Source organism: Myxocyprinus asiaticus, chromosome 47, assembly GCF_019703515.2.
Source record: "Myxocyprinus asiaticus isolate MX2 ecotype Aquarium Trade chromosome 47, UBuf_Myxa_2, whole genome shotgun sequence".
In the NCBI taxonomy this organism is placed as follows: domain Eukaryota; kingdom Metazoa; phylum Chordata; class Actinopteri; order Cypriniformes; family Catostomidae; genus Myxocyprinus; species Myxocyprinus asiaticus.
Genome location: NC_059390.1, coordinates 5,588,019 through 5,660,107, shown reverse-complemented (window position 1 = coordinate 5,660,107; position 72,089 = coordinate 5,588,019). Strand labels below are relative to the sequence as shown.

At 38.8% G+C, this 72,089-nt stretch overlaps 1 protein-coding gene across 5 annotated transcripts; it reads left to right on the top strand.

Annotated features, from left to right (window-relative positions):
- The first annotated feature begins 27,619 nt into the window (after positions 1-27,619).
- Positions 27,620-49,405, top strand: LOC127436688 (vascular endothelial growth factor A-A-like). 5 transcript variants are annotated; one of them, XM_051690988.1, is made up of 9 exons: positions 27,620-28,460; positions 29,826-29,868; positions 30,512-30,708; positions 31,149-31,225; positions 31,645-31,677; positions 34,854-34,919; positions 37,044-37,194; positions 47,167-47,227; positions 47,745-49,405. In XM_051690988.1, exons 1-9 carry the CDS (start codon positions 28,293-28,295, stop codon positions 47,891-47,893), a joined length of 945 nt encoding a protein of 314 aa, XP_051546948.1. In that variant the 5' UTR covers positions 27,620-28,292; the 3' UTR covers positions 47,894-49,405. The 5 variants fall into 5 exon arrangements, with proteins under 5 accessions (XP_051546948.1, XP_051546950.1, XP_051546952.1 ...); XM_051690990.1 differs by lacking the exon at positions 34,854-34,919 and having other exon boundaries at positions 37,047-37,194; positions 47,745-49,403; XM_051690992.1 differs by lacking the exons at positions 47,167-47,227; positions 47,745-49,405 and adding an exon at positions 39,435-40,953 and having other exon boundaries at positions 27,621-28,460.
- Positions 49,406-72,089: the final 22,684 nt, after the last annotated feature.

The following is a 72,089-nucleotide window of genomic DNA, read 5'->3' as shown; positions in this document are numbered from 1 at the left end:
TGTGAGCCGTCTTATTACAGATCTATAGTCCCAGCCCTATTTGAGTACTGAAGCAGGAGAGCAATTATCACACATGCAAACCAATCTGTTTGTTTTATTAGGCCATATAATTGGGAATCATGCTAAAGTTCAATCTCAAGCAAGATTGGCTTTGCACTAGTTTAATAGATACAGTAGATATGAAGACATGCTTGAGCAAACTTCAAGTGTAAAATGAGGACATGCAGGAAACATGACCAGTTTAGACCAGCACAAGCATAGTATGACAAACTATGACACGCCATGATAAAACCGAGCCAGAGAGGTATTATATATACTGAGATAGAGTGGGAAAACCATTCGGTGTGTATGTGTGTGTGAGTTTGTGATGTGCCTGTGGCTGTTGTGTGTGTGTGTGTGTGTGTAGGTATATGTCTATAATTACATTAAATGACTGGAAGGGCCCATTTCCCCTCCGCCTGCTTAACCCGGTGATTTAAACAGAGGTCACCACCACTCACCCATTGATACTCACGCACACACAGCTCCATTTATCCTTGCAACAATTCCTAACAACACAAATGTGTGATGGAGAGCGAGAGGGGTCTTGATCAGTAACATACTCACTCACTCATGTTATTTAATGTTATTTAACACTAGTTTCCAATGCTGTTGATATTTATCTCTGATCACGTCTTGTCAAGTGTGTCTGTATCACAGCACTCTCACACACACTCTTAGTTTCAGTTTACAGTCAAATTTGATGAGGGTGTTTTGTGTTTCATGTGGACTGAGTGCTCAATCTCTGCCCTTTCAGTTTTATCAACCATGTTTTTATTTTTTTATTTTTTTATTTTTGCGTTCTGTGTTTCATCCGAATTTGATCGATTTCCATTCACCATTTTTTACACACCGTGTTCGCCTTGCATATTCGTTTATTAAATATTTTGAGTAATATAATGCTTTCAGCTACCAGTAAGAGAATACTTTACTCTGTTGAACAAGTTTTTACCATATTTTAATCCATTTATAACGCATTGTCTCCACTAGTGCATTCTGTTCACAATCGCCACCAATTTCTCATTAGCAGGCCAAGCAGTAGAACAGTCGGCGGACCGCAGATGGCCCGTGGGCCATAGTTTGGATGCCCCTGCTCTGAAACAACTTTCCTTTTGGGCTGGAATGTCACTAGGCCCTTGCATTTTTTAACACCTCCCCTTCAATGATCTGTCATTCAGAGACCACATTTCATGATCCAATCAATTTCCAATTAATAAAAGTCCTGTCGCACATTTTTTTCTTATTGAATATCCGCTTCAACTCAGAAATATGTCACGATATGTTAGAAGCATGGATTGGAAACCAGACTAATCACACTGCGAATTTGGCAAAAGTTCTGCTGCTGAAATCAGCCTGTACTTACCAAAATACAAACCACTGCCACGAGTGGCCAAAGTTGGAATTGTTGTTAACCAGTTTCTGGGAGAAATGTCCTCAGGGTAGTGACAAAAGTGAGTTGTACTTTTAGATGTAAAGGATGTAAGTCAACAGTAATGCATCTTTTATTAACCATACGTACTCCATTGACAGTTAGGTTTAGGGTTGGGGTTTGGGTTAGGGCGTATTCATATTCTGAACACTGGGTGTTGCTATAACGTTATACCAATCTTTATCCATTAGCAGGGTTCAACAGGGTTCAACAGGAGTTTGAAATACTCCAGATTTTGACAGATGAAGCATCATGCAAAAAGTTGTGTTTGTTATAGGACTGGTATGAGGTTAGATATTTTGCTCATGTGCTCATTCTCATTAAAATGCCCCAATACACCACATCATGCAACTGAGTAGAGCTACCGCTGTGCAGCGCAAGCAGCTGCACCGTGTTTGAGCGTGCACAGTGACTTGCTCTGATTACTGTGATGCATCACACCCAAGACTGCTCAGTAACAGATCTGTTTGCTTTGCAGTGACACTGAATGGACGTCAAATAATAATAATTTTATTAAAATTCCAAGGGCAATGAAAGTAACATGCTCCTACCCTGTTTAATATTTCATATAAAAATGTTTCTGACATTGCAGTAATTTCAGAAATGTATTTTTCCATAAAGGGGCATAATTGCCCACTGGATTTAATTTTCAGGGGCATTTTTTATGTTTATGAGGGCATTTTTTCTAGACGTATAAACTGTACTGTTATTCTTTTATTCAAAACATATTTTATGTTATAATGTGTGCTACTCTTAAAGTAGAATTTTAATCACATATATATATATATCTACCACCTACCACCATCGCCACCTTCACAGTTTCACTGCATTTGTCAGAACATGCTTTGATGTCTGTTAACCCTAATGCAAACACACATTTTAGGGCAGCAGAGAGTGTCGGCACTGCTTACAGCAGTATTCATTTGCTAATAGGCTCCTGACCCACAGCCAGGACCTACCTGCCTCAGGCAACCACACAGCAGATGGTGATAAGATTCTGCAGGCCTGTAGAGGTGCTGTAAGAGCCCAGAAACTCAAGCTTCCGAAACACTGATGGCTGGTTCAAAAGTTTGTAAAGTTTGTATTTGTAAATACATATTTATTTGTTAGAATCACTATAGTCTCGTGTAGCCAGACTTTTGACGATACTTGGCAGCTTATTTTGGCCAAAAATCACCCACTTAGACAGGAAGAGACCATCTGGCCGTAAGTGACCAACCATAATTTTAGTTTTTACAGTACGTGTCCGTTTTTAGGGGTGGGTTTATCTGAATTAGTTGATACCACAATAATAGACTACCATGGAAAAAGCTCATTCAAAGTATGCTGTTGCAGTCTCTGAGAGCAGTTGTATTGAAAGCACTGAAGAAAATAGTTGAAATATTTGTGGACTTGCTGATCAGAATTTCTGTCTGTCCAAAAGTAGTTAGTACTGATTATTTCACAGGCAGATAACAACACGGAATATAGACCATTTCAAGGACTGTTCGTTGGTGACATCAACTGACGTCATTGTTCATTGAACATTCCCTGCTTGTCAAAACAGAGACTATTTAGCAGAGGTGGGCCACTTCTATTAAAATGAATGGGAGAAATTGGAACGTTGAACGACAACCAATGGTCAACAGATGTAGAAAGGAAGTCCCGCCTTACAGGTAAAATAACCAATCACCTTTTAGATGCAGAAGTCGCCTGTCAGTCAACTCAAGAATGCACATTAGCTTTACAAGATGGTAAAATGCATTTATTTATTTATTTTTTTTGCATAATCTGAGTAAAAGAAGCACAATTTATTATACCAGCTGTGACGGAACGACACGTCGCCCGCGGTGACTTTTCTCCATTTGGCAAAGTGTGATGGGGCTCACCTGAACCCAATGAAGAGCCTCATCACCGCCTCATCCCTATTCCTTTAAACACAGAGGAAGCCTCTCCTCTTCAGACTAGTCTCTACCTGCTGGCATCTTCACAGATCTAGGAACGGAGCGGGGAGGGTCCAGTGCCAGTTAGATGCGACACCGGGGATTGGAGCACTCATCGCGGCCGACGGGCCAGGATGCCGGGCCGCTATTCCCCTCAAGTGCCGAGGCCCAGGGAAGCCGGGCTGCTCGAGTGAAGCTGCCACCCCATGAGCCTCGGACCAAGGAGGGGTGCGAGTCGCGACCGTCGAGACCTCGCCCACTATCACCTGGACCTTAATAGTTAACGGCAAATAAATATTATTTTTAATATACCGCAAAAACATAACTAGGTAATCATTAGTAGGTTAAATAATTGCATACTTTCACCTCTCTGTTTTATTCCTGCTTTTTGTTAATCCTCCATTTCTTTCAAGGGTCCTTTTGACCTTGTTGCTCTCTCTTGTTTGTCTGGCTTGTCCTTCTCTTCTCTCATCTTATCTAAACTCTTTGAACCCTTTTAATATTCTTCTTTGGATTAGAGTAGTCAGCTGTGTTTGGGTGAGAGAGTGGGAAAGTCAGCTTCAGTACCATCTCCCTCCATCTCATTCCAGGTTTTTCCAGACTGGCATTCTGCCTATTAACTGTTGCTCCGTCAGGACTGTGCCATTCATAACTTGTGGAGGGCTTCAGGGAGCGAGAATGTCCCATTCAGAAGAGCTCTTGTGCCGTCTTAGTATTCACTTAGAGTAGGAATGGAAAATGGGGAGGGGGGTCTTGAGTTGCCCACAGGGGCGCAGAGGTACACAGGTGTGTTTGAGTGTATGCTTAGTGTTATAAGGGCTGAGTAACACCAACTACCTCTAGATATGATACAGATCATGATACATATTTCACAGTTCTGGTGAATATGTCCATTAGTACCACTAGTTTGGAAAGCTGACATCTGAATGGCTTACTGCACTCTATACAACCTTCATATGGGATGCTTCAAAACTCTGAACTCTCTGACTTGTCTGTTGAGTCAACAGCAGAGGGATTTGATGTGAGAAGTCCTTTTAATGTGTAAAGAAACCACACGTTCATATTCAAGACATTAATATATTAGTATTGAAGATGTTTCTGGGAGAGAAAAAAAAAACAAAAAAACACGGAGTGCAAAAGGGAGTAAAACGTTGATAGCCACCCGGTACTCACTTGTCTGCCCAAGTAATCCATTAGGACATTTAATACCACACACACACACACACACACACACACACACACACACACACACACACACACACACACACACACAGGTGTTTATTTAACTTTGGGCACTTTTAGCACTGGATTCTAGAAAGTAAATTTTTGTTAAAAAAATTATTTGTCTACTAACAATGTCTAACAGTGTATGTACGTATCAAATTCTGTATTGTGTTTGAAGGAATCAACAGCATTTGAGGCATAATGTTAATTACCACAATTTATTTCGACTTGTCCCTCCTTTTCTTTAAAAAAAGCAAAAATCAATGTTACAGTGAGGCACTTACAACGGAAGTGAATGTGGCCAATTTTTTTAGGGTTTAAAGGCACACATTTTAAGCTTATAATTGAATAACTTATATGCATTTACATTAATGCTTCTGTTAAAACTCATGTATTTGAGCTGGAAAGTTTTTTTTAAATTGTAATTTTAAAAAACTTTGTGTTTTAGGGTTTTAGTGTTTGCTGAGATCTTTATGGCAATGAAGTTGTAAAATTGGCTATAACTTTACACAGAAAAGGTTAATGATTTTATCACACTAAAATCATGTTTACATGCATATTGTTTATGTCTTGTGGCTATACTTTTGAAAAAGTTAGTTTTTTATTTTTTTTATTTTTTTTTAAGAAAAGGAGTGGTATGTCAAAATAAATTTTTTTTTGGTAATCAGCATTATGCCACAAATGCTGTAGATTGAGCTTAACTTGTATTGAACCCGGAATATTCCTTTAATAGAATACTGCAGTGGAAATTATGAAAATGACATTTGTAACATTTTAAAATATTATTGCTGATTCCTTTGTTTTGCTCAGGCTAATTTAATAGCTAAAATGTTATGTATCCCATACACACGATTAAATAATATTTTCATGCTTTTTGCATCATTTGGCAAAATCATAGCTTGATTGGAAATGACGTCCTGTTATGTCATTCCCAGTCTAGGGGTTTAGGAATGGAAATGGAGATGTAAGGAGGTTTTCTTCAAACATCAGTTGTCTCATATTATATAAGTTGATAGAAGTATCATAGTTTCAAACATGATCATTCCTGGGTCTGTTTGAAAGTCTGGGTCTGGGAAAGACTAGAACAGTCAAATCTATACATAAAAGATATTTGAAAAATAAATTATGAAAGCATGGTAAAAAGTTTCCAATTCAGTTTTAATGAGAACTTCACATAATAAGAAAACAGTTGAAATCTCTCGGTTGTGAAAATCATCCCCTGGCTCATGAAAGTGCCCAAGTTGAAGAAACACCCACATATATCAACACACATCCTGTAAGTCTGCTTTTTTTTTTACTTTGAATAGTTATGTTTGACCAAATAGAGTAAAATCTGTTTTACTTTGCAACATCAACTTGCATTATATTGTTTCAGCATTGCATTTTTGTCATACTCTTTCAAAATCTCATAATCATAATTGCATTATGGACTAACTACTGCGGAAAACACAGGTTTTGTCTACACTTCTCTGTGGCATGTCAGCACTGTTGGCATGCTTTGTTAGAACAGTGTCTATGTGGTTAGAACCACTTCCAGTTGTAGTTGTGGCAAGATGAAGTAAACATTCTTGTAAACCGAGTGTTGACACTTCTGCTCTCAGAACTGTGTGTCAATTGGTTAAATATCTTTATCTCTCAGGGGATATAGCAGCGGTTAACTGCTGTTATTCTCTAAAACCCTTAAATGCACTCCACTCCAGATTTGCATGAAAAAGAATACTCTGATATTCTGGAATTCTGTCATGTATCGATTAAAAATGTGTCATGTAAATGCCTTATCCCATATATGCCAATATTTCCGCTATTATAAATCCAAACAAGACAGCTGGCATATGCCTGTATTTATTAACTAACATTAACCAATAACCTGTGTGGCCCAGTTGACATCTTTCAAAAAGGAAAATTGTTTCCTTTTGGGGTGAGGCAGAGCATGTTATAACATTTTGATAAAAAATTGCAAAGACACATTTATTTTAATAACATGCTCAGATGAATTTCACAAAATAAGACAAGGAGCGTCTACTAAGAATGTAAATGCTATCAAAGTTCACTTTAAGGACATTTATTGTACTGAGACAAGAACAAACTCTGTCGATCAATAGGTCTGTTTTCAGTCTTTTCCTGCTGACCTAATAGTAATAGTAAGGTTCTGTCATGGATGAAGGATCTGGAATAAAGGGAAGCTTAAAGTCAGCATGAAACGGAAGTTGCGACCGACTTTACTTTTGTATTGTGACATATTTCTTAGTAAAACTGCCTATCGAACAAGAAAAAAATGTTGTTGACTGAATTGTGAAAAGTTGGCACTGCATAATGGAATGGAGGCAGATCTGAATGTGAGTTTGCAGTGGACACAAACACACACCCCTTTTGCACCATGCTGCTCGAGCAAGAGCCGGTTATCGGTGAAACCGAGCAGCGATCTCAACACACTGATGATCAAACTGCACATCAGTGTCTTTTCTTACGTCGAGGCTATAGGCGGGTAAAATAACAATATTTTAATGTTTTGAATCACAATACACTAAATATGAAGGGAAAAAACACTTGTTCTGTACATCCCAATTTACCTGCATTAAAGATATTAATAAATCCCAGAGGCATCTGAAGCATAGTATTCATTAGTGATTACCTCAGCAATTCTGGCAGGAAATGTCTTGAACACATTTACATTTATGCATTTAGCAGACGCTTTTATCCAAAGCAACTTACAGTGCCCTTATTACAGGGACAATCCCCCTGGAGCAACCTGGAGTTAAGTGCCTTGCTCAAGGATACAATGGTGGTGGCGGCTATGGGGATTGAACCAACAACCTTCTGATTACCAGTTCAGTGCTTTAATCCACTACACCACCACTCTGTTACACATCTGCAAATTCACAGTTATTCCTCCTCACTCTAAATATAAATTCAAGCCAGCCGGCCCGTAAGGAATGATAGTTTTGGATGAAAGCTGGAGGAAAGCAGAAGAAAATACACCTTATCTCTGCATTAGCTGATTTGGTGGCAGGTTTGTTTATACTCTTGAAGGGCGGGGTTACAACTGACTAACACTTGCATACATCAGCAGAGCAAAGTCAGTCATTTCAAATCAAATCAAATCAAATCACTTTATTGTCACACAGCCATATACACAAGTGCAATGGTGTGTGAAATTCTTGGGTGCAGTTCCGATCAACATAGCAGTCGTGACAGTGATGAGACATATACCAATTTACAATAACATCAAATTAACACAACACAATTTAAACATCTGTTATACACATAATTACACTCAACAGTATACAAATAATAACATACACTGTACAGTATACAATACACACAATATAGAATACACATTATTCAATAAAAATAAAAAATTAAAATATATAAAAAAAGTATATATATATAGAATGTACAGTATTGTACTGTATTGACATTCAGGCTGTCGGTTGATAGTCAGTTGTTAAGAGAGAACATAATATAATAATAATAATATAATTTATGACAGTCCGGTGTGAGATATAAGAGTAAGGGTAATAAAGTGCAGTGCTGATGTATTTTGATCGGGTGGCTGGAGTCTCTGATGATTTGCCGAGCTTTTTTCACACACCGCCTTGTATATATTTCCTGGAGGGAGGGAAGCTCACCTACGATGATGTGTCTGGCAGTTCGCACCACCCTTTGCAGTGCTTTGCGGTTGTGGGCGGTGCAATTGCCGTACCAGGAGGAGATGCAGCCAGTCAGGATGCTCTCTACAGTGCAGGTGTAGAACCGTGTGAGGATGTGGCGGTTCATTCCAAACTTCCTCAGCCGTCTCAGGAAGAAGAGGCGCTGATGAGCCTTCTTCACAACGACTTCAGTGTGGATGGACCATGTGAGTTCCTCAGTGATGTGGACACCCATGAACTTGAAGCTGATGACTCTCTCCACTGGTGCTCCATTGATGGTGATGGGACTGTGTTCTCTGTCTTTTCTCCTGAAGTCCACCACAAGCTCCTTTGTCTTACTGACGTTGAGGGAGAGGTTGTGCTCCTGACACCAGTGTGTCAGAGTGTGTACCTCCTCTCTGTAGGCTGTTTCATCATTGTCAGTGATCAGACCTACCACCGTCGTGTCATCAGCAAACTTAATGATGGCATTGGAGCTATGTGTTGCCACACAGTCATGTGTGTACAAGGAATACAGGAGTGGGCTGAGAACACAGCCCTGTGGGGCTCCAGTGTTGAGGGTCAGTGATGAGGAGATGTTGCTGCCTATTCTAACCACCTGGCATCTGCTTGACAGGAAGTCCAGGATCCAGCTGCACAGCGAGCTGTTTAAGCCCAGAGCCCGGAGTTTCTCATCTAGCTTGGAGGGCACTATGGTGTTGAATGCTGAGCTTTAGTCTACAAACAGCATTCTCACATAAGTGTGTATTGTAGATGCAATGGCATCATCAGTGGAGCGGTTGTTGCGGTAAGCAAACTGCAATGGGTCAAGAGAGAGTGGCAGCACAGAGCAGATGTAATCTCTGATTAGTCTCTCAAAACATTTGCTGATGATGGGGGTCAGAGCAACAGGACACCAGTCATTTAAACAAGTTATTTTTGATTGTTTTGGAACAGGCACAATGGTGGATGTTTTAAAGCATGTGGGGACTACAGACAAAGAGAGGGAAAGGTTGAAAATGTCCATAAAAACACCAGCCAGCTGGTTCGCGCGCGCTCTGATGACGCGGCCCGGAATGCCGTCTGGGCCCGCGGCTTTGTGGATATTCACCCGTCGGAAGGATCGGGTTACATCCGCTACAGAGACAGAGAGTGAACTAACCTCTGTAGCTTCAGCTGCGAGAGCTCTCTCCGCGAGGGCGGTGTTATTTCCCTCAAAAGGAGCATAAAAAGTATTTAGCTCATCCGGGAGAGAGGCAGCAGTGTTCATGGCGGAGTTTTTATTCCCTTTAAAGTCTGTGATGATGTTAATTCCCTGCCACATGCTTCTAGAGTTGGTGGTGTTAAACTGTCCTTCAATCTTACTCCTGTACTGGCGTTTTGCGGTTCGGAGGGCATAACTGGCTTGTTTATGCTCCTCCACGTTCCCAGAATTAAAAGCGGAGGTCCGCACATTAAGTGCCGCGCGAACATCGCTATTGATCCAAGGTTTCTGATTCGGATAGATTCGTACAGTTCTGGTCGGAACGACGTCCTCTACGCACGTTCTGATGAAACACATTACGCTATCAGCGTAAAGCTCGATGTCGTCATCAGAGGCGGACCGGAACATTTCCCAGTCCGGGTGATCAAAACAGTCTTGTAGCGTAGAATCTGATTGGTCCGACCAGCACTGGATCGTTCTGAGGGTGGGTGCTTCCTGTTTCAATTTCTGCCTGTAAGCGGGCAGAAGTAGAATGGAAGAGTGGTCTGATTTGCCAAATGGTGGGCGGGGGAGGGATTTGTAGCCATCCCGGAACGGAGAGTAGCAATGGTCCAAAACCCGGTCCCCTCGTGTGTTGAAACTAATGTGCTGGTGATATTTTGGTGCGACTGATTTTAAACTGGCTTTATTAAAGTCCCCGGTCACAATGAACGCGGCCTCAGGGTGCGCGGTTTCCTGCTCACTTATAATCCCATACAGATCCTTGAGTGCCCGGTCTGTGTCGGCTTGTGGGGGGATGTACACAGCAGTGATAATGACCGCTGTGAATTCCCTTGGTAGGCAGAATGGTCGACACAGAAGCATGAGAAATTCCAGATCAGGAGAGCAGAAAGACTTGACAGAATGTACGTTCCTCTGATCACACCAGGATTTGTTGATCATAAAACATACAGCACCACCTCTGCTTTTACCTGAGAGGTCTTTCGCTCTGTCCGCTCGGTGCACGGAGAACCCCGCGGGTTCAATGGCTGAGTCTGGAATCTCCGCAGACATCCAAGTTTCTGTTAGGCAGATAATGCAGCAGTCCCTTGTATCTCGTTGGAAAGAGATCCACGCTTTCAGCTCGCAGAGCTTGTTATCCAGAGACTGAACATTTGCCAGTAGAATAGTGGGTAGCGGGGGTCGATTTGCACGGCGTCTTACTCTGATGAGAACGCCGGCTCTGTTTCCCCTTTTCCTTCTGCGTTTCCGTGGCCGTGCTGCCCAGACAAAGGGCTCCGCTTACGTGTTTGTAAACAGCGGGTCGGCATTGAGGAATGTGAAGTCCGGTTTACGGTGTGAGATTGCTGAACCAATGTCCAAAAGTGTTTGTCTGTTGTAGACAATAAGGCAGACAACATCCAAGACAAAAAACATAAGAATTGTGAACAAAACAAACAAAACATTACTATGTTGTGTCGGAGCTCGCAACGCAGCAGCCATACTCGGCGCCATCTTGAGTCCAATTTCACTGGAAGATCAAGTCATGATATTCTGATTAAAGATTCAAAAGGTCAAAAAATTATATGCATGGATGAATCGTTCAATAATACCAGTAACATGCATCGATAAAATAAATAGGATCTATTTTATGCCGACTTTAAGATATTTCACACTGCTTTGTTATTTTAAAGAGGCTAGTGGAAGGAAATGTGTTTTTGTTTGTGTATCCATTGTGGTTTTGTGTTAGTGGTCACGGCTCACCTCACTGGCTAACTGCCAAACAACAGTTATCTCTGTAGTGACCTGAACTGTCTGATCTAGAAACCTCTATTTAATTCAGATTTTTCTCAGTTGTACCCATGTTCTTTTAGATTTCAGTATTGCTGAAATCTCTGGCTTATCATCTTCAGAAATTTCTTCAGAGAATACCAAAGTCTGCAATCAAAAGTCAGAGATTTCAGAATGAAACATTTCTCATCAAATTATTCCAAGACCAAATTAGGAGAAACATCTGAGACAAAGGTTGATACTTCAATGAAACATACTGAGAACTCAGTGAAGTCTTCTGAGCTACGAAAGGGGACATTCATAAATATTTTTTATTTGTCTAGTATTTAGAGGTGAAAAAAAATCTAGTCTCAAAGACTGGGAACAGGGCAATGATAAAGACAAGGAGACAGGCATAAAGCATTTGAGTAGAAAGAGGGATGACTTCAAGGAGTAGAGTCCAACAGTTACTTAAATGAGAGCATTGATGGCGTGTTCAGGCAGAACTATGGTTTACCTGACTCCCAATCCTGGACTCTCTCCAGCTCTCTCTCTTTGATTACAAGCTCTCAATGACAGCTTTCACCCATTCTCATTTGTCCTCCTACACACACATACACACCCAGAGCGTCCCAAAGGACAATGATTAAGATTGGGCTTAGAGACATATCCATCACTGCATGTGAGTGTTTTCAGTTGTTGATTGTTTTGTTTTGAAGGCATAACCTCTATGGGGTTTTCAACTTTCTCATCAATTCAAAATTCATTTTGGCAATCAGTTTGAGATTTTAGCTTGTTGATCAAATGTGGGTCGGAGAAATCTGATTCTTAATCAGTGGCTCTAGAGCATTCTCTGATTTCATTGTCAAAAGCAGGATAAGCTCTTTGCTGTTCCAGCCCAAACCAAGCAATTTCCCACTAAAGTATCTTTGTGGCTTCTTCTGTTGGTCAGTTACTATCACAGAGACAATCTATATAAAACAGATTAGAGATTCATAATGAATTAGGGTCTTAATTTCACATTTACAGACTCAGAATACAGCAAGAATAGTGACTCACTTTAAGATTACCTCTGATGTTGTAGAGCTCCGCTAAACTTCAACTCTGCAAGTGGTTTGGGTTGTAGTAGATTATTCATGGAAATTACCAGTAACATTGAGCAATCCCCATACAGACCACACAAACTGCTCCCACACAGCATTGACATCCTGAATGTTTTAGTGCTTTCAAAATTGTGTAATATTTTCTAAACTCCTATGTCCACTAGGATCAAACTGAGATATTATTCTTCTACAAAATTCTATGGATATGAATCTGGTATGCCAGAGGGGCACATACTGTATGATTATAATCTCTGTACAGTCTCTCTCATTCTTAAAGGAATAGTTACGGAATAATTAAAGTAGTCCAGCACACATTATCAAACAAACAGAGAAAGATCTGGGACCCCTCATGAGGCATTAGGAACATCTCATAGATAATAATGACAAGTAAAAATGTAAAAGCCCTTATGGTGGGGGATTTTTAGCACTGCCTGAAAGAAGGAAAAAACATCAAATGCTTGCCGATTTTGACTTCTGAGACATTGGTATGATATCTATTAAGGCTGCACAATTGATTTAAGATTGACACCAAAATATGGCCTTGCGCGACTACTGAACCGCAAAAGGCTTTGTTTTAAAATATAGTCTGTATTCACCGCTTCAATCAGAGTGAAGGAGCAGCGCTATAGGCAGTGGTAATATTAGCTAAAAATGCTTATCATATTGCAATTCAAATCGTGATATTTGTCAAAATGATCTGAGTGGCGGAGGTGTGTGATTCTCCCATTGATATAATGTTTGATATGACACGTCTGTAACTGTCACATCTGCAATGCGTTATTATGGGCATTTAAGGTAAAGAAACGAGACCATTTGGTCATAATACTTAACATGCACACAAGGCAGAGGCCAATTATGGTCTGATTAACATGTAAACTTGCTGAACAAAGCTGAGCTACATTTGCATTATCTGGGTCTGTTAGTCCTACTTTGCAAAAATCAGACTGATTTAAGTAAGACTACAGCATTTACATGACATTTTAAAAAGACAAATTAATGATTTAGCCTCATTTAAACTGAACTTTTAAAGTGCATGTTAATGTACTGAGTATACACTCTTTGGTAATCAACCTACAAATGGCTTGCTGAAAAAATGTATGATCTAAAGAAAACATTATACACATTCCCTTTAAACACACTGGGAGCTAAGCCCACATACTTACCACTCTTGTTTGATTTTGTGTACTCAAAACTGCATCCCTGTACTCCTGTACTTGGGTAGCATGAGCTAAACAAGATGTTTCTTGACATCAATCCAAGGATATCATAGAGGATGGGCGCAGATCGGGGTCACTAGAGCGAACTGCAATGTCACACACAGTCAAAGTGAGACATTCTCACAACAGGTAGCAAAAGAGAACAGAGAAAAGATTAAAATGGAGAATTGAAAAAGAGAGCTTTGCATGAGAGACAGCATAAGGAAGCAATTTGAGCAGCGAAGTACTGACTGTGCGCAAAGACTCTGAGATAAGACAGATCTGTTTAAGTAAAACTAACAAACGCGTCTGCTAAAACTACAGATCCCAAAGGGAGAGGAGCAAAAATCATACATAGCCTGCAGGAGAGCAGGAGGGGAATTCTACTTTCTTCATGAGCTCCTCCATCATTAACCAGCACATCAGAGACTCTCTCCTGATAATGAAGCCAAGCAGTGTCTGGAAATTGTAACTGTCTTGCTCCTTATACTATTTCAGAGCGCTGTAATTCGCCGGTGTTAAGATGGCAACTGAGAGCGTAACAGTGCTTGTTTTGGCCTCAGTCCCAGGTTACACTAATACACACACAGAGCTGGTTTAACCCTGATCCTCTGCTTGATATCTTTGTTCATGGTGATTCTGCTATGATGATATTTTGTTAAAAGAATGCCAACCCCTCATAGAACATCCATGCTTAATAGCTTCTTTTGTCTGTGATCTGATTCTTTAAAAGTGTTTGTTTAAATGTTTTGTCATACTTCACAGCTTTTTATATGTTTCCTCACATCTTGAATCATTAAACATCATCTTCTACAGAATGCTGATTCCCACTATGATATGAGTAAACTTGAATTTGGCTGGTTTGAGTGGGCTCAAGTCCTGTGTGAGCTCTCAGATGAGAGAGACTAGAAACCCATTCACGTATTGACGGCCACCTAGCATGAAGTTTCACCTCACAAAGAAATCTGTCATTATAGTGAATGACTTTCACTGCTGCTCTGGTGTAACTGAGATGGAAGCACTGCTCTGTATACACACACACACACACGCGTGCACACACAGGGTAAATTACCCCCTGAAATGTGATACTCGCTTGAAGACAATGATCTTTCTCTGTCACACCCACCCATACAATGAAACACAAATGTCTATAAAATCAACCTTCACACACAGAAACACTTGAAAGCCCCACCTCCCGATCAAAATGTTGATGTCTTGTTGATCTCTATGGCTGCAGGCTAAGAAATTCCACAAAATCTCTCCAATAAAGGAACTCTCAAGGAAATTGTCTGGTCACACACATACACTCACCCTCTTTAAACAAACGCTATAAGTCTTTTAAAGAACTTTGGCAATCACAAATGTTTTCTTTTCTACCACAGTTTACCATGTCATTATAAAAGTATGGATTTTTACGAGATTTATAATGATCTGTTTCTTGCCAAGTAAGCACATGTTAGAGAAAGCCTTTCTCGTAGTGCTAGGATGCAAAAAAACGTACACATTTTTTTTTAAACTTGGAGAATAAGAAACACTTTTGTTTGGAATATAAAGCCTGAGCTATTTGGTTTAGATCGAAATCAGTTGGAGCTATCTCTTGTATACATGAACAAAACAAAAACATGGTCATTTATTTTAAAGGGATTGTTCACCCAAAAATGAAAATTCATTCACATTAATTCTTCACCCTCAGCAAAAGCAGATAGTGAGCAAGGGCTGTCAAGCTTTAAAAAGGAAACAAGGCACAATAAAAGCACCTCAAAATAGTCAATTTGACAATAGCTATTTTTGTGGAACTGAGAAGGTATGCTCTGATACAACATTTGCGTGCCAATGCCGATACCGTTAACAAAACACTAGCTGCGTTTACATGGACGCTTTTTAAAATCAGAATTAATAAATCCGATTGATGATTCCGAACATACTGTTTACATGAACGCTAAATAAAGTGATCAGGTTGATGTGCGCGTTTATATCACTTGAGACATGCGTTCACTGAACAATTACATAGCATTCCCTCACCATTTGAAGGGGCACTGTTTATCAATGCATGAAGGAACTCTCAATGATCACGGACATTCGCCATTACACAGACATTAAATTAAAGTGAAACTCGAGCACTTTGTGTTCACTAAAGTTTATGTTTGGTAAGTTTATACCTTAGTTACATTTTTGCGGGAATTTGGTGTGAGCCTCTGTAGACGGCGTGCACATAAGAGTGCTTGAGATGCAGTTCATCTATACGCGCTCTCAAGAAAGCTGAAAGGGCAGTCACACTACACTTTGTGCATGTGAGATTATTTCGGCTAACGCAACGCAATGAACAAGGATATGATGTTGCGCTAGGGCTTCTGGTTTTACTAAACAATACATCACGAATAAAAATGTTCAAATGTACCGTGCACTTACTATCCAACAAATAAGACAATAAAACATCTAGCTTTGAAATATTAGAGGTCAGTAGTGTGACGTTACGATCTTCTATTGGTCACACATCTTCTCAGAGTTCAGCATTCCTTCGTCGTCATGACACCATTGCTGCATCAATTATGGACATGCACACAACGGCCAAGTTTCAGAAAGCAATCCGATCAAGCATTTACATGGCAAATATTTTCTTCTTGAACGGATTATAAAAGGTTTACGCCACCCCTTACAATCCGAATGAAGTTTACATCGATTGACGGTGTGAATTCTAGTTCCAGCTGATGTGGTTACATGAGACATTTTTATTCGGATTGTGCTACTAGTGCACTCATAAATGGATTACTAGGGTCCATGTAAAAAAAAAACCTACTGAAATAAAAAGCACATTATTAAATCACATTAACATACTTAACTCACTGGAACTGAATTCTAAATAACCTCCTGTTAGACACATTAAATTAAGATAATTATTATTATTATTATTATTATTTTATGTCACCCATTTCAAAGTAAAAGACATTTCCTTTCTCACACACAGTACAAGTTGTAGGCTGACTATCTGACACATTTTTCCACCCCCTTTTGAAAGGAAGTAATCTGCCCTCATCATCAGCTGTTAAACAATTGGTCGATGTGTTAGTGATGATAATTTATTTTATTGGCCTATGCTGATGTACAGCAATACATTGGTACATTTCTAGAACAGACCATAATTTAAGTTGTCATTGACACTTCGACATAGCTCTCAAATCTCCTTTGCAATTCCCCATATGCAAACCTAGCATATTACGTCATGAGGCACGCTCAAACTAGTGCTGGTTGGTGTCGTTAATGTCAAATCTTGTATACATCAGAGCTATGTTAAAGTTTTCCATGTTCTATGGATGAAAAAAGTAAATTAGGTTTGCAATGACAGAATTTTTAGGTAAGCTTTAACCTGTGTCCTACAGACAGGACTGGTGTGCTAAATGAAGACCACAAGACTGGAAAAAATGCTGGAGAATTAGTGTGGTCAGGACTAATGGACATGACCAACATGTGATTGAGCAATCAGACAATGTGCAGTTTTCCAGTGGATAAATGCTGGTTGTTGATGTCATTGTGGTTGGAGTGACACAGGGTGATCTTTTTCTTGTGAGTTAGACTTTTTTGAGTTATACTATGTGATTTTTGAGGCCTATATGAAAGTTATTTTGTTTTCAATTCAGACTGAACCTGGGGTGAATGGAATCTAGAGCCTATAACATATTTACTATCTAACTAGTCTGGAAGATATTCACAGAAATGACTCCTCTGGTCTCCTTCCTCATGTCTGCATTAGTATTTATCTGTTACTATTGCTTCCAAGATACCTTGACCATCTCGTCGGATGTCAAAGGTCTGGGGCGTAACGCCCTCCTCCACTCAAGAGGAGAGGAATAAGGATTTTAGGAAGCATCATGTTTAGCTAGTAAGTCAGGCATATGACATTTCAGCCCAGCCTTGAATCCTGTCCCTGGAACAAACCCTTCTTCAGCAGAGTGGTGATGAGGCCTAACACTGTCAGGCAACCATGACCCAAATCAGTGAAGGATTAGCTTTACCACCCGGAAGACAACAAGACCATAACTGGACCACAGGGTGTACATGTTGCCCAGAACTAATAGGATTCTGAAATGTTGATGTTTTTTTTTTTTTTTTTTTTCATTTTTCACTTTATAACCTCGATCTACACTTTCAGGGCAAGTCAGTCCACTCATCAGCCATCTTGGAAACTCTCCCGAGCAGATATTTTCAATGGATACAAGTGGCATATACAGTAAGTACAGCTCCTATCTTCTTGAATGTGGAAAGACAGAAATCTCCAAAATTGTTGTTCAAGATTACTATTAAAGAACATATTTCTAATCAGCAGTAAATCTCAGAACAATGGTATCATAAATTGTGCTGTTTTAGCTCAAATCAAGGAGAAAAACCCAGGATTTTCATGCTGGTCCAGCTAATGCACATTCACGAGTTAGCTGGGGATTTCTTGATCTAAAAGGTGATTGACTTTTTCTTTTTAGCTTGATCAACATCAGTCTTTATTGAGAGTTCCAATTTCTCCCATTCATTTTAATATAAGTGGTCTATCTACACCATACAGCACATTGGAATGTTTTCCCGGCAGAGGGATTCTGGCAGTGCATTTTCTGGCACAAAAATACTGGGATCATTCAGACTTTACAATTCTTTTCACTTGCTCTCCAAATCTCAGTCTTTGAGAAGTGAAATTCAATTACTTATTTATTTGCAATATTTAACTGGAAGCAGGTGATCGGAGCAATGGATTCTGCTTTCACACTTTTAAGAGATTTATGTTCAGTTTGAAGGCTCTCTACTTCTGTCATTTTTGTAAGATAATAGGAGAGATGTTCATTTTAGACAGTTGGAACAGCCCTACTTAAACCTCTAATTCAAGGCATCCGCTTTCAATGGAGCTTTTCAGTCTGTCATTCAAATGGCCCATGAGCTTTATTGAATTCAGGTGTGTACTTGATTTGTTTGCTAGAAACGTGCCCTCTTTTCAGTTGGGAGTGTGTGTCGGGTCTTAATCTGTGTTTAAAGAATGACTGCTTCTTCATAGAGCATACTACATTTCACCTTGGCCTTCTACCTACCTGATTAATTTTCATTTCTGTTAAAAGCCCAGGCACTATAAGATAAGTGTGTAATCTACACCCAGCACCGTTGCTGCCAGATGTTCTGTCAAATACCAAACCACCCAGCTCACAACTAATCTTCCACTCTGGAAAATGCTGTGCAGAACAGATACAAATGATAATGTAATAGTTAGTTCTCTGGAAATTTGAGTTAAAAATGTTCATGAGTTCCCATAAAATGCATCATAGTGTTTATGAAGACCTGCCAGTGTTCACGTAGCCCCTACCCTATATGCACATTGTTGAACTTCCCAAACCTCTTCCTACACATAGACTGGGTGTTTCATCAACTTCTGTCGGCTTTAGCACTGTGGACTTATAAAAAGTTAAGTTTCATTACAACATTTTTAATTTGTCTACTAACAATGTCCAACAGTGAATGTACATTCATCACAGGAGATTTATGTCATTATTTCTTAAACAAACAAGACATGAAAATTCAGACCACAGTGTCATTTCTATATACTGTATTGTGTTTAAAAGAATACCGTGGTGGAAATTAAATTTGTAAAGTTTTTTGAAATAAAATTGCTGCCTCCTTTGTCTTGCTAATGCTAATTTCATAGCTAACATTATGTATTCCATATACACACTATTAACACACAATTAAATAATAACTTTTTTGCATAATTTGCCAAAATTATAGCTGTGGTAAACAGTATGGTATAGAGTGGTAATGACGGCCAATATTTTCTGCTCACAAGAGACCTTGATGATTCTTCATTTTCTTCAAACACAACTTGTCTCATATTTCATCTCAAGCATCCTCTTCACTGACACTTTTGTCGACTTGGTTAACAAGGATAGTAACTTCTGAAGGGCAAAATTGGTTGGTGTGGTGGAAATGATGCCACAACTGTGGGACAGTAATACTTTTTGAAAAACTGATAGAAACCATTTTTACAAAGCAAATATTGAAATGGCATATGTTTATTAAACTCTTTGTTTAAATGATTATAGTTTCAAACATGTAATAATTTGTATTTTTGCAGTGGATCTTCATAGTTTAAAATTAAAAGTCTGGGTCTGGTACTAAAACCGTAAACATTGTAAATAAAAGGCATTTGAAAAGCATCAAAAATAAATGAGGTGTGGTCAAAGTTTTCACATCTTTTTATGCAACATTTAACAAAAATAAAAAAGATGAAATTGTTTTGATGATAAATCAACCCCTGGAACATGAAATTGCTTGAATTTGAAGAAACACCCATATCCATTTTTTCATTGTCCAAGATCCGACATCTTCTGAAAATTATTATGTGGAATGCACAGAGGTTTAAATGATGGGTTCTCATCTCCTTAAAAGTTTACAAGATTGAAAACATTCCTATGTAATGCCATCTAAAATGTACAAGAAGATCAGAGTTGAAGGGTTTACACCAAGGCCTGCCTGCCACCCCCTACCAGTTTTCTCCAAACAGTTATATCCATAAAGACCCTTTCAAGTGCCATATGGTTGGGTTTGGACATGCTAGGCTGTGCAGAGAGCTATGATATATGTCATGTGTTTACACATGATTGGTATTACATGCAGAGAGAGATGTGTTCTTGCACATTGTCTCTCCTTTGCCTTCCTCCTGCGTTTCAGATGCTCTGCACCACAGGAGCTGCAGGGCCAAAATACTTAGGGACCAATCAGACATTTTTGTACTGGACTACACCGATTTGTTTTGAAGATGTTTGACTGTTAGTCAGGAGGTGAAATAAAGGGGAAAGCTTATTCCTCATACAGTAATGGGTCTTAAATATGAGGGGAGTGCAAGTGATTGAATATTTGCCAGGTTTCTGTAAGAAAGTGTTGATCTATGTGCGTTGAGTGAGGGGATCCACTCTTGAAGGTTGAGCGGGGTCGTGTAGACGTGCGCTACATCACCACTGCACACTTGCCACTACTGGAGGGGTCGGGGGTCACTCGCTCTGCTAGCAAAATGGCAGTGAGTTATTGGCCATTTAGGTTTAATGAATGAATTCATCTGCTTTGTGTCCTGTCCAAGAATCTGTTAGGGCTCCTCTAGCTGTACTGGTCAGCACAGACAAACACACAGAAGTGCTAAGGACAGCCAACATGACAAAGTTCCCCACCGTTGGTCTGGAGTTCTCCTACAAAAGAACCACAGAACACATAATAGCAAAAATAACTTCTCAGACTTCTTTAAGCCACCTGTGAGATCAAACACTTACAGTGGCATGCTAAAGTTTGGGCACCCCTGGTCAAAATTTCTGTTGCTGTGAATAGTTAAGTGAGTAGAAGATGAACTGATCTCCAAAAGGCATAAAGTTAAAGATGAAACATTCTTTTCAACATTTTAAGCAATATTAGTGTTTTTTTTATTTTATACAATTTTAGAGTGAAAAAAAGGAAAGGAGCACCATGCAAACGTTTGGGCACCCCAAGAAATTTTAGCTCTCAGATAACTTTTACCAAGGTCTCAGACCTTAATTAGCTTGTTAGGGCTATGGCTTGTTCACAATCATCGTTTTATAAAGGCCAGGTGATGCAAATTTCAAAGCTTTATACATACTCTGACTCCTCAAATCTTGTCCCATCAATTAGCAGCCATGGGCTCCTCTAAGCAGCTGCCTAACACTCTGAAAATGAAAATAATTGATGCCCACAAAGCAGGAGAAGGCTATAAGAAGATAGGGGGATCGATCATGCTTTGGGCTTGTGTTGATGCCAGTGGCACAGGGGAACATTTCACTGGTAGAGGAAAGAATGGATTAAATTAAATACCAGCAAATTCTGGAAGCAAACATCACACCAGCTGTAAAAAAAAAAAAAAAGCTGAAGATGAAAAAAGGATTGCATCTACAACAGGATAATAATCCTAAACACACCTCAAAATCCACAATGGATTACCTCAAGAGGTGCAAGCTGAAGGTTTTGCCATGGCCCTCACAGTCCCCCTACCTAAACATCACAGAAAATCTGTGGATAGACCTCAAAAGAGCAGTGCATGCAAGACGGCCCAAGAATCTCACAGAACTAGAAGCCTTTTGCAAGGAAGAATGGGTGAAAATACCCCAAACAAGAACTGAAAGACACTGACTACAAAAAGCTTTTACAAGCTGTGATACTTGCCAGGGGGTGTTACTAAGTACTGACCATGCAGGGTGCTCAAACTTTTGCTTTGGGCCCTTTTCCTTTTTTTTGTTATTTTGAAACTGTAAAAGATGGAAATAAAAAAGTAAAATTGCTTAATGTTAAAGAAATGTGTCATCTTTAACTTTATGCCTTTTGGAAATCAGGCCATCTTTTGCTCGCTTAGCTATTCACAGCAACAGAAATTTTGATCAGGGGTGCCCAAACATCTGCATGCCACTGTACTTGTGACAATGTAAATGTCAAGAGAGAAGGGTTACTATGAACAAACACAAATCTGTGCCACAGTGAAATCAACTGTGATTGCTTAAAGTAATATCACACCTCTCCTTAACAAGCCGAATGATTTGAGGTATCCTTTACACCCATAACACAAAATAAATTAAAAAATGTCGTCATTTTTACCTGTTCTTATTTGTAAATTGCTTTGGATAAAAGTATCTGCTCAAAAATATATTTTAATGTAAATGTTCTCCTGATAGTAAAATTGCCAGTAAGACAATTAGGTTTGTGTGAGGATGAACTTTACCCTGTATTTTTGCAAAAGATAGTGTACAGCTAATTTTATTCATCAGCTAAGTCTAGTAGACATGTTTGAGTTACGTGTCACACTTTCTGTAAACCAACAGTTCAGTGTACAAATACTGCCACATTTATTTTCAGACAGGAAGCATCATAAGGGCTCCTCACTGCTGGTTAATGGGCATGTTCAAATTGTCCAAATATGATCACTTTGAGTTGTCAATCTCTACAGTGAGCCGTTTACAATGTAAGTGAATAAGGCCAGTCCTTACACGTTAAAATACAGTTACAAAAGGGTAGCCAGAAGACAAAGATCATACATGTTAACATGATTTTATGTCTGTGATTTACTGGCATTGGGGCTTTTTAAGATTACAGGGTTTATTTGCATTATGTCGTAATTATAACAAAGTTGTAATATAGGTATACATTAACTCTGCACAGATAAGGTTAGTAAGCGATTTTAGCACAATAAAATCATGATAACATGTATAATGTTTACGTCTTGTGGCTATACATTTGAAACCGTGTGTTTTTTTGGTTTTTTTTAAAGTTAAACGACTGGCCCCACTTCCATTGTAAATGCCTTACTCTAAACGTAATTTATTTATTTCTTATAAACAAGGGATGAGTCAAAATTACTTTTCTGTGGAAATCATGATTATGTCTCAAATGCTGCCGACTGAGCTCTGCTTGTATTGTACCTGAAACATTTCTTTAACATGGTATACTCTTGACATGTTTGCCATTTTGTTCCATGAATAACATTGCGATTGTGACTTGATTTCAAAAGTAGACACAATTCCCATGAACCTTCCTGAGTGAAGGATTGCAATGGCTTGTCATTCACTTAAAAACTTTAAAACCATATTTGAATCAAATGTCCTCCTTTGAATTCCTTGAAGGCAATGTTTTCTGACAGGCATGGCAGAGATTTTCCCTATTTCCCTCTCTGGATATCTGAGCTGTGCTTTTACTGGAACTTCAGTTCTGGCTTTTATGGTAGTTTAATCTGGGCCTGGCTTTGAGCCACTTCATTCTCCTCCAACACAGACCTGTATGAGTGTGTGTGGTAGGGAGTGGTGTATGCATACAGGACTCACCCCATAACTGAGTGTGGGTCAGTAAAGCACAGATCAAGAGTTGTGCAAACAGTGGTGCTGTAGAGCTGAACACTAGATGGTACTATGAATGAAGCTCCAGCATTATGATATCATGTTCAGGGAACAGAGTGCAACAGTAGAGTTCCAGAAATAAAAATCCCATTAATTTCCTCTAGACAAATGTCTTTTTTAACAATGATATATAAACCTCTCAAGACAAACCTAACATGACCTCTTTCGATATAAAGAAATCAGTGTGATTTCATTATATATATATATATATATATATATATATATATATATATATATATATATATATATATATATATATATATATATATTTTTTTTTTTAAATCAAGTTTAATTGCAGAATTTATAGTGAAGAACAACACTACCCACCTTTTGTGACAACAGAGCCAATCCAATGACATAGTCTCCTATGCTCTCAAACTAATTTTAAATTTGTATACATCTGGATATTTTGCAGTACACTTAAAATAATAGTTTTCTACTTAAAACTAATTATTCAATAAATTTAAGTTGTACAATAGTTTTTGATTGAGCTATGCAATTCTCAATTCTTCACAAGCAGTTAATTTAGAGTTGCCAAATTTTGCCACGTGAACACGGTATGCTTGAAAATTTTGGCCGCTAAAATACAAGACAAAAAGCATCCCGTTATTTCAACCAAAATACGGAACAGCCCGGCTAATATGGAACAGTTGTAAAATGAAGGCAAGTTTATTCCCTTACAAAAGAATGAGTGTTTATGAGTAGTTACTTCCCTCTTAAGCTAATTTAAGCATGCAGTCTTGTACCTTTTGTATTTTTTTTCTGATTTTCATATACTTTTTTCGCTTCAAATTAAATTATGTAATGTTGTTATTCATCTCAGAGTTAGTTAGTTTGGTTTATGGAATTCTTTACTGAAAAGTTATTTGAAATGCCTTTGGAGAAAATAAATAGGAACTATATTTCTGGAATCAAGGACGCTGAAAAAGTGGATGTCACTGTTGCACCCTAGAATGGTAATGATGTTCATTTTTTGCGACCTCCTGTCTGTGTGTGGGTCTGTTTTTGTGTATTGAAGCTTTCTGCAACAGCAGTAGGAGAGTTAACCTCATTAGTTTTTTCCTGACTTTGTCTCTGCTGAGTTTGCCATATCAGAGACAGGTGGTAGTATAGCTTATATCTGTCTGTTATTTTTCAATGAAACCCTGATGCACCACACACACACACACACACACACACACACACACACAAAGTCTCTTCTCATTACCTTTTTCATCAGCACCTCTCTTTAACTCATTCTGTCAAGCTCTCTTGAATTCTCTCTTAAGATTTCTTTGTCTTTTTTGTCTTAACAAAAATCCTTCCTGTCTTCGCTTTCTTTAAAACTTCCTCTCACTCTTTTACCTTGCACTCAAGGTTTCCCCTGCCACTCAGACTAAACAGCCCTAATTGAGAGCACTAGGCCCTTTCTGCAAGAGTTGTTTGTGATGTTAATCTGCGTGCTTGAAACGTGCTAATTGGTGATGGATTTCTCTCACTAGCCTTATCTAACACATTAAGACAAGGCATGAAATGCTTCATAATCATTCGGTTCCCAACCCACATTTTGGTACATGTTTGTACTGCAGTTCATCTCATATGGCTTTATGTTAGTAAATGTGTGCTAAAAGGGGTTCTTTGAAAATAAACATTGATAATAGGATTGGTATTGGCTGATCACGGTGTTAAAATATCAGTTATCGATGTTGTCCTCAAATTTCCTGGTGCACAATCTTTACATCACAACCCCCCACCTTGTAATTCTTCTCCTAGCACCTTTTTCTCCCATGTTCAGTGAGATATACATCGATCAGCCACAACATTAAAACCACCTGCCTAATATTGTGAAGGTCCCCCTCGTGACACCAAAATAGCACCAACATTTGTACAGAGCGGTTATCTGAGTTACCGTAGACTTTGTCAGTTCGAACCAGTCTGACCATTCTCTGTTGACCTCTCTCATCAACAAGGCATTTCCGTTTACAGAACTGCCACTCACTGGATGTTTTTTTATTTATTTTTGCCCCATTCGAAGTAAATTCTAGAGATTGTTGTGCGTGAAAATCCCAAGAGATCAGCAGTTACAGAAATACTCAAACCAGCCCATCTGGCACCTACAATCATGCCACGGTCCAAATCACTGAGAGCACATTTTTTCCCCATTCTGATGGTTGATGTGAAACTGAAGCTCCTGACCCGTATCTGTATGATTTTATGCACTGCACTTCTGCCACACAATTGGCTGATTAGATAGATTGGTGGTGCCAGACGGGCTGGTGTGAGTATTTCTGTAACTGCTAATCTCTAGAATTTACTCAGTATGGTGCCAAAAAATTAAATAAACATTCAGTGAGTGGCAGTTCTGTGAATGTAAATGCCTTGTTGATGAGAGAGATCAACAGAGAATGGCCAGACTGGCTTTACCTTTGTAACTCAGAAAACCGCGCTGTACAATTGTGGTGGGAAGAATATCATCTCTGAGATGCGGGTCGGCGCTGTTTTGGCGGCATGAGGGGGACCTACACAATATTAGGCAGGTGGTTTTAATGTTGTGGCTGATCTCTTTAAGAGCCAAGTCCCTTACACCTGATATACATTTAAAGACAGGCAGATGGCGCCAATGCAGCTTAAAATACTTCAAAAAGTGGGCACGAAATATGTTTTTTTTTTTTTTTTTTTTTTTTTAAAGATGGCATATTAGACACTTTTCGCCTCATGAACCGTGTGTCATCAAAGGAATTTATGTAATGAACCGAGACAATAAATCCTAATTGGAAAAGATTCTTATCCATGAAAGCTCGCTGGACTTTTGTGCCTACGTGTGAAATTGCCATAGCGGAAACTTTGGGCAGGCGTTTTTATCCGATATAACCAGCACACACACATTGGGCTATATGTCTATCTATATTAAAAGAAAATCTCCCTAAATCTGAGACATAACGATACAACGACGAGTAATCTCTAATGTATCATCCCAGTTTAATATATGCATCCCATACTGAATTTGTGTCTATGGAAACGGGAATGTCGGTAAATCCACACTGTCGTGATGTGAAAATGAATGACTTGCGCGGAGTCTCGCGCCAGTTGGCTGGACTGACCGCAGCTCACATGTCCTGCGTGCTAGGAGCGAGTCGGTGTTTTCCAACTCACCTGTACGTGGAGATGTACACACACACACACACACACTCACACATGTGATCACGCCCTAATTACCTAGCACTCTTCCCGCTTTCCAGGCAACCTTGCGGTTGACCGAGAAGCTCCAAAAAAGGCGTCAGCCCTCCCGTCATGTGATGCCGATGATGTTCAAACTCAGATGAGGCACATAGACCTCTATGGCTCTGCACGTACAACTTATCTTTTGCATTTAGTATCACTTATAACCGTATTACATAATCGTTATAATAGAATTAATAAGCTTAACGACGTGGCATGTCCTTGCCTCTCTGATGTTAAACGAAAGTATTTGTGCATAGCCTACATAAAAGCTATGCATATAAACAAGGCGTCCCAAAGTCTGAAAATGGGAGTTTCTACTTTTGCATTTAAACCAGGGAATAAACCGCCAATTTTAGAAAGATTACAAATATTTTAAGATTCTGTACTATTTCTAGGTCACCAATGAAACGTAAGCAATTTTGTGAAATTGGTCATGTTAGCTCCATGCCAGCTCGAGTGCTATTAAGTTGCCATTAAAGCAAAATACTACTAAATTCTACAATTCAAGTGAGTTTTTTTTAATGCAACTTTTCAATGAAATTATTATGCAGAATGCAGAAAAATACGAAAAGAATGCAGAATAGAAACAATGTAAGTTTTGGACCCAATTGTATATAATGCTTTACAAACAAATCCTATATGTAGCCTATACAAACTTGCAATAAGAGATATGTATGTGTTATATGTATAAGATATGTATGTGTTATATGTATAAGATATGTATGTGTTATATGTATAAGATATGTATGGCTAATGTGACTAGTTTTAAATTCTAAATACCGGCCGAAATACCTAGGAACCGCCTTTATCTCAAGCATAAATATAATTGACTTCCTAAAGAGGGGTTTATGTCAGCACATATACATAAAGCAGAGTGAGAGCTCCTCTCACATTTTTCAGAAGCTCGTCTCGACGTTATCAATAAGTCAAGGCTTGCGCATTGAACTTAAAAGTGACACTTAAAAGTGACGTCCGAGTCGTCCGCATTGAGAGCGGTATGACCACGCCCACCGCGGTGACTCGTCCAATCGCATGAGCTTCAATCGCAGTACTCAGCAGAGCTGACCGACAGCTGAGGCTGTTCGTTAAAACCGGGGAACGGCGGCGTCCCGTACCATTCGTTACGGCAGAGCGTTAAAACGCAGGGAGAGGGATAACTTGAGAATCAAGACGACAAATCCAACAGGAAGCGGAATTAACGCGCAGTTTATTTGCAGGACCAGAAGTGCGGTTGGACATCGCATACTCTCGCGCTCTTTAGTTCCTATGTGTTACAATTTGTATCACTGTATGTTTCAGTAATACAGTGTTGGCAACACTCAAAGTTGCATCAGAAGGGTGAGTTTCACTCTCCTTTTTGCGTCCCGTTCCCAATGAACCCAGCGCACTTGGAGACGGGTGGCAAGCCGAGCATGGGATTACTTTTGTGATGTGGATTGTAATAGCCTTGGAGGAAAAAATTGATTTACTTTTAAACAATGTGAGAGGACCTGCGTCCTGGATTCTCATATTTCTGGATATTCTGAAAATAATCGGCAACAGCTGAGAGACGCTGTAACCTACTTGCTGTGGATCTCTCTCTCTCTCCCTCTCTCTCTCAGGTGTCTCGCCTGTTTGCGTGTTGTGGGACCAACATGGGATTCGTGTTGCCCCTATAGCTCGGACCCCGTTTGTAGAAAGCTCTACTCATGTCTAACTTGTTTTCTGAGACCTTTACCGATGCGATTGCTGAAGTCCGCCTATCGTCGGATAGGATTTTAAAAAGATTTATTCGCTTCATAAATTCAATCATGAACTTTGCTGTCCGCGTGCTCCAGTTGTTTCTTGTGACGCTTCTGTATTTTTCAGCTGTCAAGGTAAGTTTTTACCCCTATATATGAATAAGGGGGGGCACTGGGTGAATTCTAAATGTCGCTATTTCGAATGCAGTGTGCCTGCGTCACTATTGGCCGTCCTTGTCTTTCCCCTTGCTAGGTCACTGACCATGTTTTAGCCAAGCTACTCAAAATTACCTGAACAAGCAGATCTGACAACCCAACACTGGGCCATTTCAACACTATAGACAAGGGGTTCAGCAATATACACAAACAGCTCAAGTCCATTCAAGTGTTTGGAAGTTTGTTGGCAGTTTTGGTGAAGGCCCCATCATAGCCACCTTAGGGGATATTTTAAAGGCGCAGATGCAGTTTTGCGCTTGGCACCAATCTGGCACCAACATATCCTGCGACTGGAAACCGGACTGCCGTATAGGGATATATCATCCATAAAATACCAATATAAGTTATATTTTCTTTTTTCCCCACCCTTGATCGGCGCTACCTTTAAAACTCCATCTCTTAACATACTTATTCATAATGAAGTGTCAACAACATATCCAATGGTATCAATAAAACTAGACCAGTCACAATTTGATTAGTACTTTGACAGTTGATGTTCAAATGTGTCTGTGCCAACAAAGGATCTACGAGCATAAATTCACAAATTATGTGTGTGTGCGTGCGTGCGTGCGTGCGTGTATGCGTGCATGTATGAATGCATGTATATGTGTGTGTGTGTGTGTGTGTGTGTATATATATATATATATATATATATATATATATATATATATATATATATATATATATATATATATATATATATATATATATATATATATACACACACACACACACAAACAAAGTTTCCAACCAGTCCTTTAAAGTGAGAACACTTCTCAGATTAGGAGAAAAACGCTTAATTGAGAAGCGCACATGGCGTCTCCATGGAGCTTCAGCAAAAAGCGTGACATGACGCGTCTGAGAAGTTGCGTGTTTTTTGTTTTGTTTTGTTTTTTGCCCAAAAGTTCTGCCTCTGAAGACTGTGAAACCATCGGGAGTTAGTGTTTCTAAAGTATAAGCTGTAGTTTATAGTGTGTTAATAAAAGCAGTAAACGTGAACACAAAATCATTGTGTAACTGAATGTACTGTACGAGCCAAAAAAAAAAAAAAAAAAAAAAAAAAAACATTCTTGCTGATAAATAAGCGTATTGTCTGAATTGCGCATCCAGTTTTGTTACGAAAGTTGTCTTTGAAATGAAATTTGAGTTAATTTGTTGCATCATCCTACACCTGAAGGCATGCAGCGATTAGTCAGTCTCTTTCATGCGCTTCTGTGGGCCTATATATAACTGAACAAAGTATTTACATATACATTTTTAACTAAAATATTATTTTTACCATAGAGTGCCTACATACCCAAGGAGGGAGGCAGAAGCACGAATGACGGTGAGTTACTGCTTGCGCTCAATGGGGAGGGGGGGGCAGAGATTCCCATGGGTCATGAAGAGCAGAGATTTGACCCATGGGAGTCTGCTGTCCTTGAATACAACGCCCTCTTGCGTAGTGTTGGGAAATGTGCTGATGTGCTTTCATGCAGCATAATGGGGATCAATTGATGATATGCATTTTGAAGCTTGCAATACAGCGTGGTGTGCATTAGTTCACGTAATTCCACAAGGGATAAGTTGGAATGAGCCTTGCCCATCCTCTTATTGCTAAACTTCTGCCATGCTCAGAGAAGCTAGATTTCATGTTATTAAAATGTCTATTAATTTAGCTGTTGTCCTTTCAAGTGGTACATGAGGAATACCAGCAACTGTAATGCAGATTCACACACTTAATGTTTATGGGTGGAGTCAGTTTCTTTGAGCTGGGCAGAATGCAAGACAGGGCTTGTACATGGTACAATTTGACACCCCTGACAATCACCACATAACAAGTTTCTAAAAGGGGTCCAAAGCATTTTCAAACACAGTCACTGGAGAAAACTGTGTTTGAAAATGTGTTTAACACCCCTCGCAATGGTGCTACTCTTGAGCAGATAAAAATGCTACTTTTAGGCTAATTTTCTCTCGCTTTTAACTTGCAGTGGTGCCATTCATGGAGGTGTATAACAAGTCTGTCTGCCGTCCACGTGAAGTGCTGGTGGAAATTCAGCAGGAGTACCCTGATGACATCGAGCACATCTTCATCCCGTCCTGTGTGGTTCTGACCCGCTGTGCTGGGTGCTGTAGTGATGAGATGATGGAGTGCACCCCCACCATCACCTACAACATTACTTTGGAGGTCAGAGGTCACTGCCACAGAAATACTAAATTCCAAAAGGTTCAGGTACATTTCGTTTTTCCGCATGCAGTTCCATCTCGCACACGGTCGAGCGCTCAGCTCTTTACAGTATACTTTTTTTGATCACGAGCCCATATGGACGCGTTCGACTCTTCCGCACTGCGACTGCTTGGTGATACTCTTTTAGCACAGTCAGTGGCAGGCGCATGTGCTGACGACACACAAAGACGCGGACACTCTGGACATACTGTGCCGATGACTAAATCTGCGTCGCGCACCGTGTGCAAGACATACCTGCACGCGGAAAACCTTATACTTTGGTCTTTAGCTTCCTGACAGTTGCCTTTTATCCCTATTTCATCAGATGTTCTTACATTGTCTGTCTGAATCTTGTGTGTATTTTGTGGTGTTTCAATGGTTTTTTTTGCATTTTTCTGTAGATCAAAAGAGTGAAACAACTTCGTCATCAGGGCAACTTTTTCATGAGTTTCGCAGAACACAGTGAATGCCAATGTCGGTAAGAATACTCGCACTTGAACACTATTTTCTCCAGCTCCCCTAATGTCTGTCCCGTGATAAAATATCTCTTGTTTAATAATTAGTGGTGTTTGCTAAGGCAGGTACCACTATTACAATTGCTCAAACTTGGGCTATTTTCAAAGTAAGCAGACTGATGATTTTCACCTGGCGGATGATAAAATGGGGGCAAAATTGATCCTACAGGCAATTCCAAGTTTTGCACGGGCAAGCACCACTCACATTTTCTTCAGAACTATATTGTAGTAATTTTACTGAGGTTTGCCCTTGCATGATTATACTGTTCTGTTCTGGATTCTGTGTGTGTATTTGTGTGTGCGTGTACAGATCTGTTTATGTCTAAACAAACAAACAAGTTCACTGAGGTAATGTCTTGCTCTCCTTTTGTTGGTCTTTCAGGGTGAAGAAAGAAGTTTCAGAAAAAAGAGAAAAGTGAGTCCCATAGTTATTGTCCAGTGATTGTGTGTGCGCGTGCATCCGCTCTCACTCTTCTTTTTCTGCCATTTTCCCCTCCATCATTCATGCATTTATTTTTGTTTCGTAATCTCTCTGTCTTTATCTCACCCATATCTCCAACTAGGTGTATTCCTTCCTGTTTTCCGTTTCTTTTGATCCTTTCATCTCGTCTCCCAACTTTTCATGCTACATAAAGCCATAAAATCTGATTGTCAGAGAACAGTAGAGCTCCTCACTGTTGGTATTAACCCTATGAACAGAGTGAATGGTGACTCAAATCTTGCGAATCTTGCAGTACAGTTTAGTGGCATAGTTGTCAGATTTAAGCTACACACAAACTAGGCCTGGGTAATATATTAAATATTCACAAAAGATTTGCAGTGATTCTGCTGCTGATATAAAAGCAAGCAACTTTGTGAATATTGCAGTGATAGTAAGGTACTTTTAATTTGGCCATTAAGTTTGAAGACCATGTCATTAGACTAATTTTGTGATCATTTCTTTTCTAACAACTTGCACAGTTTGAGAGTTTCAAAAATTCAGAATTGTTAAGTTTGATTCATTTCTTTGATTAAAGACTTTAATTCAACGATTTGTTTGCATCATCACTCAAATATGTTCATGAAAGTCCCTGCATAGGATTTTTCATGTATTAAAATGTTTAGGGTACAAAACATGCTTTTGATTATTTTTAACTATATTTTACTGTATTTGACTTCCCCTTTTGATCTCTTTGTTATTGCACATCGGCTTTTGAGGTGTAAATTCAGGTGTATAAAGAGCTCCTTGAGCAGGTGTGCGAGTTTCGCCTGCTAGTTCAATGCCCTTGTCCCGCATTCATCTTATCTGTGGTAAATCTAAATTTTATGATCTGAGGTTCATTGAGGTAAGGTAGGGATTTGTAGTCTCTGAAGCGTTTTTACGTCCGGCGATAAGACAGTGTTTTCTCCACTTGTTTATGAGCTCATTTCCACTCCTCAGAGATACCGCAGCGGTCAGTCAACCCCCTCTCCTTTGACTCCCTCTGGCCAGAGAATGTAGGTTGAAGTGTTTGAATGTTTACTATGTTGATGGTACCACTGAGGGTGTTAATCTTCGCACTGATGTGTTACAGGGTCAGAGGTTATCTCGCCGGGTTTAAAAAGTTTAAATGTCTTCTGCCTCTGGCAAACAAGTGTCCCTTTGACACAGAGCGTTTCTCCGCATAGCACCATGTTCAGAGACACTGGCTCATAACACGATTGAATCTGACCTCTGAAAAGAGTGATTGTAATTGTAGATGATAATCAGGCTGATATGTCAGCTTTGTGCCAGCAAATACAACTTTACAGTCCTAAAGTTCTTTTTAAAGAACTTTGACTTCATGAGAGTGGCAGAAGAAGCTTTTGTGTAGTGTATTTATTTAATGCCCAATTCCCAATTGTCCAAAGTCCTCATGGTGGCGTAGTAACTTGCCTCAATCTAGGTGGCGGAGGACGAATCTCAGTTGCCTCTGCGTCTGAGACCATCAATCTGTGCATCTTATCACGTGGCTTGTTCAGCGCGTTACCGTGGAGACGTAGCGCATGAGGAGGCCAACGCTATTCTCCGTGGCACACATTATAGCGACCACAAGGAGGTTACCCCAGGTGACTCTACTCTCCCTAGCAACTTGGCCAATTTGGTTGCTTAGGAGACCTGGCTGGAGTCACTCGGAATGCACTGGATTCAAACTCGCGACTCCAGGAGTGGTAGTCAGCATCAATACTTGCTGAGCTACCCAGGCCCCCCACTCGTGTAGTGTGTTTTTAAGAAAAGACACAAGAAGGTCTTACAACGTACAAATTTGCCAAGTAGTGATAGACCAATATATTGGCTTGGCCGATAAATCATCTAAATAAATGATCTGCATTGGTTGATAACTGCCCACTTGGTCAATTAACTGAAGCTTTAGCTCTCCCTTGTGCCAGTTCCAAAATGTACAGCCCTTTTAATGGATAATGGTCAATATTTTTAGTGAATTTATTCTGTTAAAAAAAACTAATTACAGCCTGTATATCTCAATACTAATCTCAATTACTTTTAGTGGTCGACCGATTCTTATTTATCAAGGCTGATGTTGATACCAATAACTAGAGAGTGTGGTGGCTGATACTGTTTACAGGTAGTGTAAATATAAATGTGATATGGGCCAATGCAATTTAAGCATAGCTATTCAGATATAAGCTGAAACTAAACATTGTTTACACAAAAATTTACTCTGAATTTACTATCTATTGGTAGTATCTACTGGCAGGGCTGTTGACAGATTTTGGAACTGACACAATGGAAGAGATGCTTCTGTATATCAACCTAGCTCATAAATCGTTTATCATTAAAATATATAATTCGATTTTATAAGCCTATCACATATATATCTCTCATCGGCCTCCCCGATACGATTGCTTTGGGTGAGAAACAGATAAATATTTAAGTCCTTTTCACTATAATTATTTACATTAGGTCAGTCGCCGATGGGCGTTCATGAGAGGACCGAGTGCACGCTGCCTTTCGCGTGACTTAAGTGCGTTGGCTTGTTCAAATGAAAAAAACAAACAATGAATCTTGTGAACAGCGTTCTGTTGTAAATAAACTGAGCTGCACTTCCTGTTGTATCACGTGAGTCCTCGCGTGAACGTGTCAATGCACTTGCGTCACGCAAGAGGCTGCGTGTTCTCTGTCCTCTCATGAATGCGCATTGGAGAGCGACCAGAAGTAAACTATTATAGTGAAAAGGACTTAAATATTGATTTGTTTCTCACCATAAGCGGTCATGTTGCTTTAGATGACATTCAAACACTGGAGTTGTATGGATTACTTTTACTATGACTGTCTGGGCTTTTTGGAGCTATAAAGTGCTGATCACCATCCACTTGCATTGTATGGACCTAGAGAGCTGAAATATTCTCCTAAATCTATGTTGGTAACACTTTACAATAAGGTTCCATTTGTTAACATTAGTTAATGCATTAGGTATCATGAACAAACAATGAACAATATATTTGTACAGCATTTATTAATCTTAATAAAAATACAATTGGTGAGGGTGAGTAAATGATGAGAGAATTTTCATTTTGGGTGAATCAGTTTTTGTTTTTCGATGTTTTTCTTTGTTTGTCATGTTCCCTTTCCAGAAAACCCAGGAAGGGCAAAGGCCAAAAGCGAAACAGAAAGAAAAACCGTGAAAAAAAGCGGGATTTGTACGTGACCTCCGCGTTCACCTTCTCTCACCTGCACCTGAGTGTGTCACTTTTGGTCATCAGATTAATTTGGGAGGAGATTTTTTTTGCCTCCTTTAATCAGTGCATTTCCGTTGTTAATTGCCATTAATCCATCTGCTCCTCCTCCATTTAATTAAAACTGAGCATCCCATGACAACCATCTTCCTGATCTCTGATCTGACAGAGTCTGACACACAAGTGCCTAATGCACATGCTCAAACAATTAACATTAACATTGACCAAATAGTTTGGCACAATCTCTTACATTAGACCGCAACAGTGGATGCCCACTTTAAGTGGCCTTGGTTACCATAGTATTTTTCCCATTCATTTTCTCCATATTGATTTCAAAAACTTTTTCAAAAGAGAGTTTTAAACCTTGAACCAAACCAGCTAGATCAACCTTTGATTTGAAACAATAACTCATTTGAACGTATTTGAAGATCTGAATAAAAAGACAATTATTCAAGATTGTGTAATTAACGTTTTTTTGTTTTTTTTTAAAGGGAATGAACTACTCATCCCCTGAAGCATTGCGAATGCCATGATTAAATTAGAAAAGACATTATAATTCAAAACATTTTATATGAAGTCATTAATTACAAGCATAAAATATGATATTTGTTTATTGCAGAGGCTAGGGAGACTGACCCAGTAACTGCATTCGAAATGCTTTATGGAAGTGGATGGTCACTGTTGAGCTCTTGCCACAATTACTGTTTCCATGGTAAGAGTAAATTCTGTGATCGCTAGATGTCGCTTAAGGGTTCAGTGGCCATTTCTTAATATAAAGTTCAAATCCCACTGACCTTTGGCTTCTACAGAAGCATTTACCATTACTTAATAAGGGTTTCTAAAAAGTTTCTTTATTAACAGTGAATTGGATATTTACTTCTGGAACCCTACTGTTGCGCTCTATAAGTTGTGCTACAGGCCTCAGTAAATCTCGCTCTGTGATTGGAGGAAAGGTGGGCAGTAGTGTGGTAGCTGACATGCCCACTCACCGCATCAGCATGTTTTTTCAATCAATGGTACTAATCTGTCATAATATTTGTGTTGGAATCACTGCCGTGTTTGTGCTGCTTCCTGTTTTTGAATGCTTTTTGTTTTTTATTGTATTAGGACTTACCGTCATCCTCCCATTGGTTCTGAAATACTGTATAAAAAGGATTGTTCAAGATGTTATTTTGTTGCTGTGAGTTTGGTATTGTCCTGCTGTGTGATATGCCACAAAACATTACGAAAGTCAAACAGCCTGTTTACTTTGGTGCTTCTCCCAGAAATTGAGAAATTAAATGTGCTTCAATGAGAATGAAAGGGAAAAGGAATGTGTGCGTCTAAGAACAATCTGCCCCTGTGAAACTGATGCTTTTTTAAGTCAATCTTTTTTCCTGTGGGCAAAGAGATTGTTGGTTTACACAGGGTTTAGATGCTAAAAGCAAATTAGATTTAAAGTAACAGTTCACCCTGAAATGAAAATTCCTATCATATTTCGGCTATTAACTATTTTATGGAACTTTTTGTGCATTTTTGGAGCTCGACAGCCCCCTGTCACTTCAATTCATTGTGTTTCCTTTTCCACGGAAGAAAGTCATGTGGGTTTGGAACAACATGAGGGTAAGTAACTGATGACAGCGTGTTCATTTTTGGGTGAACTATCCCTTTAAGACTAGAAACATACTTTACGCAATTATGCCTATGCAGGTGCGAATACTTGGCCAAAACCAGTTTGCGTTTTGTATGCGAATAAGAATGATAGGAGTGACTGCGAGCAAATGACAGCGACAGGGATAGTTTTGAATGAAACCTTTTATTCTGGGTAGTTTGGTTAAATTTCCACGCATAAACTGAGCTTGCAGGTGCATGGCTATATCTTGCTTAACTTCAGCTATATACATGCTACAAAAATCTCCTTGGACCTTCAGAGGGGGTGGAACCATGGTACCACACCAGGGTGGCTTAAAAATGTATAGCTTGGTGGTTATTAAACTCACCAAGTGCTTGTTTTGGTGTTCTGTGGAGTGTGTGTTTGGGTGAGAATGTTTAATGTGTTTAATGTAATGTCATCTTCCACAATCCTTCTCTCTCATTTTCACTCTTTAGCAGTCAGTGTGAGCCTTGTTGCAGCACGTGTTCTGAGAGGAGAAGAAGATTGTTTGTTCAAGATTCAGAGACGTGTCAGTGTTCCTGTAAACACTCTGAAGCCGACTGCAGGTCTAGACAGCTTGAGCTCAACGAAAGGACCTGCAGGTGGGTGTGTGTTTGTATATTTTACACATTTGTACATCTACCCATGTTTTTATGTGTAAACATTAATTATCACATGTTATTACAAGACAAGCCTTCCTGTTTGGTATTGTCAGGAGTGCCCTTTCATACCTCCTGAGACTTAATGTAGATCTCAGTTATGTTTCATTTAAGTATCAACTTGTAAATTTCCTTTACAAGAGAAATTAAAATAGAAACAGGGATGCAAACTACTCACCTTTCAGCTGAAGTGACCTTTTCTCAAGCAAATTTGCCCAAATTGAGTGGTAAAATTTTCTACATTTTCCTTACTGAAATCATTTGAAAGCGTTACTTGAAGCTTAAACACTTAAAAAAGCTTTAAATACAACAAACAGATAAACTGAAAATATACATCTGGGACACCTTTTTTTACCTCATGAGTTTGCATCCCTGAGAAACGAATGAGACAGTTGTTGACATACAGTAAGAGTATAGAGCTATAAAATTAAAGGAATATTCTGGCTTCAATACAAGTTTTTTTTTTTTTTAAAGGTCATTTTTCACCCAAAAATGAAAATTCTCATCATTTACTGCGCATTATGTCATCCCAGATGTGTATGACTTTCTTCTGCAGAACACAAATGAAGATTTCTAGAAGAATATCTTAGCTCTGTTGGTCCTCACAATGCAAGTGAATGGTGGCCAGAACTTTGAAGGTCCAAAAAGCACATAAAGGTAGCATAAAAGTAATCCATATGACTCCAGTGTTTTAATCCATATCTTCAGAAGCGATATGATAGGTGTGGGTGAGAAACATCAATATTTAAGTCCTTTTCTTTCTATAAATCTACACTTTCACCAGCCCTCTTATGTGCGTTCAGGAGAGATCCGAGTTCCTCTCTTTCTTCCTCCTCTTGTTTTTTGGCCGATTTGCATACTTTTTGTCTATCACCACCTACTGGGTAGGAAGGAGAAAGAACAAAAAGGAGGGATAAAGCAAAGGAAAAGAATATATAAATCATAATTGCACAAGAGTAAATGGTGATATGTATGAAGAATGCGAATCTGCAAAAAAGTATTAAATATTGATCTTTCTATTCTTGTGCTTTTTGGAGCTTCAGAGTTCTGACCACCTTTCACTTGCATTGTATGGACCAACAGAGCTAAGATATTCTCCTAAAAATGTTTTGTGTTCTGCAGAAGAATGAAAGTCATACACATCTGGGATGGCATGAGAGTGAGTAAATAATGAGATCATTTACATTTTTTGAAATACAATCCCTTTAAGTTCATTTGACAGCGTTTGTGGCATAATGTTGATTCACCACAAAACTAATTTCAACTCGTCCCTCCTTTTCTTAAAAAACAAACAAACAAAAAAACAAAAGCAAAAATCAAGGTTACATTGAGGCATTTACAATGGAAGTGAATGGGGCCAATGTTTGGAGGGTTTCAATGCAGAAATGTGAAGTTTATAATTTTATAAAAGCAGTTACATTTAATTCTTCTGTTAAAACTTGAGCTATAAAGTTGTTTAAATGGTCGTTTTAAGGTTTTAGGGTTTATGCCATTAGGTTGTCATAGCATCAAAGTTGTAAAATTGGATAGAAAAGTTTAGGTTGATCACACTAAAATCACGTTAGCACACATATTAACATCTTGTGGCTATACTTTTGAAACAGCGGGATTGGCCGTCCTTCAGTTCTATTGTAAGTGCCTCACCGTAACCCAGAGTTTTGCTTTTTTTTAAAGAAAAGGAGCAGGACCTTCTGTTTAAAAAAAAAACAGGAGGCTTCAGATCGCCAATGAATTAATCTAATTGTTTCTAAGATGAATAATTCAGCTTTTCAACAACTCATTTGTGATTTGTCTGTCCTATTGGTCTCCAAAGGAAATCTCCATATCTCTGTTCCAAAACCTAGTAAGCCGCCGTGTTGTCTACTGCCTTCATAGGCAGCAAAAGGAAGCGTTCTAACCAACATGGAACCTCACAAAAGACTGATTTGGAATGCATCACGAATAGTGTTTGACACTGAAATGTTGCTGTTACCCATGCGGTTCTCTAATAAAAATATATAGCACACACAAATATTTTGTAAAATTGTCTGTTTGGACTATTTCTGAACACCTTTCAGTATTGAATGAAATATATGAATATTTCTCTCAACAGGCCATCTTAGATGATCCCCCCCCGCCCCCGCAGAGCATAATTATGCCATCCCATTGCCCTCATTCATTCTTGCTCTCTTTCTCTCTCTTGCTTAGATGTGACAAACCAAGAAGGTGAAGCAAACCCAATCAGGCCAAGAATGGACTCTGACATGAAGGAATATTTCACCAATAATTCACAGCACTTTGAACTTTCAGTTTTGAACTTTCATCTCATTTCTGTGAGCAACACGGAGAGAATGAGAGAATGAAGTAAAGGGGTTTTGGGAGGGGAAATGTTCTGTCTGTGTGTTTTTCATGATTTGTGCGCGTGTTAAGCGAACCGAGAGACTGAAAGCACAGAATTTGATTTGCTGCTAAAGTGTCTTCCGAAAAGACCTGCGTAAACGTTTCTGATCTTGGCTGGTGTGCGTAAAGTCGTAATCAAAATCACTCACCGAAACACATCACTGGATTTTAGGTCTGCTGTGCAGTTTTTCATGTGAATTTAAACAAATGAACAAGTAACCGTTTGAAAGTCTGTGACAATACATCGCCGTCCACTACATGGATATGAAGTGTTGCTGTGGAATCATTCCTCCCAGTACGAGGACAGCGAGCACAATGTTTCTGTTTTTAAAAGACGGACACGTGACTAACAAATTTCCGGGTCTGAGAGGTTTGACGGAAGACTGAACTAATTGGAATGTCACACAATGACACCATGGAAACCTGCCTGTCACTGTGTTAAATGTTTGCACCATGCTCTGACCTTGACCAGGCAAATGCAAGAAGATGTTGGTCTCATTCACTCCTTAAAGGGATATTCATTATTTGATATGTTTGGAAAAACCACTTTGAGTAGATCGTGTGACTAGATTCCATGCTTCCACACTACTGGAGTTTTGAAATAACGAAGCTTTTCATTGTCATTCAGTAAGCCTTGGAATTTAGTCCAAATCTATTCCACCAAACAATTCAGTAATTTATGAGTTTATTTTGTAGAATATTTTCAGTATTCTGTCTCTTTGTATTTAATTTGACCTATTTATGTGCAGTGTTATGGTAAGATGAATCTATTCTCCCTTGTTTCGTCTGCAATACTGCAAATCTCCACAGCTGCCTAGAGAAAAAAGCTTTTCGCCCTGTTTTATTTCTCCATAGATGAACAGAGAAACATTCCTATTGCTGATCAGTGAGTTATGTTGCCAAATGACTTGACTTTGCCGCCTTCTGCAAATGTGTGTGTGCCGTGTGATCTCAAACAATTTGTGTGAATGTGATTTTGTGTGCAAATGTTGCTTGTGTTTGTGTGCGCGTATGTGTATGTGTTGATGAACAAGTTTTTATGTGAGTGTGGCATACGTATTGAATAACAATATAGCAGCCAAATGTAAATATTGGCTGCCAAACCCACAGCACCATTTACTTTTACTATCATAAAATCTAACAAGCTGATACAGTGTATGCTTAAATGTGGTCTGATTTGATTGGAGTTTTACTGTTTAAACATTATTTATTTACTCCCTGTAAATATGTTGAATATTAACATCTTTTTTGTGTCTGTGTAATGTAGTAAAGCATATTTATTTTCAAATTATATTGCCCTTTTTCTATAAAACTTTCTTTGGAAACAGTTTCATTACTTTGATGTGTTGGTAGGATTACATGAAAACACCTCATATATCGCAAAAGTTACATTTTATTGTGTTTTTTTAGATGCCAAAAACGTTAGTATTTATTATTCATAATAATTAGGTTCCTTTGCGCAAAGTATGAAGTTATCAGCAGGCCCAGACGAAATCTGTGACAGAATAGAAATTTAGCAGAATAGCTGATTTTGGAATTCCAAAAATAACAATTCTGGAATTCTGCGGAATGCATTTAAGGGAATGCTCCGGGTTCATCAACATTATGTCACAAATGCTGTCTATTGAGCCTTAACTTGTATTGAACCTGGAATATTCCTTTAATGCATAGCATTGTATTGGCTGCTTCCCATTTGTCAGTGTGTTTCCTGTTATTGGGCTGGGCATCAGTGAACTTTTCAATGACACTAAATTCACAGACTCATACTGACCTGCAGGTGTTCCTCAAGGTCATTTTCTAGGATTTCTTATATTTTCCTTTATTTTCACATTAAGCTCTGGCCTTAAAGCTGTATTCAATGGAAAATCACCATTCACATTATAATTTAATGAGTGCTGTGGCTGAGAAATAGCCCTTAAATATTCATTCCATAATAGCAGGAACTAAATGGCTTGTGTTCCTGGAATAATTACAAAATCTCATGATACCTTTAGGAATAGTGTTCACAACAACTTTATATATTGCACTTTTTTTTTCAGGACAAGGCTGTTTGGTAAAACAGTAGGCTACCTGTCAGAAACAAAGGTAAATCCATAAGAGTGCTAGGCCTAAAAACAATGCTTGCATTCCTTTTTTTTTTATTTTAAGATGTTTAACTATGTTTTTCTGTCCAGTATGTGTAGTCCAAGTATTAATGCAGTCTCACTGAACATTATGTAGGAATGTTTTGGTTTGTTAAACTCTATAAAACATACAAATGCTCAGCTAGCCCATTTCCATTCCTGAAATTTCCCACCCATCTCGCCAAAGCCAACCTGACAGGTCCATGTGATCATTAGAAAAGCAGCCATCAGTAGATCAGTGTTAATGAGGCTTAGGTTTAAGAGCCGTTTGTGGAACTTTGCAATGTTTGTTTTAGCCTGAGTGGCTCTCCGCTCACACTATGTTTGACATAATATGACCACGTGAAGCACTTAAATGCAGCAGCTTTACACTACCAATGAAATATTAGATAATCCGCTTGCTACCCCAACAAACCCCCTTGACCCCCACCTACAGGCCGATTTGCTGCTTAAATACCCCAAGAATGTTGTAAGTGACTTGATCTGTGATTAGAGGAGCCTTTTTGGGTCTCCCCTGTCTAAACCATCATAGTGGTGTTGCACTTTACTCTATTAGTTTAACATAGAGTACATGTTAACATAGGCATGATCCGGAAAGTTGCTGGTTTAACTCGCTAGATTTGGACCTCGAAGACGTTAGACCTTGAAAATTAGACCTTGAGTTCTGCCAATCAGAGAAGATGCTTAATCTCAAAAAACCATTTGTGTCCTTGTGATTTATTACTGATAGAATTAACAGGATACTTATCATTTGATAGATTTAACTTTGTATAATGTGTAATACAAAGGAAAACATTAATTTTAATTTCACATTCATCACCATTGACATTTGCAAAATGATATTACATGGCTGAAATGTCCACTGTGTGGTGTTACAAGCGAGTACATTTTTCTCCCAAACAGATGATGTTTTTTAAATGAATGCTCTGAGTTTTAAATCAACAAAACCGATCACCCTACCCTAAACCTTAAACCTAAAACTGATAGTGCCATGAAATCAAATGTGAGATGAAATGTGGTGCTTCTATGACACTTGCAGCTCCCGTATCGACTCATGTGTTCTTCTGTAGTTGTACCTAGGTTTCTTTGTATTGCAAGTGTAGCGCTCTATCAGCTAAGCTACTGTGTAATTTGATCACACTCAAATAAGCTTGTTGGTAAATGTAGTTGGTTATGTAATGCAAACATTAAAATGTATCACCTTACAATTCATGCAATATAAAGTGTTGGTAATCTACCATTTTACTTGAATAAAAAGTGAATAAAAGTTGTCTTTGTAGGGCCCCTAATGTATATTTCACCAGGAAACTGCCACAATATGTACAGCAAGTCATGTAAAAATCATCTAGCAAAATGTAGGAATAGTAACAAGATTCTTTGAGACAAGGTTGAAAATATTCACTGTGAATAATGTGGTGTTGTGTGATTTTTATATTTGTTACTAGCCAGTTTTGCACTCACCCCAAACTCAACCAAATAACATTCAACCCTGAAACATTATGAATGGAGCAGGGCAAAATTCTGTTGAATCTGGCTGAATCAGCCATTAATGCTCATATTTGTTGACCACTATATCATAATATTAGGGTCCACAGTGTCTATGACATGGCCTTACTTTGGGCCTCAGATGGGAATAACATTTTTCTTATACTGTAAGTTCAGTAACCTTTTCCGATGAAATGATACAGGAAAATACTGCATTTTTTTAGGCACAAAGGGGATAGAAACGATTTTGAATGTTGATGTAGGTTCACAGATCACTGAGGCAGAGTGCTGACTCTCGCCATACTTCACTTTGATTTTATTGTTTAGCGAGCGGTAATAAATGTGATAATAATAAAGGTGCCATGTGAAATTGTCATGTCGCTTAAAATAAACTGGAATTTACCCTCATTTCCAACAGTGTGGCTTGACCAAGGTCTGTGCCTTTGAAATCCCAAAGCCAGTCCACACCCTACAATAGAGACGTGCACTCTGTCATGAACATACAGTCGTCTGACGGCATCATTACTCATCAGTCCACGTGTTACACCTGTGTGTGTGCATATGCATACTTGTGAGTATAAGATTAAGTGCGTGCTTACACATAGTGTATTTTCACACACAACCGCCATTAAATCATCAGTCCTATAAAACCAATGCTATTTACCAACGCGTCCATGGCATCATTTACAGAGAAAAGAAACAACATCTTGAGATGGAGTGAGTGACAGAGTGAAAGTAATCTAACATCAATTTGAATCTGAAATTTTACTGTCAACTTTTTTTATCGGTTATCGTGATAAGAGGTTTACCGTATGATTTAGGGGATTGTTGTTTAAACATTTGTGGGAAAGCAATCACAATCGTGATTCAGAATGTTTCCAGAAAGCATGTGTATCTAATTCACTCAAGTTTGTTTAGAGATAATGAAAGGTCTGTGTACAGAGGCGTGCTCATATTTTGAATGTGCATTTAATTTGCTTCTAAGAAATGAGCAGAGCTTGATCTCCTGGCCCATGAAACTCACCATTGCACTGTGTAAAACATTAAAAAAAAAACTAGAGCAGACACTCAAACAGAAATCAAAGAAGTTTTATTACAGGAAACTTTTCACCTGAAGTGCAGCCACCTGTTTTGAGATGTTAAAAGCTTTAGATGAAGTCAAACAGGTCAGAAATTGCAGTGTGATTACCTTTGAAATGCATCCTGAAGAGTTTTACCATTTTTCATCCTGTAGAGAAAATTTACTAAGATTTTTCTCTCTTTTACCTCCCAGTTTCATTTAAAAAGATAATTATGCATGAAGCTGATGTAAAAGAGAGCATTTTGCTGTCTTGTGATGAAATACGCAGGGAACATATTGGTGGAATTGCTCCACTGTGGAGAGAAGCTTGGACTGATGATCTTTTAAGTGTGTCATTTTAAGTGTTAAATGCATACAAGTGCTATACGTGGCGTGTTTTCACTGGATCTTTTCTCTGAATCTCTCTCTCTCTCCTTCTTTCTTGCACTGAAGTTAAACATGCAGTTTTTCCTAGATCACACATTTTGAAAATGTATAAACAACTTTCAGACTCTCAAACAAGACCCGCAAGACTAAACACACAGTCGTCCACACACACAAACACACAAAGAAAAATTCTGTCATTTGCATTGAAGTAAACGCTCTGTATTTATTTCGGCTCACATGCATCCCTCTTTATCCTGTTAGTGTTTCATTCCTCTAATCCTCATTGTATCAATGATGTTTGCTTGGCTTGCATTCGTAAAATCTTAAAATGCTACAATTAAGTGTTTTAGAGCAACTGGTTTTAATTCAGTTCCCAGATTTTACATTTAGCTGTGACCCAAAACAGTTTCAAAATTGTACTGCATCTGAGAGACAGTTGCGTGAAAAGTTACTGATTGTGGATGTGGATGTTTTAAGAGGTCCGGTCTCTACATTTCCTTCCCAGCAAAGGTCCGGAAAATAATAACTTACACTGTGTCAGCAGTCAGTATGTGTCATGGGAGGATTCAGCCCCGGTTTGTTTTGTGTGTCTTCGCTCGTGTTGTTGCGGGTGAGGCGTTAATTGCGGGGTGGCGTTGCTCAGCAACTTATTACCAGCCGCTGCCTGATTAACGCGACACCTGCACGCTATCTCCTTTCCCCTTTATAAGCAGCCCTTTGTGTGAGTTGTGTTTGTCGGATCGTTCTCATGTGCTTCTCTCTCATGCTCATGTTTATTTCTTGTTTTTTAGTTGAATTTACCTTTACCTGTTTTCCTGTGCTCCAGTCCAATATCTTTCTCAGTACTCTCTGCATTTGGTCTTTTCTGCCTTCATCATCCCACCTCACTGCAGTCATTGCCTGCCAAGCTTCGTTGTCGTCATCATCATCATCATCATCATCATCACCATTGGACTTCTCTTGCTGTTTTTTGCCTGCTGTGTTTTCCACTCAATTATTCATTAAATATAATTTGAACTGTTTCCTGCATCTGGGTCCTCTATTTATCCTGACATAACGGTCCGACCATTATCATGGACACAGCAGGACTCGCCGAAATCCAGCAGTTCCTCACTCGTCAGGATTCCCGTCTCGCCCAGCAAGAGGAGTTTGCGAGATCCACCGGGCGAGCAATCAAAGCTTTGGCAGCGCAATTCACTGAGCTCTCCTCCCTCGTCCAGCGACTGTCTTCTCAAGATGAGTCCCCCGTGCCCACACCACCACTGCCGCCCCCGCCAGAGTCAGCACCACCCAATGCTTCACGATCTGAACCTCGGATCAACCCTCCAGCATCCTATTCGGGTGAGCCTAACTTTTGCAGAGCTTTTTTTTATCTCAATGCTCTGTCTTTTTCCTTGCAGCCGTCTGCATTTCCCACCGAGCAATCCAAGGTGGCTTATGTTATTTCGCTGCTGACTGGTCGGGCATGTCTGTGGGGAATGGCAGTGTGGGAACCGAAACATCCAGGTTGTGTCTCGTTCCAATCCTCGCTGATGAACTCCGGAAGGTCTTCGACCATGCGCGCATGGCAGAGAGGCAGCACATGCTTTAGCCAAACTTCATCAAGGAACACTATCAGTATCAGAGTATTCCATCAAGTTTCGGATGCTTGCTGCAAGTTGCAACTGGAACGAGGTGGCGCAGTGGGACTTATTCCTGCATGGGTTGGCTGACCGCATCAAGGACGAGATCTACCCAAGACTTTAGATGGACTGGTTGATCTTGCTATTCGAGTGGACCAATGTCTTCAGCATCGCTCACGTCTAGGATCCACAGCAACTCATGAGCATCTGCCGTATGCTTCGTCACCTCCCAGGGGAATTTTGAGTCGGGTTGCGGTCAGACAGAGGAAGAACCCATGCAGGTGGGCAGAGCTCAGTTGTCCTGGGAGGAGAAGAACCGCTGACGCAAGCAAGGTCTGTGTCTCTACTGTGGATTTGCAGGTCATCAAGCAGGTTCCTGTCCTGTAAAAGAGAGAGCCCACCAGTAGTTCAGAGGTTACTGGTGGGTAGTTCATTCCAACGGAAATCCTCATCTTCTACTCTCCTCCCGGTACTACTGTAGTGGGGTTCTCTGCATCACTCCTGTCAAGCCCTAGTTGACTCCGGTGCTGAAGCCAACCTCATTGACGCTTCTCTGGTCAAGGCTGTCAAGATCCCCACATCTACTCTCAAAGTCAAGATTCCGGTCAATACTCTACGCAACACTCAACTTACGGAAATAACTCATTGCACCACCACCTTAAACCACATTGTCTCTGGTAATCATTCTGAACTCCCCTCATTTTACGTCATTGACTCTCCACTCACCCCAGTCGTCCTGGGACATTCATGGTTATCCACACACAGTCCTCACATTTGCTGGTCTGGCAACACGATTTTGGCTTGGAGTTTGTCATGCTTGTCTTTTGTCTTCACCTTCCCCTGTTTCTTGTTCTGTGTTGCAGGATGAACCGGTGGATGTTTCCAGTGTTCCCATGGAGTACCACGACCTGATAGGGGTGTTCAGTAAGTCTCTGGCTGCATCTCTTCCTCCTCATTGTCCCTATGATTGTGCTATTGAGCTTAAATCAGGTACGTTTCCCCCCAAGGGTGGTTTATACACTCTCTCGGATCCTGAAAGGGAGGCCATGGAGAAATTCTTCTCCAGCAGGTGCTGGGTTCTCCTTTTTCTTGGAAAAGAAGGATGGTTCCCTTTGGCCCTGTATTGACTATCGGAGACTGAATGACATCACAATTAAGAACACCTACCCTTTACTGTTGATGTCATCAGCCTTCGAGTGTCTTCGGGGTGCAAACTTTTTCACGAAATTGGACCTTCGCAATGCTTATCATCTGGTCCACATCAGAGAGGGCTATGAATGGAAGACTGCTTTTAACACCCCTAGGGGGCACTTTGAGTATCTGGTAGCCAATTCCCCCGCAGTCTTCCAGGCATTAGTCAATGACATGCTGAGAGATATGATTGATCAGTTCATTTTTGTCTACTTGGATGACATTCTGATTTTTTTCTCATTCTCTCCAGGAACATATCCAGCACATCAGACGAGTGCTCCAACGGCTGCTAGAGAATGGGCTTTTTGTCAAGGCCGAGAAGTGCAAGTTCCATGCTCGATCGGTAACCCTTCTGGGATTCATCGTGTCACCGGAGGGGATTTAGGTAGACCCAGCTAAGATTAAGGCTGTGGTAGATTGGCCAACCCCGGATTTTCGCAAGGCCCTGCAGAGATTCTTGGGTTTCACCAGTTTTACCAGTGTTTTATTCGCAATTACAGCCAACTAGCCGCACCTCTGATGGACCTTACCTCCACCAAGACTGAGTTTCACTGGTCCAAGGAGGCCGACCTGGCCTTCTCCAAACTCAAAGGCCCCTTTTTTTCGGCCTCCATCCTCGTTACCCCTGACCCGTCTCGTCAGATTTTTGTGGAGGTAGATGCGTCAGATGTGGGAGTAGGTGCGGTACTCTCCCAATGGAGTCCCTCCAATGACAAGATGCATCTATGCACCTTTTTCTCCCATCGTTTGTCCCCTGCTGAACTAAATTGTTTGAATCGCTGGCTATCTAGTTAGCCTTGGAGGAGTGGCACCATTGGTTAGAGGGGTCTGGGGTAACTTTCATTGTCATAAAAATCTTGAGTACATTGCTGTTGTTGACCACGTCTTTCGAATTCATGGCACCCGACAGATGTGGTCTCCAACAGGGGTCCCCAATTTGTTTCCAAATTTTGGAAGGCGTTTTGTAGATTACTGGGGGCTACTGTCAGTCTTGCCTCTGAGTTCCATCCTCAGAGCAATGGGCAGGCTGAGTGAGCGAATCAGGACCTGGAGAAAACTTTACGGTGTTTGCCTTCCCACAATCCCTCTTCTTGGGGTCAGCAACTTGCGTGGGTGGAGTATGCACACATCTCTTTGCCAGTTTCATCCACAGGCCTATCTCCGTTTCAGACTAGTTTGGGTTACCAGCCACCTCTATTTCCAGCACTGGAACCCGAAGTTGCGGTCTCCTCTTTCCATGCGTTCATCCAGAGGTGCCGTCACACCTGGAAGAGAGCCAGACAGACTCTCATGCAGGTGGGACACCTCACTAAGGCCCAAGCCGATCGCCACCGGTCTAAGCCACCCGTCTACGTAGTTGGTCAAAAAGTGTGATTTTCTTCTAAGGATATTCCTTTGCGTTCCATCTCCAATAATCTCGCTCCCAAATTTATTGGCCCATTCCCTGTTACCAAGATCCTTAGCCCGGTAACAGTCCATCTAAAATTGCCTCCAGCGTCATTTGGACTTCTCTTGCTGTTTTTCGCCTACTGTGTTTACCACTCAATTATTCATTAAATATCATTTTAACTGTTACCTGCATCATTAAATATAATTTGAACTGTTACCTGCATCTGGGTCCTCTATTTATCCTGACTGTATGATTTTTTTTGTTTTGTTTGTTTTTTGGTTTGTTTTTGGAAGAGTTATTATAACTTTCCATGTTGGCAGCAATAGTACTTTGTAAAAGGAAAAAAAAAATTAAACAGTCAAAATAGTCTCTTCAAAGCAGAGATGAGGACACTGGCCCAGAGACAAAGCCAAAGCAGTGGGGTGTGAGGGATCTTTTCTACCAAAAGGTTAGGCTAATATATTTCATAGAGTTCATTATTCGAGGACACGTGGATATTAATATTACAAGATAAGATCAACATTTGTTTTCAAGCTAGGTGACAGCAGTCCAGTTTTTGTTTTAGAATATTTTTACATTCTGATTATTTATTTTTAATCATTTTTACATTCAGACATCTTTGTATGGGACATAGGAGTACTTTTGACTGAGAAAATATAGGTTACTGTTTGGGAGTTCAGGGGTAATCCCTGAGAGAAATTTTTGAATGGACCATTTCTATATTTTCCTAAAGTGAGAATCTAATAACAATAAACTAACAATTTACATCTTAAAAATACTGTTTGCTTAAGTTAAGTATAAATGGGCTGACTATGAAATAATGGGAACATTCTCATCAGAAGCAGAGAACTCTACTTGCCAGGCTAACTAATAATTTCTATTAGTTATAACTAATAATCAGAGATGATGACATCTCTGATTAATGTTCACAAAATTAAAATAAAAAACTGTTTATCACGAAAGGCACGTAACATGCTGATCAATAAAGCTAAATTTAGATGGAAAAGACGTTAGTCTAAAAAGGTGACGTGAACTTGTCACAAAACTGCTTTAGCTGAACCATCCGAGTCATTTATCAGACAGCTGAAGATAATTTTACTTTGCTTTATTCTAATTTTCTACTGTGTCTCCGCTGCTGTTGTTAAAATAAACACACCTGGAACTCTACGTAGCCTAATCAGGCTTTATGCGACACCTCGTGTATATTGTAAGGGAGTGGTGTAGGTTAGGGTAGGTAGGGTAGGGAAGGGTTAGGCTTAGGTTTGTGCATGGGGGAATGCATTCTGACAGCGGAGAATGATACCATCAGATATTGTTCCCCCCGTACAGATCTGCTGGGGGGAAACATATCCCGATGGAGAAAGTTTGACACAACACCGGGGTCTAGACTCGGACCACGGTCTGCTAATTGGTGACCGCTGCTTTAGGGTCTCTATTTCTTCTGGTGTGTTAGTGAGTGATTAATCTATAATTGCTAAGAGACCAGTTTAAGGCATTCCACACATATTCCCTCTAATCCTTCATTTCAGGCTGTTAAAATCATTGACATGTGATTAGAGTCTCTTCCATAGGGTGCGCTGAATTGTCATTAAAGTTGTGCTTGTTTGTGTATGAGAAAATAGGCTTAATTGTAATGAAAATAATGTCACAATGCAAAATAAATAAATTAAAAAAAAAACATTCCTAAGAATCCTACAAATAGTATTCATCGTCTTTGGGTGATTCTCACTAAACCTGTCTCACTAAACCTGCATGTAGAAATGAAGCCTTTTTAGGGCCATTAAAATGCTTTTCATGACAGTTACACACATTTTACCCCCCAATTTATATTACCGCAACATTGAAAATATGGTCATTGTGATATTCTCATTACCACAACATGATTTTTAAGAATCGTTAAGTATTTATACATCATGCTATAGTGCTCCCTTATACATTTTTACTGATTTAAATTGTAAAAAATTGTTTTTGTACAATAGCATCTTTTTACTGTTAATATAGTAAAAAAAAAAAGTGTTATGGTAATGAGAATCATCATTGAAAACAATGGGAATAGTAAAAGTAAAACATCTGGATGCATTACAGTAATGAGAACTGACTCTTCGCTAAGCTTCGACCCCCTTGGTTATGGTTGCTCACTCTGACAAGCTCTGCAGAACTCCCAATTTGGAAGGAATGGGAGATTGTCATGAATGACGTGGTTTTTGGCAATGTATTCTCATAAACGGAATGGATAATATTTTTACGTGGCTTGGTATAAACTGTGACATTGTAATGCATATGTATCTGTTTTTTTATCTAAGTTTTTTTGTAAAACAAATTGTTAAATTACACAGTAATTTGATTAAAATCTGTGGAGACTGTGAATCAGATTCAAGGCAAACAAGTATTACAGACACTTGAAAAGAGAAAAACTTAATTTAATAGCGATTACACAATAATATTAGCATAAGTGAACAGAGCTGTTTATAACGTCTCATAACACACTCATTTTTATGCTGTGAACTGTTTATTTACTATCGCTTTTACTATGACTTGAATCAACTCCTAAATTAAGCTTGGAGCAAATGTAGGTGTCGTTGCAGATGTTATATGTTCATTTGGGAATGAGGGCTGACAGTTTAATCCGTAACATGCTCTTTTCAAGATTTATTTAAAGATTATTTAAAAAAAAAAGAAAGTAAAACACTATGGGTATCCTCTTTGGGTTACTCGTGTCACCATTGCAAATGACCCGGCAACAATGTGTTTAAATTTTTTTGGCATTATTTTGATAAAATCCAGCATAAAAGTACTAAAATACACATTTCTTCTATAGGCTGTCATTGGAAAATAGCAAACACATGTCAGAGTAATGGCAGCAGGGCAACAGTTGCTTTTAAGTTGGGGCTTGGCGAAGGGTCAATTGGGCAGCCTGATTTCATGAAATTTAAGTGACCATGGCAAAATTTTTGCCAACCAAAATTATGTGCTGTATTACACGTTTCGCTGCAGTTTCCCAGTGAAATGTCTAGCTGGGGTGCCAAAAACAAGTGAAATGGTGTTGTAATCAGACATGCTTTGTAAGGTGAATTTTAGATTGCAGTAAAATATAGTTCCCTAATCTAAAACTTTAGCATAAACCTAACCAATAGTGTCCTATAAGATAAATGAGAGGTGAACAAAACAGACATTGTTACCCTTAACCAATGCCTAAACCTAACCGATAGTGTCTTAAAAACACATCTGAAATGAAAAGCAGTTTTTTTCCCCGAAGCAACCATGTCATTTGCTTTTATTTTACTTTGATATTACTTTCAGCTTGCATCCTTGTCTGGGCTTGAACTGCCATCTTCCGAGATCAAAATCCAACACTCTATCAGGTGAGCTACCATGGAAGCTAGTCTTGATGGAATAAGTGTGTAAATGTAGGCAAGCCTGTAATACAAGCATTCAAATGGATTGTTTTTCAAATAATGTGTTATAGTAAAAGTGTTTCGATATCATAACATAGCAGTGTGTGAGTAATTGAGTGAATTTTTTTTTTTTTTAAAAGTCATAATCAGCCATCAAATCAGTAGTAATTTGTGTGACAGTGAATAAAACGCACAATTGTTGTGGCGCCTCTAGTGTTAATTTCACCAGGGAACTGCAGCAAAATTTAGTAACGTTCATATATAGATACTGTATATACTGTACTGTGTATATATTAGGGCAGTCAGTTTAACGTGTTTGCAAAGATTTCATATGCAGTATAGCTATCGAACAGCTTAAAGTTCCTCACTAACACTTCAGTCATTAATGGCAGATATTGCTGATAATATTTCATTAATCACACAGATTAGCCACTAATCAGCTTTTGCATGTTTGAGTTCTTTATTGCTTTTTTACAAATGGATCAACACCAAGACTGTTAGCACTGAAGTTTTCTGATTTGGAGAAGCATTTTGTCAGCACTGGTAATATTTAAAGCTTCAAAGTGGAATGATTCAGGTGTTTTTGCCTACAACTTCTAAACGCCATCAGGCCAATGGTGTTTTCCGTGAAATAAATATTTCTGCTTGGAAACTTGTTCTGTGGTCAAGCTTATCAGACCTTTTGTGAGTTTTGATTTATATATATTATAGAGGCAGACGGACCACGCTCGTAGGCAGCCTGTGCTCCCCTGGGGACCACAGGCGAAAGTAAGTAAGTAGTGAAGAGGCAGATGATGTGTTTAGTGAACAGCCAGCATTCACTTAAAATGTGTTGAATGTTAATGTATACTCACAGTGAAATCAGACATACACAACACGGCACCCCCACACAAGTCTTTATGATTGTTTATACCATACCATATACAGTGTGCTGCCCAACACAAAGAAACTTTGTAGGTTGTGTGTATGTGTTTTTAATCTAAGGTTATAAAAGTAAATGTTCAAGTCTGTGTTGGCCTGAATTTACTCGCTGTCCCTAATGAATTTTACTGCTGTTCCTCACTCAACTTGAACTTTACAGCCTATCACACACACACACACACACACACACACACACACACACATAAACTTAAATACACAAATAGAAATTTAATGTGCAAGTTACTGCCGCAGTCACCATCCACTTTCATTAGATGGAAAAGACCAGCCTGAATATTCTGCTAGATGACTCCTTTATTGTTCCATGGAAAAAGTTTCGAGCAACATGTGCACAATTAGAATATTTATTTTTGGGTGAACTATTCTAGTACAACATACTGTTTATCTGCAAATGCTGTCGGTTAAACCACAGTAACTGTTGCTTGAAATATCAATTGTCTCAAATTAAATGGAAGACCAATTAGCAACATTTTATGCATGGTTGTGGAGTCATACCGTAACTGCAAACATTTGATACAAATTCCTGATGGCTGTACATCTGACTGACAGGCTTTAATCTGTCTGTGTGAGTGTATGTGTGTTTAGAAAGGTTATGAAGTGTTTTTCGGGGACGACCAAGGTTCAGCCTGTATCTGAACACTTCAAAATGGGGTCATCAGCTGCGCCGAGAGTTAAAAGTATCCGGTTTCTTTTAAGTGGAGAGACACAGAAGCTAAAAGCACACACACAGAGATCTCCATCTCATTAGCTTATGCTTTCTTGCTTCAGTCATGTGTCACAATGAAAAAAATAGACTTAATAAAAGTAAAGAATTTGTGATTGGCAAATAGTGCAAAACAAAATTTTCACAGAAATATAATGTGTACAAAAAGTACACAGTTTTTCAGTATGTACAATTTTATTAGTATGGCAGGGGGCAAGTTGGGGGTGGGCATCTAGTCCCCTTTTCTTGTAAAAAGATTGTTCCCAAATTTGGATGCCGAAATGACCAAAGGGAAACTCCCCCCCCCACCCCACCCCGGTCAGACGAAGAGAGAACCTATTCCTCACCCTAAAGATCAAACCAGTCCCCTTCGTATTTATGCATTACCATATTACCGCTTTCATATATCAAAAAGTACCATGATACTACCATGCCTTTTTAGCATGTACTGTACCATTGTAGTACCATGTTATTCTTTGAAGTACTGTTTCTTGGAGTATCATGAATGACTATGATGTTTCTTGTTCTAAAACCATGGAAATACCATGATAATTCTTTTAATAATTTTTTTAAAACACTGTGTATGAAATTGGAAAATTTGTAAGACCATTCTGCCAGATTTTGCAGAACTTTCCATGTTTGTTAGAAAGCATAAATCTTGTTTGTATGTTCAACAGCTGTCTGGCCCTTGACACCTGTCTGATATGAGCTAATCTCTCTCTCTCTCTCTCTCTCTCTCTCTCTCTCTCTCTCTCTCTCTCTCTCTCTCTCTCTCTCATACACACAAACACTAGAAAGAGAAGGGGGTGAGCTGTATGCAGACGTATTTGCTGCACCTTTAATTGAGCAGAAATGCAGCAGTGTAATAAATCAGATTATATGACTCATACTCCCTGACCTCAACACTTTCAGAGACAATCCCTTTGATTCATCCTCTCGCTTTATCACTAGCACAACTATGTTGTCACAAGTTGTGAAAAAGTTGGTCCTAATTTTTAAGTGCACTCTAATATAACAGATTTCAAGTTTTTTACATTACATAGCAAATATATATTTAAAAAATGTTGCAGAAATGTTATGATGTTGTTAGCACATCCCATAGAGATCACATATAAAATTTTACATTCTTAATAAATAATTTGCCATTCAGAATTAAACATTTGTCATGTATGAGTCATGCAAATATGAAGAACTGGCATTACTAGTACTCTATTTTTTAATAGAAAAACTTTTTTTGCACATGCATGAGAGACTTGTGTCCCCACACAGGTTTCTAGCTTTTTAAAAATCTACACAAAACATTTGACAAATGTTGCAGTTTGGTTTGTAATGATGTTTTGAAGGTACATTAACTCTTCTGCTTTGGGGAATATTCCAAACGAATGTTTTGTTAGGGTCAAACAAGACCCGTTAGAGTACACCAGACATACTGTACAGCAACTCCCCTTTGATTATAAACATTCATTCATTCACCCTTCATTTTGAGAAAAAAGATGACAAATTAGAATACTTATGAATTGAATCACCTAGGACTCAGAATATCATAGAGACTTCGGAATGTTTTCTTTTGACTTGGGTCTGTAAGCTAACAACTAGCAACCATTTAGTTATGCCCTAGCAACCACCTAGTAACACTTTAGCAATGCCAAGTAATCACCCAAAACACACTGACATTGCACATCCATAAAATGTTTTTACTTATTAATTCATTCATTATTTTGTATTTTGATCAAATACATAATATTAGTTTTTCACTGTAAGTGGGTCAAAAATGACCCAAACAGGGGGCCTGGGTAGCTCGGCGAGTATTGACGCTGATACCACCCCTGGAGTCGTGATTTCGAATCCAGGGCGTGCTGAGTGACTCCAGCCAGGTCTCCTAAGCAACCAAATTGGCCCGGTTGCTAGGGAGGGTAGAGTCACATGGGGTAACCTCCTCGTGGTCGCGATTAGTGGTTCTCACTCTCGGGGGGGTGGTCACAATGAGTGATAAGATGTGCAGACTGACTGTCTCAGAAGCGGAGGCAACTGAGATTTGTCCACCGTCACCCGGATTGAGGTGAGTAACCGTGCCACCACAAGGACCTACTAAGTAGTGGGAATTGGGCATTCCAAACTGGTAGAAAAGGGGATAAAAAAATAAATAAATAAATAAAACATAACATGAGGGTTAAGAAAACCAGGTAAGTACCTTTTACTGCATTTGCACAACATTTTTATTTTGGATGCATAAATAAGACATATGTGTAACTTAAAATAAAGCATTTCACAGTTATCTATCTGAGTTTGGTCTGATTTTCATTCATCTGAATATGTAATACTGCACATTTGTCTTAGATTTGTTTTTATCTTGGTTGTTATTTCTAGAACATTTCAAAATTTTATTGAATTTACCGTGTATGGTTACTAAAATCTGTATATCTTTCTTTTCCAGGTCTTGTTCATAAGATCCATAGCGGCACATACTGTATATAAGCATGCATACACATGCACCCAAATTCATGCAGTAAAGTATCTGAAGTGCTGTGCCATTCTGTGATTTTTGATTAAGGTCATATTTAATTGCTGTTTGTATATGTGTATGTGTGTCTAAATTTGACCTACTGTCACTCTGACACACAAAACATCCACACACTTCAAAACTATCCACAAAATGTTTTCCTTTTCATCTCCCTTTATCCCTGTATATCCCTTTATCAAAGTCCTGTCCTCTCACCTTATGGACCATGACCCTTTTTGTGCTGCACTATGGGCCGATGTCATCACTGTGCGCTTCAGAAATGGAAAAATGACAGGACTATGCAGGGGGCTGAGAGTTCCTGGCTGCAACGTGACCCTGCAGATGCTTCAGTCATGCCTGTTATGAGAGGCCTCTGGATGGGTCCCACCCCAGCCCCCCTCTGGTGTCTAGATGGCCCGTCCACCACTGTTGGAGGTTTGGCCGGACAACATGGAGGTGAGTTATAACCTCTACAGTGTATGTGTGTGTGTGTGTTGAGTAAAAGTAGCCTGATCTCATATGTCAAACGAAATCCTCTGAACGAGAGAGAGAGAGAGAGAGAGAGGAGGGTGAAAGAGTAACAGAGAGGGACAGTAATGGGGGGAAAGTGTGTATAGATGTCACAGGGTTTCTACAGTCAATTGAATTAGAAATCTCACCCTGTGTGATTTTCTTTCTTCTGTGGAACACAAATGTTGAAGTTTAGTGGAATGTTGATGCTGCTTTTTTTCATATAATGAAAGAAACTGGTGTCCAGGGACTGTGCAACCGAATGTTCCGGTACCCCGACACTGACCCCATTCTGACAAGTTACTGACAAACTTCATTATTGCATCAATTCATATGTGTTTACCTTTTCTTGTGGCACAGCATTCACATGATCATTGATGAGTGTGATATGGAGGTTGCATTTTCCCTATAAATTAAATTTTTACTCCACTGACGGCTAGGTTTAGGTTTGGAGATTGGTTTAGTGTATATCAGTGTTACTCACAATTTTTTGTAAGTGGGCCACTCTGGGTTGAAACAGTCATTTAGAGGGCCGCACCAATAGTGTAGTCGAGGGCATACACAGGCATATGCCGTATGCCCACCTATCTTTCTTAGGATTTTGCGTATGCCCACCTAAAATAAGTGATGATGCATATGGCTGCCAGAACAACGAGTAGACTTTTGACCCGGAACTTTTTCAATCTAATAACATGACGCATATTGTACTTTTTCTTCCAATATTATCAATTGAGAGCAAATTTAGAGCAATAGAGCACATGCAATTGATTTGATGTACAGCACATCACAAAAATATACATACACACATTAAATAGGCTACATCACATGTATAAGACCCATATTAAGGGTTACCTCAGTTGTTGGATGAGCCCTTCTGCCCCTTGACTAAATTCATTCTAACTTTATAATCTGTTGTTGCTCTCCTTGTGAGGCAATCCAGGTGCGCATTGGTCAGTCTGTTTCTCTGTTTTTGTTTCACAATGTTCATTGTTGAAAATGTTGCTTCACATGAATAAGTGCTGACAAAAAATGATGTCACTTTTGCACGCACTGCTTCAGAAGTAGATACTCTGTGTCTGACTCAAGGCTCCAGAAATGGGTAACACCTGATCTTAGTTCACCATGCAATGTGTCATTTGCCTGCAGCTCTACTATCTCACTCTCTTTTCACAGAGAGACCTGTGATGACTGGGGTAAGAGATGACACTGGCACATGAAAGGAGTTCTCAATGAAGTTGAAAAACTCCTTGTACTCCATGATATCCTTGAATCTTTATTCAAACTCCAACTTCAACTCATCTAGCACGCGCACAAATGCATCATAGCTAAAATGTTGCAGTATGTCTGGGTTGGATGTGGTGACTGCTCTGATTTTTGGGAAATGAACAACCTGTCTGTCAGATATGAACAGTGTGATTTTATTTTCAAATGCTGTGACCACACGCACCATTTTGCCAGGAGGTTTAGCTTTCCCTTGGAGCTGGAGATTCACCGTGTTCAGGTGGCAGGTGATGTCAGTTAAAAAAGCCAGCTTTAATATCCACTGTGGATCATCTAGCTCTGGCTCCTCTCTCCCCTTGCTTGCAACAAATTCACGGATTTATGGGAGGAGAGAGAGAAATCTTTCCAAAACTCTGCCACGTGACAGCCATCTCACCTCATTGTGAAATATCAAGTCGCCATATTCTGTCCAGTATTCCTTCAGCAACTCGCGGAATTGCCGGTGATTCAGTGCCCTCGCAAAAATAATGTTCACCACGTGCACGACTTGCTGCATCACATTCTGTAAGTCACAGTCTTTGAGTTTAGCCACAAGTGCTTCCTGATGAATGATACAATGAAACGTAACAAATTCGGGAATATCCTCTCTTTCTCATCAGGCCTATGAGTTCCTTCTCCTTCCCTCGCATGTTTGGGGCACCGTCAGTGCACACAGATGCCAGATTTGACCAGTCAATATTATTATCAGCAAAAAATGTAACAAGGGCTTCCAGAATATCCTCTCCTCTTGTTTGTCCCTGAATTGGCAGTAAACATAAAAGATCCTCTCTGAACAACTCGTTTAGAGGGAAGCGGACACATACACATAATTGGGCAATGTCACTTACATCAGTGCTTTTGTCAAGCGCAATACTAAAATACGCCGCCACGGATATGTCAGTAATCAGTTGCTTCCGATGTCCTCGCCGATGTCTTCTATGCATCTTGTTATGGTCGAGTCTGAGAATTGCAGTCCCTTAATTTGCTTTAAAATAGCTTCCTTGTTTGAAATCAGCATACACTGGCTGAGGCCAAAAAGCATTCTTTGATAATTATTGCGTCTGTGAAGGCCTTCTTGTTTCTTGCAAGTATTCAAGCAATCTCATATGTTGCCTCTGTCATTTTCTCTGCAAGAGTGCTAGATCTTTCAATCATTTGTTGTTGTCCTTTTGAGCTGCGCTATTTTGTTGTTTCTGAGGTAGATTTTTGGCGGATACATTTTGTCAAAGTGGGCATGGTGTGACTGGAAATGTTGCTCTAAATTTGCTTGTTTAAAACGATTCACTGCCTTCTGGCAAATAAAACAAAGTGAGCTAGTCCCATCATGCAGTACAAAAAAATACCTGTCTGTACATTTCTCTTGGAACTTTCTGTGTTCTTCTTGAATCAACCGTATCCTTCTCTTAGCCACTGGAGCCATGTTATCTAGCTGCATTTCTCCGCCACCATCTTCCTGATTTTCCTGGTTCCCCGGTGGTTGTTCGTTCATAGCTGCCACACTGTTCTCCAGCTGTTCCTCCTAATTTTCATTGTCAATAGATTTGTTTCTTTGTTACAGTAAATCGATCCATGTCGACCAGACTGCAAAAGTAGCTACTAGCAAACTAATATGTTTCATTGTGATGGGTCGTTCATGAACGATTCGTTCATTTTAAAAGAATCTTTTATGAAGAACGAGTAGTCTCAGAGAGTGATTCGTTCATTTTGTGTTGGCCGCACGTGTGCATTGCGCAACCTCCGTTCGTTTGTTACGTGAAAACTGCATAGGTGCTGTACAGGAAACAGAAATGGTTCGTTCACTTTTCAACTCTTTTGGTCCGAGTCGTTCATTCTTTTGTCACGTGACAGTCATATACGCTATGCACATACGGCTGTCACGTGACAAAAGAACAAACGACTCGGACAAGAAGATTCCAGAGGTGAAGTAATCATTTCTGTTTCTCATAATTTGTCCTTTGCTGCATTACACATTTTTCCTTATTGGGACTATAATCAAAGTTTGCGTAAGCAGACGTGTTGGGGGGGATTTGGCTATTGAAAATGTAACATTTTAATTTAATTCTGCTCAAATGAACGAAATGAAAGAAATGACTTGAATAAAGATTCGTTCATTTTGCTGAATGAGACTCAAAGATTCAAGTCAGTAAAATGATCCGATCTTCCCATCGCTAATGTGTCGGTTGCTGTAGCTGAGCAGTTGCGTTCTATTTCGGCAAATGTTCTATTTCGGCCTTTCTGTTCAACAGCTGCACTATACTGCCATCTATCTGCTGTCCAGGAAACAATAGATACATTCAATGACGTGACTCAGGCCTGCATTAAACACATTGAATTGAAATTGTATCATTATGTATAATGAATGGAAAATAAGAAACTCTCCACAAGCCGCAAATTAAGGGCTCGCGGGCTGCACAATGAGTACCACTGGTGTATATGGTTACTAAAATATGCATTCCTGTTGACTGTATTAAATAATTTACAACTAAAAACAATACACTTTACAACTTGCTTTCAGCACCACTCCATGGTCATTTCAGCCTGAAACAAGACCTCTGACATGCCTTAAAGTTAAAAAACACTTCCTGCTCTGGCCACTGTTGGCAGTGATTTGAATTTTGGTAAACACAGACTGATTTTATGAACTTTTTGCCTACTGTCACCAAATCCACAATAAGACCAGTCTGACTGTCAAGCTTTAAAAATAAAAAAAATGCACCATAAATGTAATCCATACACCCATATCGTGCCCTTATTTTCAAATATTCAGAAGCTATAACTTTGTCATTATTCATAACCCTAATTTAAAATCTGCACTCGCAGAACTCCATAGAACGTTCTACAGTATTGAAACACCTGTCATTCATCATATAACATTCATATGCACCTCCCTTTGCATGTTTTTTTTAATTAAATATTTTGCCAAATTCAACAATGCTTTTTGCTAAACTGTCACAGAAGCACAAACTTATGTTCATATGAACATAATTCACATTTCAAATGTAATTCACATAAAGAATGTTACTTTAGAAAAGTGCAACCCAAGTAATGTACAGTACTTAAATGTAATTAACTTAATTGAATGTCAGTAGCTCTAATCTGATTACAAGAATTTAAAATGTAATGTTACACTACTTTTGATTAAAAAGGTAATTAGATAACTTTGTAATGAGATTACACCAAAAACTGTTTCAGTCCATTCTGCAGACTTCTGATGATTTTTCCCCAAAATCCGCAGAGATAATTAAAAAGTTTGCAGATGCTTTTACTACTGTGGAGGGACTCTTTCTCTCTCTCTCTCTCTCTCTCTCTCTCTCTCTCTCTCTCTCTCTCTGTGTGTGTGTGTCTCTGTCTCTCGGCTTTTCTGCCGTACAGATCTCATCTTCCATTTATAGCTGTGTGTGTGTGTGTGTGTGTGTGTGTGTGTGAGAGAGAGTGAGAGAGAGAGAGAGAGAATGATCCACTCTGGCAAAAATGGCTCTGACATTTTTCCCTAACCACAGTACCATTCAATTACAGCAGGACACATAGTACTACACACACACACACACACACACACACACACACACACACACACACACACACACACACACACACACACACATGCGTTGGTGCAGCTATCCTTATGAGGACTCTCCATAGACATAATGATTTTTATACTGTATGAACTATAGATTCTATCCCTTAAACCTAACCCTCACAAAAAACTTTCTGCATTTTTACATTTTCAAAAAAACATAGTTTAGTATGTTTTTTTGTTTTTAAGCGATTTGAATTATGGGGACACTAGAAATGTCCTCATAAACCACATTTATAGCATAATACCCTTGTAATTAGCAGTTTGTAACCTAAAAAAAAGTCCTCGTAACCACTTAAACCTGCCCACACACACATTCACACACACACACACACACACACACACACACACACACACACACACATTTTTCTCTCAATCTCCTGCATCTTTAGTATTTCTAACATTCTTTTTGTATTAATTAATGTATTAATGGGGTTTGCAAAGAAAAGCATCACTATTAATATGGCTCATACTTGGAGAATTAGGGATTAACTAGAACACCATAACACCTTATCAACAGCATAGCAACACCTTGGCATGGAGACGCCACTCAAATCTTCAGACAATGCAGTTAAATATTATTACTATATTAATACTAAACATAATACATATAATAAACATAATACTAAATATTAATACAAAAATATAGTATATAAAATACTTTTTTTGTTTTGTTCTTTTGCTTCATCCAATTCCAAATTTAACACAGGATGACTTGTGCTTTGAGAAAGAATTTGAAGGAAAAAACAAAACTACAACAACAACAACAACAACAAAAAAAAAAACACTTTGCCCTTAAAAATTTTCTCTATGGTATTACACAATCTTTGGTTTTGACATTTGGAATCATGATGTAATAAGGAGTGTTTGTGCGTGTGTGTGCGTATGTTTGAGTGTGTGTGTGACCTGTCCAGTGAGGACAGAAAGGAAAGACCATAGAAAATGAAAGGAAGAGTTCGTAGAAAGTCAGTGCGGTTTAGAGTTTGTCCTTCTGCCTGGATAAGAGGCGAAGAGCTTCTGTGTGTGCGTTGCTGTTCCTGTGGAAAAGTTTTACTGTGCATACAAATATATGTGGTTGAAACTGTCAAAGAAATGAAACCTTCAGAGAGAGAGAGTCAGAATTTCCTCAGCTTCTGAGCTCAAGCCTCTCAATTTTACATACAAGCTCTTAGGACTTTTTACTTGAAAATAGATGAAGTGGTATTCTAAATTGGTTCTAACTTGGCCCTTGTATTGTAGAGATTTCTGAAAATGGTTTGTTGGACGAGGTGCATTAACTCAATGTCCCTCAATAAATCTTCAGTCTGGACGTTAAATCTGAGAAGTCATGTGATTTAGATTAATACATGCCGCGTTATTCTTTTTAGTTTTTCTTCCATGACGGTACTAAACGTGAACTAACTGGGCAAATGGCTCAAATGATCATTTTGATAGTTTTGATAGATGAGAGAAAATGTGAGGTTTGACACCAGCTGAGTCATTTAGCTTGAAAAATAAGGCCGCATATATCCTGATGTTGTACATTTTTGGATACTTAAAGCTGTTTGAAATTATACATTTTGTTTTTCTCGGGCTTCATATAAAGACCGCACAGAGGAGAACTTTGTGTGGTGAGCATTGTCCCGTCCCTTAAAACATAATTTCCTGAAAGAGTTGAGTCAGATGTCAGTAAGAAGAATGGGGCGGTTTTACAGGCCAAGACCAAGTATTATCATGGACCGTATATTAATTAAATAAAGCACTAATGATTGTTTGTTGTTGAAGCCCTTTAGTGCAAGACTTTGACACAGATATTCTGACTGTTCTGACTCAGGTTGCTATGACTTATGTCTATCTGTCAGTCGGTCGGTCTGTCTGTCTGTCTCTCTGTCTGTCTGACTGACTGACTGACTGATTGTTGGGCCTGTAAAACCTTCATACTTCAAGCTTTTCTTTTTTTTTTTTTTACAACTATTTTTATCTTTCATGCAAGGATTTACAGCATCCAAGTTTGAGCAACACTTGAGATACTGCCATATCATGAATATGAGGTATATGTAAGACAGTATATATACAGAGACAGATGGAGCCAGATTACTCATGGTGTGCTGATCTCATTGGAGAAACACACACACACACACACACACACACACACACACACACACACTGTTATTATGGCAGTAATGGATCTTAAACATGACGCTTTGCCCACGTCTGTTAGAACAGCACTGGGCCATTAAGGCCAGAGGGCCTGGCACAGCAAATATTTGGCCGTGGATGAAGGTAGCAGATCATGTGATTGGTTTTATGGCATTCAAATTCTCCACAAGTAACAATTACCTCAGAGCAGTGCATCAAACACACCTGTTTACCTTAAGATCGGATCTAAACTTTCTGTGATCGTCATTTCCCCATTGCACATTCTTACATGAGTGTGTTTCCCATTTGCTTGTTCAGTGATATTTGATAATGAGTTTAAATGGCCATCATTGGAGAACTGAACAACTCTTGCATAACCCAAAGCTGAACTCTTGTGTTATCTGTTTTTTATATGCTAGCATACGCTCTGCCGCTTATCAAAATCACTGTTATTACCTCACCAGAGGTTATATTACAGGGTCCTGTTGTTTATGTGGTTTTATACAAACACATCAATGTCGAAATTGTTGTAAGCTCTGACACATTGCACGGTAGTGCTTAAGAGGACGTCACGTGTACATTTACATTTATGCATTTGCAGAGGTTTTTCTCCGAATCGACTTACAGTGCATTCAGGGTAAATCAGTATGTTTTCTGAGTGTTCCCTTGGATTCCACAACCTTAGCATTGCTAGCGCTATGCTTTGCTACAATTTTTCCCTATCCCAAAAACAAGTAAATAAACTAATATATTTATATATTAGTACATATAAATGGGTGTTTCTATAACTTCTGGCACCAGTGACGTGCACAGGGGCAGGGGCGGAAGGAAATGGACAGTGTGTGAAGAGAAATCTGACAAGGACTTGAAATAGAAACTGGCCTAATAGTTGTTGAGCTCTTAAAGGCACCTCCACGCTCTTAAATGCACCTCCACTTAAAAGGGCACATTTACATTTGTGAACGAAAGGGGCATGCGCCCCTGCAGCCCCCATTCTGCGCACGTCAGAGTCTGGTGCTTATAGTACTGTGGACTTCTAGAAATAAAGTCTCATTAAAACATTTTTCACAATCTCACTACTTTATTTAATTTGTCTACTTACAATGTTCATCATGTATGCTTTTTCTGAAAGTCATGAAATCTTTCACCACAGTGTCTTTTTCAGCACATCTCAAATTCTGTATTGTCTTTAATTGTGTGGTAAATATGACAAAGATGAAAATTTACATTTTTAATGTTTTTTTAAATGAAATGTCATTTCATATAACATTTTATGTAATCTTAATACACACAATTAAATAATAATTTCACACTTTTTGCATAATTTGGCAAAATTACAGTTGAAAATGATTGAAAATGATGACCAAAAATTATATTTTTGTTTTCTTTAAACAAAACTTGTCTAATATTTCATCTTAAGCATGCTCTTCACTGACACTAACAAGTACAGTAACTTTTGAAAAAAAAAAAAAAAAAAAAAAAAAAACACTTTATTAGATGGAAAATTGTTTAGTGTGATGGGAATGACAGCACAATTGACAATCATAATTGTTTAAAAATTGATAGAAATCATTTTCACACATTAAAAACTTAAATGGTTTGTTTATTTTACTGTGTTTAGATTAAAATAATATTAAACGTAATAATCTGCAATTTTATACTGGATTTTCATAAGTTAGACAAGGCTAAAACAGAAGAAAAAAATAAATAAAATAATAATAATCTATACATAAAAGGCATCTGAAAAGTACCAAAAATAAATGAGGAAGGCCTTGTAAAAAGTTTCCAATTCAGTTATAATGAGACCTTTGTATATCAAAATGAAAACAGTTGAAATCTGTTAATAAAAATCAAACACTGGGACATAAAAGTACACTAAACACCCCTACAGTATATATTTATATTTATTAGAATATAGCTTTATATAAAGAAAATAAACTTACATAAATAAACTTTTTCCTTTTTTTTTTTTCCTTCTTTCTTTTCTTTTTTTTTTTTTTATGAAGAAAAGTGTGGTGTGAGTAATGCTTGCCTCGCTGCCAAAGGATGTTATGGGTTATTGCCAGGGCATTGCTTTATGTGATTGCTAAGGTGTTCTTGGTGGTTGTTAGCAAGTTGCAATGCAGTTGTTAGGGTATTCTAGGTAGTTGCTATGGTGTTCTGAGTGGTTGTATACTGTCAGAAGAGCGCTCCATCGTGTGTCTGATATTTTAGTCTCTAGATATGTGTGGAGTCCCTTTTCAGTGTAAGTCTGAGATCTTTTTTGTCTGTTTTCTTGTCTGTCAGATAAAAATCAGATCTCAGTAGGTCAAATGATTTAAAGTATCATTGAAGGAATAGTTCACCAAAAAATGACAATTCTCTTTTAATTTACTCATGACCCTCATGCCATCCCAGATGTTTATGACTTTCTTCTGAAGAACACAAATGAAGATTTTTAGAAGAATATCTCAGCTCTGTAGATCCTCACAATGCAAATGAATGGTGATCAGACCTTTTGTAGCTCCAAAAATCACATAAAGGAAACATAGAAGCAATTCATAAAACTCCAGTGGTTAAATCAATATCTTCAGAAGTGATATAATAGGTGTGTTTTTTTTTTTTTTTTACTGTAAATCTCCATTTTCACTATCACTTTTTCATCTGAAAGTCACATGTGGTGCCTGTTTAGTTTTACTTTCACATCTGAAAGTGGAAGTTAAAGTGGAGATTTATAGTAAAAAAAAGGACTTAAATATTCTTCTGTTTCTCACCCACACCTAGTATGTTGCTTCTGAAGATTTCTTTGGAGCTACAAAGGTCGGATCACCATTCACTTGCATTGTATGGACCTACAGAGCTGAGATATTCTCCTAAAAATCTTTATTTGTGTTCTGCTGAAGAAAGAAAGTCATACACATCTGGGATGACATGAGGGTGGGTAAATGAGAACATTTTCATTTTTGGGTGAACTATCCCTTTCATTTTCCTTACCCTGGGTATTAGCAATAGTAATACTGTTGTTTGCTTTAGCAAACACCACTAAATGTATTATGCTCAGATACACTGACAATGTGAATGCATAGCATGCATTTCAACTTTCTGTTGGCTGGGGAGTTTGTGATGGTATCCAAACATGTTTATATCATTCTGATCATCACATATGCAAATGTCCCATTTTCAAAAACCCTCCCCCCACAGTTAATGACCTACAATAGCCTAAACATAGCAAGGACGATGGAAAGAGCTCCTCTGAAGCTTCTAGGAACCATATGTTACAACCTAAAAATCAATACGTAATGTGATAACACGCCACGGGATAGAAATACAGCTGAGATATGACTGCAACTTGGCTTTGCTGTTAGTGTGTAGCATTATAGGACGGTCCAACTCATATTACAGATGAGTTTCTGTATTGACAAGCAACTGGTCAAATGCAGTTGAAGCAACTGTGGACACCTGACTGGCTTATCCAGTTTGGTTAAATTGTTAAGCTGGCTCATGCGGTTGAGCTCAGTTGATCTCATGCCAGTGATTTGGCACAAAGACTAGGAAATGTACATCAAGGGTTTTGAAAGAGATGTCCCACTGTCTCTAGGGAGGATCTCTGATAAATTAACATTGCCCTCCAGTGGCAACATGCCAACAGCCCACACAAAATCCTCTCTGGTGCTAAATCTCAACTTTGCACTACAACCAAGTGAGTTTTGCAGTTTTTGCAGCATTTTCCTCGGGAACTTAATCATCACTTTCCGAGACCTATGTTCCGGGTTAAAAAATATTTAAGCTCTATGCCTCAGATGCTGCCGATTACCATAGAAAATAATGGTAATTCCTCCCTCAGTTTGTTAAAACAAACAAAAAATGCCAATACAGTTATACACCTACAATGGAAGTCAATGGGTTAAGGCAATCCAGAGAGTTTACAAGTAGATATGTGCTGCTTGTATTTTTTTTAAAGCATTTCTTGTAATTCATACATTTAAAAATCTGTTATTTGAGCTTTGAAGTCTAAATAACCCTTTTAGTGATGGGACTACTGTTCTAGATGGAGGAACTTCTGGATCTGTGATAGAGACATATTCCTTTAGGTGGACTTTTCTTTATGTAAACAGTCCCTTTCTGGTATCCTTGCATGTATCATGCGAAAGTTACACGGTTTACTGACTTTACATAGTCATGACAGGAGTTGAAAAATTGAAAAGGTTAGTAAGCAATTCTATCACAGCAGTCTCATGTTAACACGTATAACGATTAGATCTTGTGGTTATAAAGTACTTTTGAACAGTGTGCATTTCTATATTTTTGCCACTTACTTTGTGGTTTCCTTATTGTAACAAACTAAGGGGTGTGTTGAAATTATCGACTGCATGTCACAGATGCTGTCGACAGAGCTAAAAGAAATATTCCCGGATTCAACACAAGTTATATTCAATTGACAGCATTTGTGGCATAATATTGATTCCCAAAATAATAATAATAATAATTTTGACTCATCACTCCTTTTCTTTAAAAAAAAGGAAAAATCAAGGTTACAGTGAAGCATTTACAATTGAAGTGAATGGGGCCAATTTCTGGAGGGTTTAAAAGCAGAAATGTGAAGCTTATAATTTTATAAAAGCACTTTAAATTAAAGAACATTAATTCCTCTGTTAAAACGTGGCTGCACTTTTGAAACGGTGAGTATTTTATCGTTTACAGGTTGGCCGCATTCCCTTCTGTTGTAAAATTATTAAACTGTAAAATAAATGTATGTGGTAATCAACATTATTACACTAATGCTGTCGATTGAGCTTAACTTGTAGTGGACCCATGATATTCCTTTAACTTGTATTGAACTCTGAACATTCCTTTAAAATAAACCAGAACTTTGACAAAAGTTTTGTTGCATTTATGTTTAAAAACTGCTTTTTTCCTCAACTAAGGCTGTTTGGTCCCAGGTGCAACAGCCGAGCCAGTCAGCCAAATTGTCCCTTGTGCAGATGTCCTCTACAAAGCAGGAAGGATGCTGGAACTCTGGGGACACTCAACATCAGCAGAACTATATTTTATCTTTACACTTTGGAAATTTACAATGAAACTCTAAAAAGAATCCCCAAGTGCTACCACCTGGAATTTATTTAACATTCCGGAAATATATTAGCACCTAAATCTAACTTTGTCACACTAACTCTCTGGACAATTCATGTGGAATTAGACGTCCAAACCTCTCGTTCTCACATACTCTGACAGAAACCAGATGGAGAGAATCGGAAAAGCAGAGTCTGGATGTTTAAGGGTAAGGGGGATGTGAAGGAAAATAGTTATTGCGTTAACCTCTGACTAGCTCAGTGACATATGCGCTCTTATGTAACAACTCTTTCTCCCTCTGGTTAATATTTAGTGTGTTATGCCACTGCTGTTGTCCCTCAGAGGCTAAAGGTTGATCCGGAGGGCTTGTTTGATCTTATGTGATCTCAGGACTCTACCAAGCACAAATCTAAACACTACACAACATTTGACTCAAAGTCACCTTGCTTATCCGAGCAGTGCCATGAAAAGTGGGTCAGGAAGAAGCACTGGTGTGCAGCTGAAGGATTTTGAAGTACAGAATTTACTATCAACATTTATTACAGTCTTAACAACCGAGAGATATAAATTCTATCCTCTGCACTCTATTCATTTCTTGTTTTGTTATATGAAGGTCACATTAAAACTGACTTAGAAATTTCTTACCAGGCCTTCACCATTTATTTTTTTGGTACTTTTTAAATGCCTTCTATGTATAGATTTGAACTGTTTTATCCTTGTCCCAGGTCCAGACTTTCAATATTAAACTATGAAAAATCCAGTATAAAAATACTAATTATTACATTTAAAATTATCTTAATCTAAACAAAGAGTGAGATAAACATAAATCAATGTTTATTGTATGAAAAAGATTTCTATACATTTAAAAAAATCTTTTTACAAATGTTGTGGCACCATTTCCATCACAACCAACAATTTAGCCCTTAATAACGATTTTTCAAAAGTAAGTGTGCTTGTTAACCAAACTGATAAAAGTGCCAGTGAAAAGCATGCTTGAGATATGAAATGTGATATAAGTAATGTCTGAACAAATTAAATAAAAATCAAGATAAATATCACTTGTAAGCAGAATATTTTTATTGGTCATCACTTCTAATCAAGCTATAATTTCACCAAATTATGCAAAAAATGTGAAAATAGTATTTAATTGTGTGTTTGTAGGTACATAAAATGTTAGCTATGAAAGTAACCATAGCAAAACAAACGAGTCTTACGTTTTATTTCAAAAACATAAAAAATATACAGTATATAGAGTATATAACAAAATATGTTTGTCTGTGCAAATGGAAGGTCTCCAGAGCAAAAGTCACATCCGTGTAAAAATGAACATATAATATTGAGGGTTAAAGGAATAGTTAACAGTCTTTGTCCAAAAAGAGCAACTTGAACATTCTGCCTAATTTCTGCTTTTGTGTTCCACAGAAAAAAGAAACTCAAACTGATTTGGAACACATGAGGTGAGTAAATTATGACAGAATTTTCCCTTTTGGGTCAATTATTGCTTGGAATGACAGATATTGATGTTGGTCAGCAGGGCTTCTGGAAATTTCTGTGCTGTAGAGAGTTAGAACAGGTGTGTAAAAAGATTGTGGATGATGAATGCAAACAACTGAAGCTGAACAGAAAAATAGACTTGGAAAGAAACACAATTTGTGAACAGCCAGCATTTGACATTTGCAAAAGTTAACTTTGAAGGTTGTGAAAGTGGGCAGGTTTCCAGACTTGAAGGGCTGTTCTCCTTAGTCCAAGCCAAGAATTTCACCTGTTTGGCCTTACATAAATTACAACCTATACCCTTGTGTCCTGCACCAGTTAGAGTGCAGACTTTCTGTTTAACCTCCCTGATTTGAATCATGCGCTGCTCTGAGTTTTACACTGAGTTTGACAGGTCCGTGTCATATGGTGAGGTCACAGGGACAGTGAGAGTGTTGTGTCAAGGTTTTAAAAAGACAAAAGTGTTTCCATGGTGAACAGGACATAGTGGGTTATTTTAAGCGTGGCCAACCCAGTCAGCAGATACTGGCCTTTATAAAACATCCTTTCACCTTTACCACACACATATTATAAAAGATCAGAATGATCACAGGCTGTAATGGCATTGAATCAGATTTATAGGAGAAAGACACTATCTTTTCACCTGCCAAAATATTCTGGCTTAGCATCAAAATAAATGTGTTTCCCTCTTTACCTTATAGCTGTGATAACCTACAATAGGCAAATAATTCATATTTACAGTAGAAGTTTTTGCAAGACAGGGCCTGAATGAGTGGTGTATAAACATTTATAAGATTAATGCCTTTAACCACTCCCTTCCCTTTCCTGGCACAAGGAGATTCTGAGCAGATTCCTTAATTTTCCAAAATAAACATTTATATTAAATGGCAAACAAGCTGAAGCTGTCATCCCAGCATCGGTGTATACATAGCATGTTAAAAAAAAGACAAAGGAGGTTGTGTTTCCTGTTTCTAAAACTTCTAAAACTCCAAGAGAGGAGTGGCTGATGCACATTGTTCACTTTCATTAGCCTTAATTCAGTGCAACTGTGCAGACTTGGAATAATCTGACACTAGCCATAAATCATATGCCTGAGTCATACAAACACACACACACACACACACACACACACACACATACACACACACACACACACACACACACACACACAAATGTGCGTGTGTGTGTGCACTGCATATACATTGCACACTTGCATTGTCCGCAGACACTTAGCATTCGTGTCAAAATCGAAGTATACTTTGGGCTTAAGACTTAATTCGTGCCGCTTGCACTCGGTCAAGTGCTCAGCCTTTCAAATCATACAGTTTTGACCACAAGTGCAAACAGACAAGTTCAGCGTATGCATACTATGAAAGTTTTGTGATACCCTTTAGTTCATTTAATGGCAGGCACATACGCCGACTTTAGTTTGGTCAATGGCAGGTGCATTGACAATGTAAACATTTCTGACTCTCAGCTTGGTATGTCTCTTTAGCACTTGTGAAACTTTTCTGGTTCTGTCACTTTTCTGGTGACTTTTGAAGTGGTGTGGGGTTGCTTTGTATGTCATATTTGTGCAATGTGTTGTACTTACTATACTGTAATGCCTGCCATATTGGAGATTGTTGAATTTTGTTTACTAAATGGTTGCTGGGCTTTTCCC

Excerpts from the sequence above, each read along its gene's own strand:
- LOC127436688 (XM_051690988.1), top strand. The coding sequence starts at position 28,293 with ATGTCTAACTTGTTTTCTGAGACCTTTACCGATGCGATTGCTGAAGTC. Across the intron at positions 31,678-34,853 it reads GTTTCAGAAAAAAGAGAAAA|AAAACCCAGGAAGGGCAAAG; the intron begins GTGAGTCCCATA and ends TTCCCTTTCCAG. Across the intron at positions 34,920-37,043 it reads CGTGAAAAAAAGCGGGATTT|CAGTCAGTGTGAGCCTTGTT; the intron begins GTACGTGACCTC and ends TTCACTCTTTAG.